Source organism: Rissa tridactyla, chromosome 6 (assembly GCF_028500815.1).
Source record: "Rissa tridactyla isolate bRisTri1 chromosome 6, bRisTri1.patW.cur.20221130, whole genome shotgun sequence".
NCBI lineage: Eukaryota > Metazoa > Chordata > Aves > Charadriiformes > Laridae > Rissa > Rissa tridactyla.
Genome location: NC_071471.1, coordinates 30,844,163 through 30,913,234, shown reverse-complemented (window position 1 = coordinate 30,913,234; position 69,072 = coordinate 30,844,163). Strand labels below are relative to the sequence as shown.

The window sequence follows — 69,072 nt, the reverse complement described above, 5'->3', positions numbered from 1 at the left end:
GGGCCTGCCCGGTCAGCAGACACAGGAGAGAGGACACACGCCAGCTGCGGCGCGGACAGGGTGGTGTTAGTGGCTGCAGGGACGGTGCTAGCAGTTGTCACAAACACTTCTCTCTCTCATCAGGTGGCACTTCCCTTAAGGAGAGGCCGGTTGGTGGTTACAGGTGTCACTGGCTCTGGATATTCGCCCGCAGAGCTGAGAGGACCACAAAGATTAAGTTAATTGTTTGTAATGGTGATTTAAAGCTCGCTGTGTAGCAGGTCGGTTCAGTGGAAGTGCAGTTTAGTACTGTGGATCAGTCTATGGATTGAGTCTTACATACGGTCCCTTACGGATGGTGGCTGAAACCAAGCCTGTGAACAGCAATTGTTACTACAACTGACTGAAATGGATCCGGTCAGCTGTGTGTTTGCGTATACCTGCATCAGAGCAGGGGAATGCTGGCTGAACCTAACAGGCTGTTTGCCGATTAAAGACCACGAGACCTAACTTAGTGTTTCTGCTCTTATCTCTGTGAGATGCCATCAGATGGCTATTGTCACAAGACTTGTTCTCTGAAACACAGAAGCAGAGCAAGATTTGTTGAAAGTATTCCATGCCTCCTTCTTCAGGTACTTTTGCTCCTCCTGTGAGCAGGGAGTGCATTTTTATTTTGAAGAGACAAAAAATTGGCAGCGAGTTTGTGGAGATAACCCATCCTTTTGTTGACACAAAATAAACTAATGCTTCAGGATATTTTCTGCCTTGATTTGTAGTAGATTTCGCATTGACAGGCAAATTAGACTGAGATTAAATAGAAACTATTTGTAATTTCCCTTATCTTTGGTACATTGATTTCTGATCTGTTAAAGTAAGATTAGTACAGCGAATCTGTTTTATTTAAGCAGATGCCAAGAGACAGGGTTATCTTTATTTTGAAAATTAAAGTTATTTATTTCATTGCAGCCTTGAGCAGGGCAACATGGGATCTATAAATAGCACTTGTGGAAAAGCTCTGAAGAGCCAAACCCTTTAATAAAATGGAATATTACTAACTCATTTTTTTAGCATTTCATACCCACATTGGTTAATACATTAGGTGTAATTCTTGTCAACTACATGTATTACTCTGTTGAGGTTGTATTAGTAATTTTGCTGTCATGATACATTGCAATATCCTAACCATGCACGCCATTAACCAAGAACAATTCTAGACAGCATCCCAAATGTTTCTGATTTAACCAAAATTTTGTCATGTTCTCGCACTGCAGCGACCTTGGCCATTGCCTTTTTTGGGTAACACAGGACCTTTTGTGCATCTATACTAAGCACATGTACTGCACAATTCACTTAGGTTAAGTACATCTCTTCAGTCTGTATTCCGTTTGTGTTTGCTTTGTTTGCAAAACATAAACTGCTTACTGTTACTAACTCTTTCCCCTGTAAGTACCTCTGAATTCTTAAAAGAAAACAGGTTGAGTTGTTTGGCCTCTTGCTGCGAGGTATGTCTTCCACACTTCACGTATTTCTGCATTTCTTTCCCTTGTCATTGGTCTTTGTTTATAAAAAGTCAGTATTTTTTAATGTATTTTTTTTTTCTGTTTCATTAGGCAGTGGTAGCTGCCAAAGCATGAGAAGTATTTCCTTTGTCAGTTCAGCCCTTGGACGATTATTTAGTGATAAACCATCTGAAAATGTGATCTTTCCCATTATCTCAGGAAACCACTTCACGAGGGCCAATGCTTTCTCTGACGGTTTCTCTGTCGTAACCTTCACAAAAACATAGTTTGGTTTCGTTCCGGTGACCGTTAACCTTTCCTGCGTCATCTCTGATGAGAAGAATTTCCACTTTCTTACAGGTACTCCTGAGGACAGAATACCGCCTGGGCTCGGGGGTCGCCACTCCCCTGACTCCCATCGGTGCGGGAGCCCCCGCCGCCCCTGCCATGGCCAGCTGCGGCCGCCCGCCGCGGGGCACGCTGGGACATGCCCCTTCCCCGCTGGGCAGGCGGCGGCGGATTGGTGGTGCGTGCACCATGTGCCCGCCTGCCGCCTCTCCATTGGTCGGCGGCCCGGTCCGTTATCTCTGGGGCTGGACAAGAGGTTGGTGAGGGGGGTGCTCGGCGTTGCCGCGGTAACGGCCGCCCTCGGCATGGCGGCGGGGCGTGCCGTGCCCCGCGGTGAGGAGATGGCTTGGGAGGGGGTTGTGGGAGCCGGACGTGTGTGGAGGTGGCCTGGTTGAGGCCCGTTATGACGAAGGGTGTCTGCGTGGGGGGGTCGTGGGCAGGAGGAGGTGTGTGTGGAGGGGCCTTTTTGGCGCCGGCTGTGAGGAAAGGGGCGTTAGTGGAGGGGGCCTTGTGGGGAGGTTGTGTGTAGAGGGGCAGAGAAAGAGTCGTTTTGGGGAGAAGGGGTCTAAGTCCGGCCCTGGGTATAGGTCTTCTCTGAGACTCTTGCCTTCTCTTTTCCAGCAGAGTGAGGAACCTCTAGGGTGGTGTCAGGTGCTGAAAGAAGCCAGCAATGGCATGGTTCAAGGTGCTCTGTGGAAAGAGTGAGAGGCTTTGTGTTCCTAAATAAATCTGGCTTGCTTGTTTCTCAGTTACAATTCCTGAGTAATGCTCGTTTACATTCTAGGTTGGTGCTTGGCAATATAAAGTCGTGGAAGTAGCCAGCAAAGCTACTTGGGATTGTGTTGAAAATGCTGGGAGAGAAAAAGCAATTAATTGCAAAAAGAGAACTTTACACAGACCCTACGTTTCCAGCCAGTGATACCTCTATATTTTTTGATTATTGTACCCCACTTGCCCAATTCAGAGGCGAGATATCTTGGTTGAGACCTAAGGTGAGTTTTAAGGTATAAAAGACTGTGATTTTAGCAGAACTGGACCTTAAGGTAATAAATGGTAGTTACCATTGACTGCTTCTGGGTGTTTTTATTGTTTAGAAATATAGAAGTAATAAATGCAATGTATGTCAGCGTTAACAATGTATGTGTTATAGTTTTTAAGTCTGGGTGCTTGTTTGTAGGTTTGATTTAAATCCTGTTGTAGAACTTTTGAATTTCACGGCACTAGTTGAAGTTCAGATATTTTATCGTAAACATGTTTCATTATGGAAATAATATGCATAACAAGTTAAAAAACTAGCATTAGGTGTTTCCCAGATTTTTCAATATGTCATGTAACCGTCTTAAAAACTAGTAACTGGATTTTAGAGTTTTTCAGAAGGAATTCCTGTTTTTCTGCAATTGTTGATTTATTTGATAACAAGAAAGAAAACTTCCTTAAGGTTATGACTTGTCATATGACTTGTATTGCTTTTAAACTTACAGCTGTGTTTCACAGCAAGCCGTATGAGAACTAAAAAGTTTAGAATGCATTTCTGTAGTACATTCATTTAAAGTGGAGTATTTATGACACTGCCTTTGTGTGGAGGGGAGGAAAAAAGCTATAAAAATGAAAATGTAATGCAGAAAAAAAGTCTCTTGTATTTAGTAGTGTTTTTCTCCCCTCCATCTGGGAATGGCTGTAGAACAGTGATAGAGTTGTTGGTTATCAGATAGAATTGGCAAACAAATGACTTCATGGAGCCCAGTGTGCAACTTCCTGCTTTTGTACCTTACACCTTGGTTATTACTGAGGGCTGATCAATTAATTTCCATCTCTTGCAGTATTTACAGGTGAGAGAAGAACCATTTTAAAAACTTGCTTTCAGAGCTGATTCAGTGTTCAGGATTTTGCATTTGAAATTACCTCTTTTGCTACGAAGTAGTCTATTTTTATTTGCCCAGGGAAAGGTTTTTCTTTTATCTAATTCGGAGATTTTTGTAACTTGGGTTGTGTAGTTCAATGTGAATGGCATCAGTTCTGTTACAGTTGATTGTATATCTAGCAAGGAGCTGATGAATTATGTTGTCTTTCACTTATTGGTGCCTCTGCTAAAGTTGCATCTGGTGGTGATACTTGTGTATTAAATTCATGTGGGAACTAGATTTACCTCGCAGAAAGTACCTGTAAAATAGCCACGAGGCGGTAATTTGTTATTGCTTGCTTAGGCTGTGTCTGGAGAGGAAATGTTCTAGAGATAAAAATTCCCTTATTTTGTGAGAGGTCTCTGGAACCCCCCCGATTCCCTGAAACACAGACATCCTTAGAATGTCATTGCAGGATTTGGCTTTGACTCCCCTTCTTTTAATTTTAGGACATTTGTTCTACTCCTCGGTTATTTTCAAACAATCTGCAGGATGTGCAAGTGAAACAAGGAATTTTGGGAGACTGTTGGTTCCTGTGTGCCTGTGTAGCTTTGCAGAAGAGTAAATACCTACTGAATAAGGTATAGAGAAGTTTCTTGTTTCATATTTCATCAGTCGTCTTCACCTAATGTATGTTTGTAAATTCCCGACCTCAAAACTGAATATTAGCTGTGTTATGCTTAGTTTTACTGGTTTGGTTGTGACTTTTTTCCCCCCTGTTGTTATTACAAACAGTTCAGCATATTTTAAACTGAAAAAAATAACAATAAAAGTGATCATTATTTGTCTTGATTCTGGCTTTTGTCATCTAGGTAATCCCTCCAGGTCAGCCCAGCTGGACAGATGAGTCATACCAAGGCTGTTTCACTTGTCGAGTCTGGCAGTTTGGACACTGGGTGGAAGTGACCATTGACGATCGTTTGCCTTGCCTTGGTGGTAAACTCTGCTTTTCCCAGTGTCAGACAGAGGATTTGTTTTGGCTTCCGCTATTGGAAAAAGCTTATGCAAAGTATGTGAACACTTATTAAGGGAAATAAAGGGAGGTACAGTACTTGTGTACCTTCTGCTTACATATTTTATGTGATTGCTTTGAGCATAGATCTGTGTGTTATTCAATATTAAGTACAATGGCTGCTAGGTTTCCCATACTGGGTTGTGCAGAAGTTGCTCTTTAAACTGTAGATCTGAAAGGTGTGTTTCTAGTTGCGTATGAGGTAAGATAGTCTTAGGAAGAGAATTACGACCAAAAGTAAGTGCTGCAAGGAGTTATTGGTATTCAAATTGTGTTCATTATGTCCCTATCCATTGGTCATCTAATTTATTAAAGGGAAATAATTTACTAGTGCAGCATTTGAGGGCAGCTGAGGGCTCAATGAAAAGCAGAAAGCATGCAAATATTTTCATGGAAAGCAACAAGCTAGTTGAGGCTCTGGTTGTATGAGTTTCCTTGTGCTTTTAATTAATTTGATAGTTTATTATTTTGAGAAGGAACAACCATATTGTTAATGTGTTTGAAAATGCAGCCGTTTTATTTTTTATGACACATCCATAAAAACGCTGTCCAGCTGGACAAAACAATTTGGAGACAAAGCACACTGGTAAGATAGACATGAAACGTCCTAAACAATTTGGACAATAGATTGTGTGGTTTGCCAGCAGAGGGCAGAAAAAGACTTCAAGTACGAAGTAATTTATTCAACTGTACTTGTGTTGAGCAGAAATTGTGAAGCAGCAGTGACGAGCTAAAGCTTCTATGAAGGTTTGAAAGGCAATATTCTTTGCTTGTTTTCTCTAGAGATCTTATTGTTCTATCTTGTCTTATCATTCTATTATAGTCTTGACTTCTTTTGCTATCTCTTGCATCTGCTGCATCAGGTAAAGTAGTCTCTTGATTTACTTAAATTGTTGAAGGAAGTGCTGCTCTGGTTGTTTGTGGAGAGTGAACAAAGAATAATTGAAGAAGAGGAAGAAATGTTACTTATTTATACAGAATACAGTTAGTATATTACAAAAGATGATGTAGTGCACAGATAGTAAGGTACAAATAACTAGAACTAGACTAGAGTGGTTTCTATATAGGATGGAATGAATTGTAATAAACTTCCCATCAAACAGTGGAATGTCTGATGGCTTATATATTCTTTAGATATTGTATTCTGTAAATAAAATAGTATGTGCTTTCTCTTGCCTCACTGGGGATGTGAGGTAGGGTCCAGTCATGATTGTGATATAGGGTGGGGTTGAAAGTACGTAAGAACCATGTTTCTTTAGTTCTGCTTTTTGTAGAAATGTCGTCTTCGTTATGGTGTCTTGTTTTTTAATAGAGTGCATGGATCTTACGAACAGTTGTGGGCAGGACAGGTGGCAGATGCTTTGGTTGATCTGACTGGAGGAATTGCTGAAAGATGGACCCTCAAATGCCCAGGAAGAAACATGGGGAAAGAGAAGACTGGCATGGTTTTGGAGAAAGCAGTGTTTAGAAAATTAATGAATCTGAAGGAACAGTGTGTCATAAGCTGTTCAGTCCTCAATTCCAGGCAAGGTAATAGTAAAGGCCTAGACACTTTTAAAGTAAATGTCTCAATTTAACAGGGTTAAGAGCACAAGACAGACAGCAAATACATCGTGCTGATTCTAATACCATATGGGTTTCACGGTGCAATTTTTATATAACGTTGGATAAATAAAGATTTAAGGATGTTGCTGAGTTCAGGACGGAGGATGCTTTTGAGGAGTACTTTTTATATTAGATGCTAATATGGTCAGTTCTCAAAACCAAATGTACACCCTCTTGCCCCCTGATAAAACACCTTAAAAAAACCCAACCAAAACAAACAAACAAAACAACCAACCCCAAACATTAAAAATCGCAATGAATTTCAGCATGGGGGATTTGTAGATGTTTGAGATAAAGCATATTAACTTGCTAGTCTAAAACTCTCATTTATTTTATTTCAGTATTGTCACAACTAAAGTGAACTGTTTGAGTGTTTTTATGCTGTTTTTATACTGATTTAAAAACAGCTTCCTTTTATCTCAAAATTGCCTTCTTTCAAAGGATAGTTTAATGTCGTTCATTGTAAAATATGGAGCACGTTCTCTTGTTTGCTTTCAAATGCTTTTTTTTGTCTATTCAGGTGCAAGTGAACTAGGAGAATTTCATGCCTTTATTGTGATAGACATGTTGAGTCTGTCTGAAGTGTCAGGCAAGGAAATCTTCCTACTACGAATACGAAATCCTTGGGGGAGGCGGTGCTGGAGAGGTCCTTGGTGTGAGGGGTGAGTAGGTTTATTTTCATTTGGAAAAATAATTTGTGGAAATTCTGAAGTACAAAGCATATCTATGTATGGAGAGAGACTTCAGTTTGTCCTTTAGCGAGTTCAGTAGTTCACAGAGCTCACTGGTTCTAAGGCTAGTCATTTTGATCTGTTAGCTCTGGTAATCTGAATTTTTTTAATAATTTTTTCTTTATCAAAGCATCATATCTTTTCATAGAGATAAACTTAAGATGTTGATTTATTTTCTGTCTGTGATTTTTGTGGTGCTTTTTTTATCTAAGTGTCGTTGCTTAAAGATGTTTGTGACATAAGTCGTCACTCAGGTTTACTTGGCTCTTTGCATTTGACCTTGCCTCAGTTGCAGACAATAATCAAAGAAACATGTATAAAACAAAATATAGCAGAAGGAAGGATGCTTATGTTTTTGGCTTGTGTGCCCTCATTTCTGTAGATTAATATGAGTAGGAGAAGCTGGAGTTGAGTAGATATAAAGTAAATATAACGAAGAGATCTGTTTTAAAGGAAATGCAGAAATACGTTTAGCCGTTCATATAGCAAAGTAAGAAGAATGGAAGGGTAGACCCTACTAGCTTGTTTTGAAAAGTGTTAGCATGTTTAGACTGTACTAAAGGACATGCACTTCTTGATCCAAGGAGCAAGATTTCAGCATTAAAATATGGTAACAATATGATTGTGTTGATAAACACTTTAGAGAAATAGGTTTTTTCCTGTGTGAAAAAGATGGCTTAATCACATTAATTGAAACTTAAGTTGATGTTTTTTGCTTTCAGCAGAGTTTTGGTTATACAGTTGATCTCTTGTAGTTTCTTTGCCAAACAGTAAGCTGCCATGTTGTTGCAAGAAGATAGCATTTCACTGAGTGGCCTTAAAGCCTTGTTTTATTCAAGTGGAAAACTGTTCTCTGTTAGTGAAACAATCAAAAAGGTTAAAAGTAGTAGCTTTTAATGGGCCCTATATAATGAGGTGTTTAAATTCTTCGTTTATCATGATTTAGCCAGCAGATTCATGGGGATAACCAGTTGCTTCATACAGACAGTGTTTTTTGATGTTTGTTGTACAGCATTAAAATTCTTCCAGAACAGTCACTGTGCAATTTGTTTTATTTTTTGTTGCTATTTTTAACAATTAAAATCTTTATTTTGCTTTCACACTTTGGACTGTACTGTCTGTAAGCAAAGTACCTATTTCACCTAGCAGTATGCTGCTGTATCCAATCCGATGTTCTTTCTAAGTTTTCTTTGATATCTTGTGATTCATGGTTTCTATTATCCCTCTCACTAGCATCATATATACAGAAATATTCAAGGCTCGTATTTGACAATAAAATGAAGAAAACCCTTATTGTCCTGCTCCATAGTATATTTGATAGAACATTGTTATGGAGCTTTATTGGGCAAAGAACTGTTAACTTTTGTCTTATGTGCAGTGGTCAAGGATGGAGTCAGCTAGATCCAGTAGTTGCCTCGGAACTGCTCTCACAGATCCAAGAGGGAGAGTTCTGGGTTGATGAAGAAGAATTTTTCAGGGAATTTGATGAGATTACCATGGGCTTTCCAGTCAATGAAGAAGGACAGCTTCAGAGCCTCTATACAGGTGTGGTATGAGAAAACACTTTTTCGTACAAATAATGTTATGTCAATGGGAAAGACTGATTTGAATTGCAAATGGGTGCAACTAGACCATAACTTCTTTTTATCAGTCTTTCCCTTCTTCTTTAGATCTGTAGGCCTATTCTGTCTCTGCTGGGAAGAATAGAGGGACAAGAGGAAACTGAGAATCTCTAGAGGAGTCTTTGATATTTCTCTGAAGTTGAGTTACTTGCTAGTTTGTTGAGAGATTAGTGTTCTCTGTCTAGAAGGCTGTTGTTCTGGACAGCCTTCTGATACTTTTTTTGATGGGAGATAAACTTCAGACTTCTAGAAACAGTTTCTTGTTGTAAAAATCATGTCATCAGTCAGCCATTACCAGTTGTGACATCTCATGCCTCTCAAAGTTGGTCACCAGTAACTGCTTGGAGAAAGTGTCAGGGCTACAACAATATGTTTTCTTGGGCTGGGGGATCTCTGACATATATCTGTTGTACAAAATTAAGTAGCATCTGGTGTCTGAAATCTGCACCATGTTTTTCTTATTTTGTTAGAGAAAGTGCTGTATCACTCACAGAATCTTTTTGGATCCTGGGTGAGAGGCCAGTCTGCAGGTGGCTGCCGTAACAACAGCAGCTTCCCAACAAACCCTAAGTTCTGGCTGAGAGTCTGTGAAAAGAGCGAGGTGTGCATTGCTCTGCTGCAGAAACATAGGAAATACAGTGCTGACTGGGCTGGAAGAATTCAAAATCTCACTCACTTAGCAGAGGAAAATCTGTCTTTGACTGAAGGCACACAGGGGAAGAACTATCAGGCTGTGGGATTGCATGTCTGGAAGGTAATACTTTTTGCAAGTAGAAGTTTTAAAGCATTACTTAAACATCTGAGTAAAATCATTCATTTCCTACAGCAGTGATATGATTCAACTGTTCGCACACTTGCATCTTTGATTTAGGTTAGAATGATTCTGTTTTATCTCACAATGCAGTTACTGGCTGTACAAACTATTAGTGGACTACTACTTTCTTCTTATCACTGAGTGCCAAGTAACAGAATTTTTGGGACTGTTCCAAACTAGTGCATGACATTTCAGGCTGATTATTCCTAAATCTGCTCCTCCTGAATACTAACTCTTCCTACTTCTCTTTGATGTTCAGTTTATCTGCTGATACTCTCCTCCTTACTTGTTTCCTTTTTAAAATGTATGCATGCTTTAAAATGTTTTAAACAATAGTTGATCACTTTTAGTTTTATTAAAAACTACTCATGTTTCCTAAAACACCACACATCATTATGCATCTATTCTAGGTGGAGAAGAAACGATTTAACCTTCCAAAGACCCTCTCTGCTCCTCCAGTTGTAGGTACCGTCTGCCATTCCTATGATAGAGAAGTGCATGTATGCTGTGACCTTTCGCCTGGGTTTTATCTTGTTGTTCCCAGCACTTTTCTGAAAGATGCAGCAGGGAATTTCTTGCTTCGTGTATTTTCAACAGGAAGGATCTCTCTCAGGTAGGTTTAAAACAAAACAGAAAATTTCTTATAGTCATTGACATAAATACATGAAGTATAGCACTAAGCGTAAATGTTCAAAGTGTTTTTGAAGGGTTGTGCAGAATATCAAGTAACAGCATTGTTTTGTCTTTGAGTTCATGTAAGCAGTGTTCTGTCTCCTCCTTTTTGCATGAAGCTGCTACTACCTCTTGTTAAAATATCAGTCAGAATTAGTCAGATGAGTAGCATCTTGACTCTAGACCACAGCCTAATGTTTTGAGAAAGTGCATATTCTGTAGGAGAACTGCAGAGCATGCTTCTCAATATGTGGAAGTTCTTTCTTAATGTATGGAAAAATTAAGATGTACCACAGAAGTTAAAAGCAGCTGTTACTATTGCAATCAGTGACAGAAAAGGAGAGTAGTATATTATGATGTATTCTGTAAAACGCATACTAACAGGTTGCCTGACTTATAACATTGTTATTAGTGAGCAGTACAGTTTCAAATGCAAATGGAGTGTCAGCAGTGGACTCGGATGACATAATACTCACAGCTCATCTTTTCAGGACAGGTGTAGAAAATAGGACTGACATTTACGCTGTCTTCTTTAGCTGAATGAAGAATTGCTTTTTGAATTAAAGTATTCAACGCTGACAATACAGCTGATCGTCTTCCTTGTGAAGGTCTCAAGAAGCTTACCAGCATTGTGACAAAATTCTTGGAAGGATTACTGCATATTGTATTCTATCTGATTTTTTTTTTTGTCATTAACTTGTGACACAAAATAGACTTTTATAATTGACTTGGAACAATCTTTTCTTTCTGTATAAAAATGCTTGCTTATCCAATAGGAAATATCAGCAATGTCAGTCCAGTAGCTTCTGATGGCTTTTAATTTTTTTTTAACTGTAGCTGACTATATAGCTGTCTCAGCACTTAAGTCAATTATTCGTGAGCAATTCTGTGTTGGTGACCATAGTCTTGAAGTAAATACTTAAGAAGACACAATGAGGAGTAGTAGTATGGAATCAGTGAAGTTGTATCTTCTTCCAGTAAACCTACACTATGAACTCATATCTCCTTGGAGAGAAACTGGCAAATCACACTACAAAGCCAGAACACTCATTAATCACTTACATCTTTGGAATTTGGAAGCAAGATGGCATCAATTTTTAGACTGAACAAAGGTCTGCAAAACTATGAGGTTAATTTTGCTGTATGGCTGCAAGTTGTATACTTCTCCCGGCAAGATGTTTGGCTTCTGGGCATATTTCATTGGTGCAGCATGTTGCACTTCTAATGATGGGATAAAATTTCTGGTATTGCTGTTAAGTATAACACTTCGTCAGACTGAAACAGAAGTGCCAGCCTGGCTATGTGTCTAGAATGGACAATCACAGAATAACATAAGAGCTTTTATATGTTCTCAACTGGAAAATTGGAAAGAAGGGCAGATGATGTGTTTCCAGTTTCATTGAAATATAATTTCAAATGCTGTACAACTGATAATGATACTAAATTGTTCATATGGCTGTGAAAAGCAGTGCTGGGTTAAGATAAAAATATGGGTTAACATTACAGTGATCAAGTCAGAGGAAACTACCGTTTTCCTTCTGATTAAAGACACAGTGAATATCAAAAAGGCAGTGGTGTATGCTTTGGACTTACTGAGGTGCTCATGTGTACTCCAGAAGTTGCTGTCAGTTGTATCACTTTCAGATAGGACAAATAGTACAAGAGTATCGAGGAAAAATGTGGAAGCTGCATTTTTTTTCATGAATGTACAAAAATCTATCTGGTTTTAGTGCATGGTTTGTATATGCTGTGTTGTTCTTAGGGAGTTCTGTGAATTACTTAAGGACTTAGAATTGTATGGTTCTCTTTTTCTTTGTGCTGCAAGTTTGGAGGAATTGTGTTTATGTAATACTAATTTTTGTGAGCTGGTGTTCTAGATTTTTGTGAAATCATACAGATTTTATGCATTTAGTTTCTTTTCTCTCTTACATTTAATAGTGAGCTAAAACCACCACCCACAGATGCTGCTGTCTGTGAAGAACTCCCATCAGGTGAATGGGAGACAGTGCAGCTGCATGGATGTTGGAAAAATGGGCAAAGCGCTGGAGGCAGCAGGAACTTCCCCTCCTTCCATCTCAATCCCTGCTTTCCCCTCTCCATTCCTGCAGGACCAGGAAAAAGCAGTGTGAAAGTTACCCTCCGTCAGCACTGCCAAGATAGCAAGTGTCGTCCTATAGGTTTCCATATTTTCCAGGTAAGATGGCTTCTGGTCAGCCCTATCCGTGGAGGTGTTCAAGGCCAGGCTGGATGGGGCTTTGAGCAACCTGGTCTAGTGGGAGGTGTCCCTGCCCAGGACAGGAGGGTTGGAACTGTATGGTCTTTAAGGTCCTTTCCAACTCTAACCACTCTATGATTGCTCCTTTGCCAGTTATTTCACTGCTCCTTGCACTTGGCAAGGGCCATGCTGCTTCTAGGAGAAACACAGGCTGTTCCTGTGAAGTAATACCTGGGAAAGATATGGAATAACTATGCACTGGGTAGCATAGTAACCAGATAATTGGTTCCACTGAATCCTTCCAGTGTTCTAAAATAGTTTTAGAAATGATGAATTCTTTTGAGGATTTGCAAAGAATTTTCAGGGTCTTAGTGACTGAGGACCAGACTTCTTGGTAATTCATCATGAAAACTTACTTTCTTCATCTCTATTAACTATTTACTTGTCCATTGGCAAGTGATGTTGGATCTGCAAACAAGATTAGAATTCAAAAGGATTGGGATGTTGAACAGATGATCTGAAACAAAACAAAATATGATTTACTATGAAAAAATACAAATTCTACGTGTATGTGCCAGTAATTAACAGCATAAACGTAGAATGAGAAGCTTCTGGTTAGGTGGCTATTTTGCAGGGAAAGCTAGCTTTATTTTTGGAAAAAATGCTTCAAAAAAGATTTTGTTTAAGTGGACAGTCTGGAGTTGAGCATCAGGAGCGATCCTGTAACTTCAAATATAAAACATATGAAGTAAGATTTGAAAGAGTGGTATTTTTCATGCCTGTAAGAGACTGAGAAGTCTCCTTCTCAGTCTCCTGAATTTTTAGTACAGGAAAGGCCACTAGAAAGAGGAAGGACGTAGTTTGTTCACCATATTCATGAGGTGAAAAACAAGGGCATTAGTCTGCAGCAAGGAAGAGTGAGGCTGGACAACAGGATACGTGGGTAGTGAGTTGTATAAACTGGCTACAAACATAGTAGTAGGAATGATTTATCTGTGTTTGATAGTGCCATCTGGGTTTTCTGGGAAATTTCCCATCCTTTTCATGTAGCTCTGTATGGAGAATAGTGAGTATTTGGAGTGGAATAGATACGGAACATACCATACTACGGTATGCCAGGAATCGCGAGGCCTAAAACATGAAAAGACAGGCATGTCTTCATTCTTTTTTTGCAGGTGCCTAACAGCAGCTGGAAACCACATACTTCCTCCTTTCTACACTTGGAGCCCCTGGTTAGCTGTGTACCTCATTGCTATTCGCAGGAAGTAAGCCAACTTTGCAGACTTCCTGCAGGAAACTATGTAATTATACCTTCTACCTACTTACCCAATACAGAAGGCAATTTTACAGTGGTGATAGCAACCAAAATAGACAGGTAAAAACATGTTGCCTTCTATTGGCATTTCTAGTGTTTTTAGTGCATGTCTTACAGGATGTTTGGAAACAGTAACTATAGTAATGTGTTCTCACTTTTGATAGAAAATCTTTTTTTTTTTTTTAAGTCTTTGTATTGCTGTTAGTTTGCAAGCACTGCTTGCAGCTTTGACTATGTTGAAAGAATGAAAAAAGACATATTTGTCAATCTTCCTGCATTAGTTGCTGTGTAACAGATGTCTAGTGCTGGAGAAGATGGCACTAAAGCAACTAATTATTAGCTATATCCAGATATTAGGATTTATGCTGAAATCTTACTAAGCTTTTGAATAAACAGTGTTAGTTTTTTTGAAAAGGTGCAATTTGTTGCAAGCCTCTTTGCAGGTAGTTCCTACCGATGAGAATAATAACAGGTCTGATTCAGAAATTGTAGATTCCTTAAGATTGCATTGAGTCCATAAAATTGCATCAGGGTTCCATAAGAGAAAGGATGTGGAACAAAGCCTAGCATAACAGTCTTCTCTTTTTGAAGTGTGATAAATGATTGATGGGTACAAGATCCTCCAATGCTTTATGCAGAAATAGATGTGGTTTGGGTTTTCAACAGGAAGCGCATTCACAGCCGGGAGACACTTGGACAAGTATTGCAAGAAGTAAGTTATACATCTTTAATTTCAGTTTTTCTAAAGGTATCACAAAAGCATCACCAAGGCCCATATATGAATTAACATGGGAAGTCCCGTACTAGTGGACTGGACTTCGAATGTTCTTATTTACTTGCTGCAAACTGATAATAGTAAAGCAGTTAATCTTTTTTTGTTTGTTTGTTTCTCATCTGGAAAAGTACTATTTGTTAGCTGCTAACAAAATTTGTCTTTTCACACCACTCAGATATATGGAAGCTTCTGTATGACTAAAGTCATCACTTACTCCCTCAAGTCATTCCCCAGTACCTACCTCTGCTGTAACATCTGTGAGAAATTGGACTATTAGTGATGAATAGGTGGTTGTATTTGACTTCTACATCTGCTTTCAAGAGTCTAAACACTCTTCATGCATTTTTATATATTTTGATGTCTTAATTCTTAGTGACACCATAGATCTACTATCTTTAATTGTATATTGTATCCTTCCTCTATATGATTTCCTTTGATATTAATTTGGTATCCTACATATTGCAATTTAGAAATTCTAAGGATATTATAATATTGTAAAGACTTAAGAAAACACAGCAAGAAGAAAAGAAAATGGACAATCCAAAGATTATCTTTTGCCACACTAGAGTTTAGTCTTTGTTTCTAGATTTGTTTCTGTTGTGGTTTAACCCCAGCCAGCAATTAGGATGATGCAGCTGCTCGCTTGCTCCCCCCAGTTTGGATGGGGGAGAGAATTGGAAGAGTAAAAGGGAGGGGCAAAAAAAACTTGTGGGTTGAGATGAAGACAGTTTATGTAGAGCAAAAGCTACACATGCAAGCAAAGCAAAACAAGGAATTCATTCACAGCTTCACATTGGCAGACAGGTGTTCAGCCATCTGCAGGAAAGCAGGGCTCCATTGTGCGTAACGGTTACTTGGGAAGACAAACGCATCTCCCCTTCCTCCTTCTTCCCCAGCTTTATGTATTGAGCATGATGTCATGGCATGGAATATCCCTTTGGTCATGTGGGGTGAGCTGTCCTGGCTGTGTCTTCTCCCAGATTTTGGTGCACTCCCAATCTACTCGCTGGCAGGGCGGTGTAAGGAGCAGAAAAGGCCTTGACTGCTCAGCAACAGCCAAAACCATTCATGTGCTACCAACGCTATTCTTATCCCAAATCCAAAACATAACACTACACCAGAAAGTCAACCCCATCCCAGCCAAAACTATGACATTTTCATTCCGGACAGCCCGTGTAGTGTCCTACCGCTATAATCCTTTTTGATGTGTCAGCCATTCTTATCAAGTTAATGCCACCTTTTTAATGTTTTGGTGTTGTGTTTTGCTTGGTTAGATATGCATGTAATATTGAAGGGTTGGATGTGAATGCTGAGTACCTAATACTTACAGTATTTTTACTGTGTGGAGAGGAGAACTTTGAATGTAGTATTTTAACAACTGTTTAAAGATAACTGATTTGGTTGATGGATCAAAGCATGCCCTTGATAATACTCGGCTTATTAGGTGAGAACAAGACCATCTAGATACTTGGCTCTTTCTATTTGAGATTTTGATAAAAACAAAAATATTAGGAAAAACTCTACACCCAATATTAGAACTGGTTTATTCATTTTCTTAATCTAGGTCGTGTTGACCAATGATTACATTTTGTCCTTAAAACCACACAAACAGTTGGATTTTGTGTGCTTCACAAAAATGTACTTTCCTCATGGTGCTTGTTATTTTAATATTTAGGAGCCGAAGTATGTAATGAAGTCCTTTATTGCTGCTGTTTTGGAGACAAAACATTGCAAGGCCATTATTATGGAAGGAACATATTCAAAGATATTTTTGTTATATTATTCCATGAAAATGGTTGGACTTAGGCAAAGGGTGCTCCCTGACATCAGGGAACAGATTTTTCAGGACTTACACTTGAAGAATTTGGAAATGGCAGTTATAGTTCTCTTATCAGTGGCAGAAATTAATGTCTGAATCTAATCTTCAACAGTATAGGCTTTTCTAAAGACTAGGCTTTAAATCATTCAGTGATTTCAGGGGTTTAACCTCTGAAGGATCTAGGCAGTCTGCCTTACTGAGAAGTTGGGCTATTGATTTCTAAGGGGTGCATCACAGCAGAGCTGGATGTTGGTGTATTTCTCTAAAAGTTTGTCTATGTGTTTTCTACTTACTGAAGTGATGGGATTTATGAGTGTTAGTCTTGTCAAGATATTTCACAGGAAAAGCTTGTATTTTGTCCTTAATTTCTAAATCTTTCTTTTCTGTTTTACTTTATTTCGTTATGAATTTCTGTTTTTACTTGACAAAAAAGTTAACTCCTGAAATAACTTTTTTCCTGCATTGTTTATCATCTTATAGATATCATTTACAACTGTGATGAAAAGGTAATCTAGAATTCTCACACTGTCATCTTAAGAAACGCTGGAAAGCTGAGGAATGCCTCACCTCTTGCTGCTTTCAGTTTTAAGTGGAATAACAAGAAGATACTCTTAGCCCGGCTGTTTTTCACTGGTACCAACTGTCAGGCCTACAATAACTTCTTTGTAAAAATACCTCCTTAATCATGTACACTCTGAATATTTGTCCTTTTCATGTTTTTAGAACCAGCATTGTACAGCAAATCATAGTGTACCTCAGTTCTTCAAAAATACAGGTGAAGAATATGTGTATGTCTTAATCCAAGCTACAGCTTTGGAAGAAAACCGGAAAACATATGGGCATAAGGAAATAATATGTTGGGGCAAAGAAAATGAAAAATCAAGCTTACAGAATAACTTCAGGAGACCAAAGCGGTAAACGTAGAGGAAAGAAACTGGAGTCTCTTTTCAGGTAGGACATACCTCAAGAACCACCAAAATACACTGGAGTAGAGAAAGTCCAAGCTTGTATCCTACACTGCCAGTCATGCTGCTGAGCACTTTACCATGGACCCTTTATTGAGCCCTGAAAATGATGGGTTGAAAAGAAAGATTTTTTTTTTTTGAGTTTTTCTTTAATGAACACCACAAAGGAAAAAGATAAGACTTGAAAACTTTTGTTTATGAACTATCACATCAGACTGCTTTTTTAAATCTGTAAGAATGTGTTTTAGGCAAGATTTGCCGTTACTGTAAGAAATATGAGGTTTAAGAGATTTTTCTTAACTTAGGTTTGAAAGTATTTCTTATTCAAGGAGGATTTTTTAGATGTTATATTTTCTTCAATGAAAATGGACTAATGTTGAAAGTTTTAAAATGTCTTCTATTAAAAAGGTGAAAACTGTCAATGATGTCAAGTCTGCATTTGTTCTGCAGTAACAAACTTTACAGTGTGTTAGAGCCCTGGGCATTTTGCCAAATGGAAGGGAATAATTGGAAATATTTGAGGGGATAATCAAGTCTTCCATTAGTTTTATGTCTGAGAAACACATAATATTCTGCTTCTGCTTTTAACTACATACTACCATAATTTATGCTTGCTCCTGTTAACTTTGAAAATTTGAAAGCAACTAGAATGCTTGCAGCTGAATTTTAAGTGGTCAAAACTTCCCACATCTGTTGCAGAATGATGAGACAACAAAAGAAAACACTGTGAGTAATAAATTTCTACTGTGCCTGCTTTAACAAATGTTGGCATCTTTGTTTATTTTCTTAATTTCTTGAAACATTGTTCCTTTCCCTTCAAATAAGAAATTATTGTGTGATATAATAATGTTTCTAAACAGAAGGAAGGGTTCATGAAAGCACCTGGATCTGAGAGTTGTGATGAAATAGGAATCGGATACAAAGGAAGTAAAGAAAAAGGTATAAGGATTTCTAAAGGGGCTATGATTACAAGAGGCTCCATTCAGCAACCATTTATATATGTGTAAAGCTTATACTACAATATATAACACTTTATGGAGTGTGAAAGGAAAAGCAGTTAACACTAAGTGCGTATGCTGTTACCTCCTGCAAAAGGATGTAAGAAAAGACCTGTGAACACAGAGAAGTAACAGCACACTGAAGAAATTTTGTTTTTATTCAGGCATCCTTGCTGCATCAAAACACTTCTGCGTTTTAAGAGTGTGATAGCTGACGGAGCACATATGCAGGAAACTGGTTGATACAGACCACTTCTCTAAAATCCTACATCTAATTCATTGCTACTGAGAATGTGAAAATACATTTTTTGGTAACATTATTGTGTATTTGTATATGCCTAAAATGCAATTATATGAGCTTTTGCAAGTATGCTTAATTTCAAAAACTCAACTATATGAGGTCAGACCTCCTAAATAAAAACACTCTGTATTAATTTGCTGTACTGAGCTACCTACGTTTGAATACAATTGGGATAGTGATATGTGTCTTTAAAATATCCACAATTATTGACTGGTTGAAGTCCTTCTGCATTGTAGTATGCCGCAGGCTAGCGTGGAATAGCACAGAGTTTATATGGATGTGGCTGCAGTATTGCACCCAAAGTGTACTCCAAATTGATTTCCTTTACTCCCTCAGGGAGCTGAAATGTGAATGCCCGAAGGAGGTTTGTAAAGATGATGAACAGTTCAACTCGTGCCATCTGTTCTCCCAAACATACACGATGCCCTGCAGAAGAAAGGGGAAAAGAGTTAGTTGTGTAAAGTTAAGTTCTGAAAAAGAACGGAAACAAATTTTTACTGAGTTCCATAAAGTTATTTCCTATTTCCTTCTGTAGGGACAGAACAAGCCTTTGGAGGTGGGAGGAAGGATTTATTTAACTGAGAAACTGCGCATCTCTTACTAATGTCAGCTGTTGGGTTTGGTTTTCTGGGTTTTGTGGTTGGTGGTTTTTGTGTTGGGTTTTTTTCCTTTTTCCCCCTGGAGCATTTATGAAATATTCCCTTTCCATTTTTGCATCTTGTTCTGTAAGAACAATGAATTGCTTCTCAGTTAAGCCAGAGTTTTAAAAAGCTTCATGTACTTCAGAGTCTTATCTTTGGTTGTTGAGGAGGTAAACTGGAGTATTCTGAATGCAATTCTGAAGCTAAGTAGAAGGATGTACTCAGTCTTTCTTCAGCAGAACTGAAGAAGGCTATATTGGGTCCTTGTAACCCACTATCCCTAATACCATCCAGGAACAGATAGGTAAGCTAAGGGAATGAAATGTAGGCATGTGCAGCGGTGTATGCATATTGTTTTCACAGTATATTTCAGGATATCTATACAGTCCAGATTTAAAAAAAAAAAGTTACTAACTGAATATATATTCAGGGTATATAAATACTCAGATTATATAAACAGAAAGCAACCAAAGCACGTTAAAAAAGAAAACTTCCTATGCCTGGGTTGAAATGTAGCCTAAATTAGTTGTCTTGATTCATGTAAACTAGCGGACATTTGGTGAGTAAAGAAGGTAAGATGCTAAGTACCTGTTTTGCAAATATGATCTCAGGATTTACAGGCAATTTAGGCAAATAGTTTTATAATCTGGATTTACTATGTTTAATCTGACTGCTTTGTATTTACTAACGTATTACTCGCTTTTTGTCTTCAACACACGTACAATAGTATGATCTGTTATAGTAGCATAAAAACCTCAGCTGTTTCCCAGTGTTTTTATATTTTAATTTTTATATTTTAATTTTCAGTAAATAATGTCAGTGTCCTGTTTTTGTGCTGCTTTTCTTCATAGTCTGCTTATTGGAGAAACTGGTAGTCTAGAGAAGTTCTCTGAGTTGTGTTATACTGCTTCTCACATTTTTTCTTTCTCTTTGTCTCTCCAATATCTTCGAATTGTTGCTTTTTGCACTGTAAATTAAGTAAATTGTACATCATAATATGCCTTTGAAAACTTAGAAATTTCTTTTGTGGTTACCTAATAATATTCTACTGAAAAGATTGGATTTTGTTAGTTTCTGGAGATACAAGCGAAACCTGGTGCTAGACTATTACTGTAGGATTTGGGAGACTGAGGATTGGTTTCCTGCTTTATCACCAATTTTTCTCTGTATATTTTGACAAATCATATTTCTTTTGTCTTTGGGTTTCCTGTTTGTAAGGTGAGAATAAGTAGATTTTCTGATTTGAGGGTGATTTAATAAATTAGGGACTAAGGAGCTCAGATATCCTTGTAGTAGGAACCAAGGAGATAGTGTTATGTCTCTTAGCCTTACTCATCCTCTGTTTGAATGTATGACAAATATAAAATGCAAGGCAATATTTGTGGCTCTTACAGTAGAAATCTGACTTTAAATCTTTGTGTCAAATATGTTTTTATAAATGTATTTTTTTTTAATTCTAGAATTTAGAAATAGTGTTTTTAATCTTGCTGCAAGCCACAGTGAATAGGAATGTTCAAACCTCAGGGTGTTACCTGCTGAGAAAGGTAAGAATGCCTCTTTGTTCACAAAGTTGCCATCCAAATCAAGGAAATGATTTGGGTTGAACCTCCAAGGGGTCGCCCAGTGGTCAGAATCATACACAACGGAGTGCAGATTTGGCAATACAAGTGTGCCCTGTAAGAAGAAGCAGAGATTATATTTTTTCTGTGTATGATTGGTTCTTTTTTGAATTTTCCTTCTCTCTGATAGATAATATGCCATCCTGTCTTTGGATTCACCTCAGTCTTTTCCTGTGCACATCCAGGCCTAATAAGCCCTTGTATTTTCTGTTTGTCATAACATATTACATTTGCCTTTGTCGAAGTTACCTTCTATCAGGGCCACTGAGGTGTCTTCATGTTTAAGCTAGAGTGGAGCTTGGACTGTTTTACATGCTTGCCAGACTAATCATAACACCTTCCTTCTTGTTTTTTGTACACTTCATTGGGTCTTTCAATTCAATCACATCAATTTTATGCTTAATACACTTGGGACGTCTATATCATGCCAATGCGACTGTCAGATCTCTCAATGTACTGAGCTGCCATCATCTGAAGTGTGTGGTTTTTGTGTGTGCATGTGTGTTTTGTCAGGGATAACTTGGAGGTTGCTCCAGGCTCCTCCCGTGTGTGTGTGTGAGTTAGCTGTCCTGACATTCATTAAACCTCACTTTGTCATTCTTTAAAGCACATGTTCTGCTTTGATGCCCAGACATCATCCATGTTTGGGCTCTAGTTTTCCTTACTCTTGCTACTTGTGCTGTTAGCCTTTTCCCAAGCTTTTGCATCTGCTAATGTAGACTTAGCCAAGGTTCAGAGCACTCAGCTCAGTTTCATGTCTGTGACGTGCTACTGTGTTCTCTCTATGCAAAGTTAGGAATTGTAGAAGCTGTTGTCATATAAATACTAAATATGAACAGCTCAAAGCTTTAAGTAACATGGAGGTATACTCTGTACCTTTTTGATATGAAAACCCATCAAAGTTGTATTCCTCACACATTGTCGAGGGACCCCAACAGAAGTAACGTTGCTGTATCGCAAAGCCTCATGAATCACAGCATTTGTGTATGGCAGTTTTTTACGGTCTTCATAGCTGATGAGATGGGAGGGTTCCATAACAGCCTCTATCTCTCTTTGAACCTTTTCTGCAGAGAAATAAAAATATTTTTACTTCCTCCTCCCCCCCACCCCCCCTCCCCCGCTTTTCAAGCAGATTTCTCTATAAGTATGGCCCAGGACTGGGGGGGGGGGGGGGAAAGAAATTACTTTTCTATGAAATGTGTTGGCGTATGGTTTGCCTGCTATGTTTGTTTCAGTTAATCAAGAAAGTGCATGTCCCCAAAGCACAAGATGATCTCTCATTTAAGATGCATCCCACTTAGTGATGAGGATAGTATAGGTCTATTTTTTTTAAAAATTACTAAAATTTGAAGTTACAGGTGTAATTTCTGTTATGTTTATAAATACATCAGACCAGGTATGTTCTTAAAGCTTTTCCTCTTTGAAGGTTAGGAGGAGATGAGGTTGCATATGAAATGTCTTTAGATTATTATTCTTTCTCTGCCATTCTCTTTTAGTGAGATAAAACAGTGGCGATTACTAATTTCTGCTAGTGTTGCTTCTTAGTGAGCTGGTGAGGAAAGCACACACTTTTTTCATTTATTAAACTTTCATTTTCTACATCTCAATTGTTGATGTACCAATATTCATATTCATATTTATTGTTAAGGGTTATTTTGATGTATTGCCAGTGATTGAGCTAATATTTACACTTTAATCGTGTTCATTATGATGTAATGTTGAATGCAGTTCTTTCTGATAATGCTTTTGCTCACCTTGTATTTCTGGGTATTGTACCATATACAGCAGTGCCCAGAGAAGGGTGGTACTTGTTGTCTCTGTCCCTCCCAGCAAAAGATCAACCACAGTCTGAACCATATTGTCTTTATTAAACGTAGAAGTAGGGTCATCTTTGGTCTGTAGGGTATATTCATGAGAAGACTATGAAGTGGATAATTTTGGACATTTCATCTGTCATGTAGAAATTGTCATTGTTTGATTAAAAACAGTGAGCAGCCCACCAAAACAAAAATCTTCAATGCTAAACAAACTGCATATAAAAATTCTGTAGCAGTCACTCGAACAGCAAGTATCTGTAGTAGGCATTGAGGCCAAGGAGGGGATAATGTGATAAATAGATATACTTACTTTTGTTATTTGAGCTAGGTAGAAGTCAATGAGATCCTGTGGTTCACCTGCTTTCTGTCTCTCATGAGTCTGGACCTCCTTTGTAACTAAATTGTGCATGAAGTCATTGTATGCAAACACTTTGTGATGAGGTCCTGGGAAACGGTGCATAAGCCATGGGAAAGCATCATACATCTGTGATTTTAAACAAAAAGGAAGAAACATGAGCTCTTCTAAACTGAGAACTCAATCCTGATTTTCTGATAACTCTGTGAAGTCACTGCATCACATGGGCTCCTAATTAGTATGAAAGGCAATAGACAAAAGTCAGAATATGAGAAACTCTAAGATGTAAGAAAATATTTATTTATTTATTAGTTGTATGGGTTTTTTAAATTGTTTTATTTTTACCAGGAGATAGATTAAATACTGGGAACTGGTTTCCCAGAGAGTCTGTGTGAAATCTCCGTCCTTGGAGACTTCAAGACTTGATCAGGCAAGTCCCTAAACAACCTGATCAAATTAGACCTACTTTGGGCACGGAGTTGGATTAGCTGATGTGCAGAGGTCCCTTCCAGTGTAAATTAGTCTACATTTCTAAGAGGGATTATGAGATCTTTACATTGCCCTTTAAGTGAATTGGCATGGAGGTAAACTTGTTTGAGATGTGTTAATGAGCTGTTAGTAATATGCAGTGGTATAAATTGTTATGATCACATTGTCAACAGTCAATAGCCACACTTTCTATCCTTCATAGATAGGTTGAAGACTGAAAAGGTATAGAAGCTGACTTGACCTCTCGGTTTAAGGTTTTCCTCCAGGAGAAACTGGTATGTGTATTTGTTGAGGGGGAAATAATTATTTTCATTTCTTTGTATTGTGTATGTTTTGTGAATGGACTTCAGTCTCTAGGCCTACTGGCAGAGCCTTTGTTTTATTTATGGCCTGTGATAAGGAATATATTGGGCAGTGCAGAAATCTCCATCCCTATCAGCTGACCAAAATGTCAACATCGTATAATAGTGGATATCAGGTTATAGAGACCAGGAGAATGATTATATTTTACTTTTTGGACGCATACCTAATAATGCAACAGGGGCTTCTGAAAATGGGTGAACTGGAGTAATTGAGGATTGAATCTGGCTCACAAGCAAATTTTCTCAATCTTGATTTTTACTCTGATTCTTTTTTTGAGGCATTTCTCTATAAAAGTGTTGGAGAACCTGTTACTGTTATAAAATGCCAGTGTGCCAAAATTGGCACAACGTAAGCAATAGCTTTCAAGAACTTAAAAATACGCTTCTTGATGTGATGCAATTGTCATCTGTATCTTACAGGAAGTTCAGAATGACTCAGGTATTGGTGGTAATATGAATTACATGAGAAGCAAGATATCTACCCAAAAGAATAGGACTTTGAAGGCTCAGTTCTTATAATTGTACTTCTGTATTTGTAAGACTAAATGAAAATTAAATTTTAAAAGTTGCTTTCAATTTAAGATTTAAGAATCTTACATACACAGTACTCTGCAAGTGATTACTACTTTGAAATACATTATATATTTTGGAAGTCTGAAAACCAGTGATGATCTAGAATTTAAATTTTAGAACGCGTGATTTACTGACACAAAGAAGGACTATAAGGCAGTAGTGACATAAACAAGATATGTGTTAATTTATTACTGCACAAGGGCTAGCAGAACAATGGTATGGAAATGTTTGGGTATAATAGTCACTGACTTTTAATTTGTTTTGACTTGTGAAGTGCAAACGCACTTGAAGGAATAAGAACAAGAAAATGAAATTCTTACCCTGCCCCAGATAGTAGCTTGAAAGTAGATCACAAAATAAACAGCTTTGATAAGCTTGCCGAAAGATTCATCGTTGCTGGAGAAGCGATGACCAAAAACAACAGCGCAAATTATATTTGCAATAGCATGGACCATGAAAGTGTGGGGGTCGAAAGGTTTGCCTGCGAATATAGGAGGTAGCATGAATATTTCTGAATAGACTACAGTAAGAAAAATGATGAAGACTTTCTGTTTTTTAAATAGTAAAAATAATAGTACATCCAGACTACTTGGTTTTCACATATGTAAACTCTAGTTTAATACAAATTAACTGTATGGATTGTAAGTGCAGGGACTCCTTATTTTAAATCTGCTTTTTACTCTTGTAAAATACAGTGATTATTGGTTTTGAGAAGACAAACGTTAGGTCTCTCTTCCCCTTTTTGACTTGTGGTCTGCGTTGTGTGAAAACACAAGCAATTAATTAGAACGCATGCCTTCAAACCTGGAGGCAGATATTTAAGTTTGGCCATTAAAAAAAACTAAACAAACACCCACACACACAAAAAACCAGGAAAAAAAATAAAATTAAAGTTTTAATTTTATCATGTTGAAATGATTTGTCACTTCTGGTTTTCTGTTCATTTCTTGCATTTTAAAGATCTGTGAAAGTGTTGCTCTCAGAAGAGAGATGGGCTGTTTTGCTGTGTCTAGTGCAAGGAGAGATGGAGGGAGACCTTAGGCAACTTCTCGGTGTTTTCACATCAGTATGGAACACAATGTGGGTGAGGGATTTGGCTGTTCACAATATTTGTATTTAATTGCTTTATTTTGGCATCTTGTGAAAATTCTATTGGTTTCTATTTCATCCAAACCTTAAAAAGAAGTTTTGTTGGACAACTGAATGATACATTCCTTGTGTTGGGGTTCTTTCTCTGCCAAATCCTAAAGGCCTGCTGTCCTGGAATGACTCGCAGCAGGTCACAAATTGTGTATTTTATGGAGAAGAACATAGGGTTTTCCTATACTCTTTGAATGTGAGAATTGTTACCAGCTGTCCCCAAGACTGTGTTGATGATAAAGACTTTTTTACTATCCTTATTTCGAAAAACAATTTTATATTGCCCGTTGTGCAGACAAAACATTTTTTGCAAAGAATGCAATTAAGTAGCCAGTAAAAGTCCCACTAATATGAAAAATATCTATATTACTTGTAAAAATGTATTGTGAAACTTCTACTTCCCTAATCTACTATATTTCAGAAAAAGCTCTTAGTGTTATTCTAGTGAATTTACCTTTCGTGCTTGCAAAGATGTCCACAAGATGACAGGCCTCTGTTTGAATTTGATGCTCCAAATTGTTCTTACCAAGTGCCAGGCTTCTTATAATTGTCATACTAAAGCGTCTCTGTTGCTTCCAGGTGTGCCCACTCGTCAGAAAAATACCTGAAGAACACAGAAACATTTATTTTGTTGCTGCAAAGGGAAATCTTTTTACTGCAGGAGACAAAATTTGATTTAGATTAAGTTATCTTTCACCAACAAAGACGATACCATGATTTCAGATACTGAGTTTGTGGTCTCTAACTTAGGTTTTTATGACTCCCAGCTATACAGCTCCTTATAAATGTGACCCTGGAAACTGAATGCTTGTGGATTTTGGTAAGGACAGAATAGCTTTGCCTGTAGATGTTTTCCACATGAACAGTCTTCTGTTTCAGAAGTGATACAACTGAAGGGCAACTCTTCCAGGCAAATAATCCTTTGAATCTATTAGGAAGAAAAAAAAGTCAGTAGTGTGCTTTATAAGAGGAAAAATTTTTGCTTTTTCATTTTCTTAATATGCTAACTCTGCATGGAACCTTTTGGCTATGTAAGCCCAATTATGTACTTTTACAGCAGTGTGTATATATACGAAAGCGTCTTTCTTCTTTACACCTTGTTCATATTTCAGTATTGTGTCCATCTTGTACCTTTCTCGCCCATCATATCCCTGTAGAATGGGGTGAGGGGTCTTCCGGAAACTTCCTCTGAATGGGTGACGATGCCATCTTTTACTGCTTTGTATCCATTTAGTACAACCATAGGTGTCTGTCCCAGCCACAATGTGTAGATATTTCCATAGATGTTGGTTAACTGAAGAGTTAAGAACGGCAAATTAATAAATATAAACCAGGGAATGTATATGCTTAAATACTCATTTTAAGAGTTTGCTGTAGTTGTAAGTAAATCTGTTTGCGATCATCAAATTGAATTACAGGTTTCAGAAAAATTTAATTGTAATGGGCTTTGGGAACAGAATATAATTGTACTTTCTGTGACACTTTCAGAAGTGGTCTTCTGAGAGATGTCCTTGGTATCTATACTATAAAGAGAAACAGAGGGTCTTCTCTGTCAAGTCAGACTCAAAGACCTGTTTCTGAGTTATGCAAACTGATTTGCATACAGGCAAAATCCCCAACCTTTTCTGTTTATTTTATTAATGAATCAAATGGTCATATTTTCTTGCCTCTAACTTCTGAAGAAAGGAAAGAAATGTTTTTGCATTCTTTCCTGTAGCTTCCATGTGATTTTTTTCTTATTTTTCTCTACTGTCTTTCCTCAGATCATGCTTGTATTTTTCCCTAAAGTTGTTTGAAGCAAGTTCCTTACTTTTAAAAATAGTTTTAATTGGTTTGTAAAAGAATCATTCTGTGAACATAACAGCAATCAAATTTTCCTTTTTTGTTTTAGTAACGACCTGTTTCCTGCAGCCAATATTTTTTTTTGCTGTACAAAAAAGAAAAAAAGAGTCCATTTAGAGTTTGGTCTTCTAATGGAGATTGGACCACTCGTGGCCTGGAGATGGTCCAGTGACACTGGTGTCAGACAAAGGAAGTTTTACTAGAGGTAGTTTATAGGGCTGGATATCGACACAGAAATAGAGAATGAAACTGTCAGTGGAGTATCATGCTATTGACAGTGCTTGTGATAATGTTATGCATGGATGTTACTGCATCTAAAAGAGAAAGAAAATAATGAGTAAAGCAATTATGGTGTTTATTACTCAGAAATATTTTAATAATGCCGGGTCCTTGGATTCTTTGACATTGTCTGATAATCAAGCTTTATGTTTAAAAAAAAGAATTCCGAGTTTAGACTGTTCCTATGCAATGTACAATTTAATTTAAAATAGATTCAGAGTGATTTTCAACCATAGAGATAAATAAATACCTTAGTGAGAGTTTCTCGACGAAGTTTGAAGTCCAGCAGCCACAAATTTCCAATGACGGGGAGGGGAACTGGTCCTGGAGGAAGCTGGGTGCACATCCATTGCAGCTTTAGGAAATGCAAAATTAGGAGACATACTACTAGAGCTATAAAAAACTCAGGAATCCCCAACATCTTATCAAAATTTTAACTTCTCACTGTTTTGGGTTTGGTTTTGGTTTGTTGTTTTGGGTTTTTTTTGCATCTGACTTCTGAAAATTTGGAATTGTGTAGATGAGTTTGCTTCTAGTGAAGTCAAACTCTTTCTAAAGAATATATGTCTGCTTTAGCCATCTCTCTCTGACAATCTACAGTTTTCCCACGCTGAAGTTCTTAGAAAACTGAAATATGTGATCCCTTGCAGTTAGCCAAGCCACGCCTACTCTCTTATGAGCTGCAATTGTGATCTGTTTCTTTTTTCACTTAGAATTTTGTTTCGTTCTTAGTATTGATACTGGGTCTAAATGCTAATTACTGAGCAGTTTTCCAAGGATATCAAGTGTCTTGCATAATGGTAACTTGTCATGCAGTTTCCTGTAGTTAAACACTAAAATAACAAGGATGCAATACTACAACTATTATGTGGTTTCTTTTATAGAAGAAGAAACATCTACACAATACCTGTCTGTTAGCATATGGTCTCTGAGATGAAAAAGAATTGAATTAATGCAGCATAAAGCTAAATTAATGTCTTTAAAAAAATAAAAAATATATAATTTAAGTATTAGGAGAATATCTACTTTCTCTTTTTATCATATACTAGGTTACGTTATGATATTATGCAGAACACAGTTAAGAGATTATTGTTCTGTCCAGTGGATTGTATGGTGTTTTCTAAATTTTATTTATTTATTCTATTATACTTTTTATGATAAGGATTAAAATTTCCTGGTGCAAATTTTAGAGATGAAAAAATGCACAGGTTCTATTTTATCTGTGAAAAAGACAAATAAACAGAAGAAAGAGGCAAAACTCTTCATCTTTATTGATTTGTGGAGACCATAAGCTTTCCAGGAGAGGTTTGTACCAATGTGTAGCAAAGTTTAATTTAAGAGGCTTACTTTTATTATGGGTTGTTTACTGGCTTTGATGTAATATATGGACTACAGTAGGCTGCGTTGAAAGGTTTGGGAAAGCAAATGAAATGGCATAATTCTGGTGTTTTGGGACAAGATGATGGATTTAGGTAATCTCTTCAGTCTCCTTTCAGATAACTTTTTTAAATCATTCGTTTAGCACAGGATTTCAGATCTCATTTCCCATTTTATCTACTCCTGTTGAGATGGCAAAATCCATTTTCTCTTAAAACTGCTTCTACTCCTTGCTTTTTCAGCCTCTGGGCAATGTAGAAATTGGAGATCTTGCTGATCTAGAATTGGTCTAGTACTGATCTTACTGACTTAGAAGTGCCAACATGAGTTGCAGTAGTGGACCTGGAGATGACTTAGGGTGCCTCTGTCTGCTAAGTGAATTGTCAGGAACCATTTCCTTTGGAATTTAGGAGGCAAAGGAAAGATGTAGGACTAACATATGTGGAACTTCCCAGCTTGAGTCATTTTAGTGTGTATGGTGCTTCAGACTTTGGTCCTAAATACCATCTTTTAGCTGAACATAAGGCTTAGCTACAGTAGTTTACCTGCCTTGTACTGTGACTGTAAAACAGCTTGCTTTATCTTTTGATTATTTGGTGCCCTGTGGATCTCTGTATGAAGTCTTACTTTGTAGAATTTGTTTTGGATTTTTTTATTAGCTGATACATTGCATTGGATTTTTCAACACTTTGATTAAGAACTCAGCTAATGTTATGATATATCTCAACACTTTGATCAAGAACTTGGCTAATGTTATGGTATATCTTCAAGTAAGTATATGCTATTACAGGAATCCATACAATTGTATGAGTTGCCTGTTTTAAAACTTTATCATAATTTCTCTGAGCAGGCTTGCTGAATTTTCTGGTTTGCAGTTTCCAGCTCAACTTTTAAGCAAAATCAAGGTTATTGATTAGATCCAGTGTACACTATCATCATGAAATATAAAGGTTTAATGCTGTCCATGGGCTTCTTAAGAACTCCTGTGAATTTCCTTAAACTTCAAGCAACTATCAGAGAGTTACAGGTATGGACACTCGTTTCAGTTAGTTTTCTAATGAGTTGAATTTTTTTTTTTAGGTTAGGTTAATAAAATAAAATGTGTTAAATACAATCTTGCATCATTCAGTCTTAAAAAAACATGTAGATGAGCATTTGCCTCTTTGCTTTTAGTGGATTTTAGTAATTTCAGATTCAGACAGTTTCAGGGGGCTGCAGAGAAGCAGCGACACTGCAGCATTTGCTTGCTTTACTTTTCTGAGCAGCCGCCACTTGACCTCTCTGTGTAGTATCATGCAGCTTTTCTGCTTTAGTGGGCTGCATGGGCGGAATGCTTTACAGAAAGTGTGGAAGCGGAGAAGCTGTCAGAGGGCAAGGAGCATGCCCGTGTGCCTCTTTTTATCTGTTTTAGTTTTTTGGGCAGAAAAGTAGAAATGGAAAAGGTTAAGGAGCGTCATTTTCAGAAGCATGGTTCCTTGAATCTTACACTTCAGGAGTTAAATAGACAAAAAACTGAGTGAAGCAATTTGAAAATAAATACCTTTTATGGCTTTATCAGCAAATTCTGATAGTTCCAGGATAATCTTATGTTTGCCAAAAACTGCAGTGTTACTGAATTACGCTGTTGAGCAGTTATTTATCCACCCAATTTTTAAGGTTTTGACACTATTTGAGACTTTAAAATCAGTTACCTGATGAAATTTTCTAACTAACTTGACTTGCTGCTTGTGTGCATCAGAACTTCATTCCTTCATGTGTTTCCCCTCCCCTTTTGTCCACCCAGGCCTGTCTAGTTAAAAGGAAGCAAGCGCTATTTCTTATTGTTTGTGCACAGAATCGTTTGCCAAGTTTGTGAGTTTTGCAACAGTGAAAGACCACTGAAAGCTGTTGACGCATGTATGTCATCAATGAGGGTAGGATTTATACACTTCAAAATTACCAGAGTTAAGATGAATTGAGCCTTGAAATTACCTGTTTGTAATGGTGATGACGATGAAACTGGAAAAAAAGAAGTGTGAAATATTCAAATTCTAGTGACCTTCTATACTGATAGATTTAAAATGACAAAATACTGTCCTTGTCCACTTATTTTATTAAACCGGTTTCTTTATTTACATCTGAGTGGTGAGGTTTGATGAGCATGTCATTGATTATTAATTTATGATTTGTAACCCTGTTGTTTTCTAGCTTAATGTTTTGTGAACCCATTAGGTGGCTGTTCCCTAGAGCAATCAGAAACCGAAAGCATTATGATAAAAATAAAGACACTAGGACCCTTCTGTCTGGCGATTGCTTGGTGCCCAAAGTACTGAATGAGCAGCAGCTTTGCTCTGAGGTCCCTAAGTGGTTGCCTCTTGAAGGTGTCACTGGCAGTTTCTGAGGATTGAGTCTGTGCATTGCGGCATGGTGTGGTGTCTGCCCAGCTTTGCGTGGTGGTGTTGAAGTCTCCATTTTCTGTGACAGTTCTTGCCCTTGCAGCCCCTCTGATCAGTGTTGTGGTAAGTATGGCTGTCTTGCTTCAGCCATGGGGGAGCTCAGTGACTGATCTAATACTACATCTTTTCTGTATAGGTCTGGTATTGTACTCCATTTCAATTAAATTATTCAGTCATAAGTGTGTGTTCTTGTTACCATGATTAGTTAATTTGACATAAAGCCTTCTCAAACACATGGGGCTACTGCATTACTAGCAAGGTCCCATCTCTTTGCTGTGTTCTTTGCATTGCAGTGTTGCGGTGTGTCCCACATGTGTGGTGTTGCTGCTTTCATGGTGACCCTGTCCCCCTGTCTGCTGTCCTAGGCCACTCTGCAGGGTAAATCTGGGTCCTGCTGGGTAAGGCTGGGGCAAACAAAAGGCTTAGTCTGAGCCTGGCCTTCTGGACACTGGGCAGTGTGTTTTTTCTGCTGCTGGGTGAGGGCTGTGGGCATGCCGAAGTACAGTGAGGCAAAGCTATTTCAGAAAAGCTTAGGCTGAAGTTTACAAGGAAGAGAAAAGCAAAGAAGCTGTTTTAGAAGAATTCAGTATTCTTTATTTTAATGTTTTCAGTATATGTGAGCAGTAGCTCTTCGCATAAATCTTGTTTGCTTCCGTCTGACACAAATACTATTGCAAGAGCTCACCAGTCAAGATGACAGATGTTCAGTTTGGCTGTTTTGAACAGATGAGGAAATCTGCTGTTGGAATGAAGGTTTCAGGCTGTAAGAGTGGGAAGCAAATGCAACAACTGCAGAGGACGTGGAAAGAACAGCACCTTCAGAAAAGGGTGAAGCAAACAAATGATGAATGGGGCGTGCTAGGGGTGGAAAGGGTTCCTGGTACACCTTTGCCCAGGGTGTGTGTTTTCTGCTATCCCATAAATACCAGGGCTCAGGGTTTTTTCTGTTGCAGGGACAGGCTCAGTGAGTATTAGAAAACACTTGACTGGTTCCATGCTGTCCATGTATGGCTTGGCATGGTGGTGTGTGCTTGCTGCCTGGCCTGATGTCAAGCTAAACAGAGCAGACAATTGCTAAGCAGGTTTTTTTGTTTTGTTTTGTGGGATTTGGGGGTTTTTTGGTTGGTTTTTTTTTTGGCTTGTGTTGTTGGGTTTTGTTGTTTTGTGTGGGTTTTTTTGTTTTTTGTTTGGGTTGGTTTTTTTTTTTACAGTGGAGACACTAATTTGGATTTCTCAATTTAGCTGTTCCTTCCTCCCCTACATTCCCCAATCTTTTGAGTTTCATCCCAGGAGCTGTTAATTGGTTGGTGGCATCAGAATTTCTCTATGGGAAGAGAATTACAGACACAGCGTATCCAGGCAAGCACTGAGAGAGGAAGAGTGTTGCTTAGAGCACGGAGCTAGAATGAACACAAGACTGGGAAATGTGCGCAAAGAACGCTCCCATTCTACGTTTCTGTTCAGTTCAGGAGAAGAGATCTTTGCTTACATACATTATAAATAAATAAGATAGGTTTTTCCCTCCTACTGTCATCTGTGTTGTTGGGACCTGAAGATTTATGAGGTGTTTAGGTTGCATAGACAAAGTACTGGAATGGGACTTTGCATTCTGTTCCTAGATCTGTTCATAGCGTGTCTGTGACTCTTGGGGAACTTGCTTTATCTCTCTGGGCCTAATCAACCCTGATATTCACTTTTCAAAGAGCTTTAAGATTGACTAATGAAAGCCAAGATGTAGATGGCAGCTATGACCGTTTCTGTTCTGTTCTTTCCCTGTCCCCTGCGTTTGCATCACACTCCTATGGCTTGAAATCTTCATTACGAAAGCAGGTTTTCTGAGCCTGTTGTCTCTACTGGTGAGCCCTTGCAATAGTATTTGTCAGATAAGAATGAGCAAGGCTTCCATGGAGAGGTGATGTTCACATATAATGAAGGTATTGGAACAAGAAAACTGATTTTTCCCTAAAACAACCTGCTTGCAAAAAGCTTCTCTGCAAGCACCTGCCTGTATCTGCTTGACCTCACCGTTACTTTATTTGTATTTTGTTCCTTAATTCACAATTTGTGCACATTAACTGAGTTCATTTAAATAATATCACTTCTGCATTACAGTGAACTGTAACATCCATCACTTTAACTCTTCCTGCTAGTAATAAGGTACCTTGACATCCCAAAGTAAAACCAGATGGTATATGTAATCTTAGAGAGATTTACCAAGGTTTTCTCAGCACAGGATTGTAATTAACTTATTAATTTTCAGGCATATTTCTGAGGGTGTAGCAGGCTGAGACAGTGTGCATCACTGACATGCCAAGAGCAGTATTGGTAAAAGCTAGAGCCTCCTACTAGGGAGGAAAGTGACTGTTGTAAACATTCCTCATATTTTGTTTTTACATTGTGTGTTGGGTTTGGGGTTTTTTGTGATGCAGTGCTACTTAGGTGAAAGCAGTGTAGACTTTACACAGGTGCTGAGGCACTGTATATCCTAATGGTGTAGGAGCTGCAAAAGTCCAGTGCCCTTTCAGTGTGCCTGTTTTGTGAAGTGCTCTATAGTCTTGGCAGCGCCCCGCAGTCAGCTGCAGAGGCATTGGAGAGACAGGAATTTCATAGGCTAAACTGTAGTACATCAAGCCAGTTACCCTCTTCTCACAAAAGTGTCAGAAGTAATGAATGTTGTGCAGTCTTATTTCTGTTTGAGTGTTTTCAGTTGCAGCATTCTTTTTGATAGGTTTTCCAAGCAGTATCTAGTAGTCTCTAAGTCATGGAACACAACAGAAAATCTGAAATAAGACTTGCTGAAATAGGTATTTGCTGAAACGGAAACAGTAACCCTGAGTTCTGTAATGCTAGCTGAGAAATGTTCAGCTTTTGGTGGGTTTGAGACTGGAAAGGAGGTAACAATTCTCATTCCATTTGCATTCTCATTCAGGAAGCAACCCAGGCTGAAGAGTTTCTGATTGTCCAGGATTGGAAAAGATATAATCTATTTTCAAGAGTGTGGCAGTGCCCCACAACTAAACAGTAACTGCCACAGGTCTACATTGTCGGAGGATATTCAGAGAAGCTTGTAATTGTGTGTATTACTTCTGATAGAGGGAGCTCATCTAGGTGTAGTTGACAGGAAAAGCCCAGTGTGGTGTGCAGGCTTTTTAAAAAATATGTTTTGTGCTTAATGTTGTTTTTCTCCCCCCTTTCTTTTGTTCTGTTACTGGATGTAACACACAGTAATCAAGAGCTGCGGAAATTCTGAAAAAGGTGCAGAGTAGAAACCTAGTAAATGAAAAGCCTGGAGGAAGACGTGAAATAGTCAAATATTGTTTCTCCCTCTGATATGAAAATAAAATTTTAAATATTGACAATTTTAATTTTTTTGAAACAACCAAATTCAAAATCTTAGTGATTTTCCCCTCTCCTTTTATGACTACTTGCGTTGCAGCCTACTCTCACTGGATCACCTTTGTGCAGTTATCTTTTACCATACACAGACAGACTCTGCCAGCAGAATGAAAAAAAAATATATATATTTATACATACACAATTTAAAACTATAAAGGAATTATCTATTGGCTAATGTAGTAGCTAGCTGTTGTTAACTTGCTACTGGGCTAAGCATTAATGCTTATTGCTGCTCTTGAGACACTGAGTCTCTGCCCACCAGACATGCCTTGGATCTAGCTGATTCTCAGCGTTGCCAAGTTGCTGTCTTCCAGTTTGCTGCTTTTCAGGTTTTATTCTCTTCTTCTCAGTTCTTCTCAGCAGTCCTTGAGCTGATAGCTATTTCAGTCTCAACAATTACATTTATACCTGGTTTTTACCTACTTCACAGGGCTTTAGTTCATGTTCTTTCTTGCACCTAATTTTCTCAGCAAACATGAAGCTTGAAGCTCACTGGTAAGATGAATGTATCAAACGAAGTTTTGCGATGGGGGGTCCTGTAATATTGAACGCTTTCATCAGTAACTTGTGTGATAGATGGAAGGGTGTGCTTACACATTTACAGCTGACACCCAACCAAGCACTATGAACTGAAAAAATGACCTGAAAAACTCATCTGCTGTTCAGCAATGCTAGGGATAATGTGATTGTATACTATGGATTATTTCTAATTATATGGTGAAGAAAGAAAGTCTAAGCAGAAGCTGTGCAGATAAGGATCTAGGTTTTATAGCAGATCATAAAGCATGAGTCAATATATCAGGCTCATCAAAAAATGCAAATGGTTATACCTGAGTGGGTTAAGTGTTATGTTCTCCAGTCAAGTTGCTATCAATAATGTTTTCATCTAGTGATTAGTTAATTCTCTGTTAGGAAAGGATGACTTCTCCTTGGTTTCTCTCACTGTATAGTGAATAAAGGGATGGTGACACTTATCTGTTGTAAAACAGAGGGATTTCCAAGTTGAACTTGGAGAAAACACCCTTAAAGAGACTCAAAACTGCAGAGTACTGATAAAAGTGCCTTGTGACTTTTAGGCATTTATTTGTATGAGTAACATGCGCTGAAGCTATGCGTTTCAAAGCAGGTGCCTTTGTTTCCTCTAACTATTAGGGAGACAGTAGCAGGGAGATAGAGAGCATGGGAAAATCTGCAAAATGTTTAAACTCCGAGAATCTGTACTTGTCTGTTGAGGCAGTTACTGTTTTGCACATGTAAATCTCGTGTTTGTGGGGACAGTTGACCAGTTCAGCTCTGTGTATGCTTGACCACCTTCAGCTGTTACTTTAACAAGAACATCTACTGGCTTCTGCCATGGGTCAGGCCTCTGTGGGTATAGGACTCTGCAGACACTTAATTAAAAGTAAAGCTAAAGAGACTGTGGTAATCTAAAAAAAGCTCAGAGAGTATGTAGTGAAAAGAGCTCTGGGAGTGGAAGAAAACGTGACATTGAAACAACTGGATATGGTAAGCTAAGTGGAAGTTGCAGCATAGTATTGGGTATGCAGTTTGCACATGGAATATTTCAGTATTTCAGTCTTCCATTACAATATTACACTAGTGACTATTCCATTTGTTTCCAGACCCATACAGCTCTAAGTGTGGAACTCTTCTTCCCTGTGCTTGCAATCAGTTCTTAAGAAATTTGCTCAGCCTATGTGGCTCCACCTCACAAGTTTATCTCCTGGATTACCTGAAGGAAAACTGTTTGTTCTTTAATTGCAGCCATGATTCTTGTTGCAATAGCATGTTGGGAGACAAAAGCATTTTGAATAAGCTCCAGTGAATAAACTTTCCTAGTAGGCTGGAAGGGTAAAATGAGGTCAAAAGGGAAGACGATGAGATACATGTTAATTCTGGATATGACAAGAACTCTTTCAGAAGTGAACGCTTCGGAGTGGAATAAAGTAGCTTCAGATGGTACAACCACAGCTGTTGCTTCCCTAGTCAGACCTCTGTTGTAAAGCAGAAATGATCTGCTCTGTCAGTGAGGCTCTCGTGTTCCTGGTCATGTCTCTCCTGAATGTACAGCTCCTGAAATTGTCATGGGTGCATAGATTCTTTCCCCAGGAGCTGACTTCATGACTGAATGATTGTTTCTTGATTGAACTAAAGACTGACTATGGAAATATGTAATGAAGTAGTAATTCTGTTTTCAAGTTTCTCTTTCTGTTTGGGTTTTTAGGAAGAAGCTGGCAGTGCTAAATGTGCCCCCTTCATATGAAAATGTGGGTGTAGGAGATGTCCAGCTATTGTGCAAGTAAAACTTCCATGGACTGAACTACAGGGCCAAAGTATGCAGTCTTAGCTATGCTTACAGAAATGGAAACCTGATTGGACCTGAGAAGTTACTTGAAAGCTGTGAGTGATTTCAGACAAGGTGTTTCTTTTTAAATTCTTCCAGATGTGGCAATGAACACTGTGTTGAATACAGTTATTGTGTATATCTGGGTATGTAGAACACATCTGAACACTTTTATGAAGCTGTTGATAGTATATCCCTTTGCATTATAAATCTCGTATCAAGATTGCTTGTGATGCCTGACCAGCAGCAATTCAACATGAATGGAAAAAAAACCAGCATGTTTCTTAGGTGCAGTGCTGCTTGCAAACCAGGAAGGGATTATCAGTCTTTAATCAAAGAGGAGAAGGAATATTCAAGGAAAAGCAGCTGTGACAAGATAGTATATGGCTTTCTGCTCAGTGCAGTAAACAAAACCTGAGGGTTTTTTCTGTGTCTCTTTGTGTGGATGACTTTGCCAGGGAGAGAGGTTAAGAGACAGCCTAGGACCAGCTCCTCCTTTCTGGCAGGGCAACATGGTTATTGCAAATATATACTGTCCTGACTGATTCTTGAGCACTGGAACAAACCTCTGGAGTCCAACCCTGGCCAATTCCTGCATGAGGAAGAAAACTTTTTCTCCAGAGAAGTCTTCTTAACAGGGGTTGAGATAGGTACCTTGAATGCTACTGAAGAACTCAGATGAGGGCATAAAATGTGAAACCATCTTTCAAAATGTGCCTGATGTCCTTTCTGCCAGCTCATAAGCAACACCGATGCATTATGCAAGTGGAGTTGCAAGGATGGGTTGAGTTTTGTTTAGACAGTGAATCTTGAGAGAGAATGACAGCCTGCAGGGACATCTCTGCTCTGAGGAGGAGCAACGGCCTCAGAGAAAGTGCAGGACAATACAGCAAGGGGTGTGGTGGAGGGCAGCAATTAAGATCAATAATTGCCCTTTCAGGCCCTTTCTGCAGGGCTCCATATATTTTTGTCTGAGCAGTCGTCACACGTGGAGCTTTTCATCTTTTGCAGGCATTTAGATTCACGCTGCCTGATGGAGTTAGAGAAGCCAACAGACAGTATCTTTTGGGGAGCACTGTGCAGCCCCATCCCTATATGGTCTGTGCTGTTCTTCATAAGGTAACTTGGTACCAACATCCTGAACAGCCTATTCCACTAATTTCACTCAAGAAATCTTCTAAGAACCGCTCCCGTTTGAAGCTTCCTGTGTTGAGGAGGAGATCTTTTGAATGTGCTCCTTCAGATGCTATGAATCAAAAATAAAGCAAATAATTACAGACTCTGGGATTAATTACAGACTCTGGGATTAATTCTGGCTAAGCAGGAGTCCTACTATTGAGAGAAGGCAGAAACTCTGACGCATAAAGCCTCGTAGTGGACAAGAACTCAGTTCCATCAGAGGCCTCCTTGGCTGCTGAAGGAGGCCTCCCACTCTAGACCTGAAAAGTAGCCAGCAGAGCTGTCAGTCCGTGCTTCCAAACAAGCAACGCAGCTCTTTTATCTAGGAGTATGGTGATCCCTGAAGGGCGTTGGCCTGTGTTCCTGTACTTTGTGGGAGGAGAGAGTCTACTGCTTTTAGCAGAACTTGGGCAGAACAAAAGCAAAGGCCATTGTGTTTGCAGGGAGTTCAGTGTGATTACCTTGCTGGGACTCCTGCTGCTATTGGAGTTATGGACACAAAGTAAATTGCTGCCCATTGGATTGATGAACACACACCTGTGTTGTTCTGAAGACCTGTATCTCTGGCAATGCTATCCTCCTCCCACCACCAGGATTTTTCCACCTGTAAAATGAGAATAAGGAAGAGCACTAGTTCTCCTGGAAATGTTACAGACCCCCTGAGACAGCACACTGCAACCTCCCCTCAGGATTTCCAGTGTTCTCCTGGAGCATCTGAAACTTCCTCCTTATGTGTGCCAGTCCCTGAGTAGCCACTGTTGGAAAATGTTGCTCTAAACATATGCAGGTGAGGTGGAGTGTGTTGTGCTGCCCGGCAGCAAGCTGCTGCAAGCTGTGTTAAAAGGCAGGCTCCTGGGATCTAACAATGCCCAGGCTAAAAGTCTCTTTCTTGACCTGTCTGTCCTTTAGGTTGTGGTCTCTAGTAATTATGTGATGTAGAGGTATGTTAGAAAAATCTACCCTGAGTTCAGAAGTGGGGCCGCAGCTAAGGAAATAAAATGCCAGGGGCTTCTGGGGTTAAACGAGAGGGAGAATCTTTGATCTATTAGCATTTGCTAGGGTGTGGGAATAAGCTGCTGTGGGGAAACCAGCTTCATGTGCCACTTTTGTTTGCCATTATAGGCAGGTAAAGAGTTTGCCACGTGAAATGTCTCTGCTAGTTAGGGGGAACTGAAGAAAATTTAGGAATTAATATGCATCTCTGAATTATTACAGCTTGACAACAAACTTTGTAAAATCCTGTAATTTCCTTAGCTCGCTTATTGCACTGGAGTTTAGTCTTAGACCAGTCATGGTAGGGGCCTGGAGGAAAAGAGAAAATGGTGCTTGAGGCACACGGATCTGTGGTCTGGCCACACTGGGTCTGAAGTAGCCTTTCTCAGTCCGCTTCCCTGAGTATCCTCTGTGGTGTAGGGAGCTGTGAGAGGTGTTTGGCTGGTTTCTTCCAGGTGCGCTGTACTTGCAGGCCAGCCATGGGTGTGCTCTGGAGTGTAAACCTGAGGAGCTCAGAAAAGCATGGATCAGGGGTGCAGCCAGGTCTTTGGTGAGTGGAAGAAGATTTTGATTCCACAAGAATCTTCAGAACCTTTCCAGAGAAAGTAGTGTCTTCTGAGATGTGATGAACTTGATGTTTCTTTGCATATGAGATCTGTTGGTTGTTTTTTTTGTCAATGGTACTAGCCACACTCGTTTCTGTATTGTGCCATTTGCAGTTCATCTGTTTTGTTTACTGCAAAAACTCAGCTTACAACACTTCCTTGCTCTTGGCTCCCAAATCTGCATTTGCAACCACTCTTGTACAAGGCTACAGACTGCTTCCTTTTGCTTCTGCCCCAAGAATGCTACCTGGTGAGTGCTTCTGTCCTTGTCTGTGTACACAGTACCCAGATGATAGCTGCAGCTTTGTATCTGAGCTCTTGGCTTGTGTGCAGTCAGTGCTTTGAGTGACGTGTGCCATCAAACTGATTGCTCAAAGGGATGTTTCTGAATGAGGTGCCCATCTTCTAGCCTCTACTGGATCTTAAGGTGATGGTGGCTATTAGCATATTGCAGCATAGTGATGTATTAAATACACTTGAGAATCGGAACACTCCTCATTTTCTGGGATCAGAAAGTGTGGTAGGAAAGAAGGGAGGAGAAAAATTCTGAAAGCTTAAACGTGACAGGGAAGAGTTGAGAAGAACAATATAGAGTCATTTCAACAGACAGATTCATAGCAGTTTTCTCAGCCATAGAGTAGTTTGGAGGTGTGAAGTGATGATAAGCCTGATTCTTATTTCCCTCATTTTGTTTCTTCTGGGTGCGCAGTTCCTGAAATTGCAATGGAAAAGTCGTGGATTTCCTCCTGGACCAACCCCATTTCCCATCATTGGAAGCCTGTGGCGGATAAATTTTAGAGCTGATCATGGGAACCTGAAAAAGGTATGCATTTGCAGATGTGAACTAAAGAGCTACTGAGGCAAAACCTGTAAAAACTAGTGATGGCTGTTGATAGGCTAATCTGGTAGTTGGGAGAACTTAATCCTGAGGGAAAGTGGATCATGGAAGTTAAATTAAATCTCTAAGCAATTTAAATAAAATCTGCAGAGAGTCTAATTAACGTGAAAGCTAAATGTGTGCAAGTTAAACAGAACAAAAGACAGTAATTTTGTCTCAAAAAAGACTTCAGTTTTTAAGGGAGGCTTCTTGCCTTGAAAGAAAAAAGTGTTTCTCAGATTTCCCACCACAGGCACATACAGGAGATCTTCTAAAACAAGGTGTCTTGAATTCTGAAGATGTGAAAAGCACGCCAGTATGTTGTCTGCTATCATGGGATGGAAAGCCAAAACCTTTGGACTGGACTTCAGAAAAACAACGGAAAGCTCCATTGTTTTTCTGAAGTCCAGTCTGGGAATTGTTCCTTCCAGATGAGCTAAGGATGAAAATGATGGTGAAAGGAAGGAACTGATGAGAAGAATTCGGTCCATGCTAAGCATGTTAATACGGGTTCTTTCAGTGCTCAACATACTCCACTGAGCCAAAACTTCATGAAAGAATCCAATGTGTTGGTATATTTTTTCGAGTCACAACCTTTCCTTAGGTGCAACGCGCATGTCAGGGGGCACCTGGCTGCAGCTCTAGAATGTTGGCTTCAAGAAAAGGGAACTTAAAAGACCTTGATGTTAAAATTTTCTGGTGGGTACAGGTTCATGACGATGGGAGGACAGAGCTGTACTGTTTCTTTGTCCTTGCTGAATACCCACAGCGTTCCCTGAGAGCAGACCCCATCACTAGCCAAGCAGAGGTGGGATCCATGCTCAGATGCCTCAGTTGACAGTACTTCTGTATAAGGGGGGAAGAGGTCCTGCCATTGAAACTCGAAATCTGCAGTACTAGAAGGAGAGTTACACCTGGAATATGTAATTGTTGGCTGAGGAAATGAAATATGGAGTTGAAAAATGTAATCAAGAATGGATAGGTGAAGTTTCATATGAAATCTAGCATGGATCTGTAAATACTTGATCGGGGCATTTACCGAATTGTTAATATTGCAAAGGCAACCCAAATTAAGTTTTAAAAAGGGGAAGAGTATCTATTCTTTTCTCATTCACATTGCTGTGAATAGTTGGTTCCCAGAGAGAGCCCAGAACCTTACAGTGGTCGGTAGTCTTGCTGCAAAAGAAAATCACCATCCCTCTTCACTTTCTGAACCCCTGAGTAGTGTCATGCTAGAAGAGAGCAGCCCATTATATGTGCGTTTTGGTTGATGTTTCTCCCATGGATATTTTTTTGGTCATTGATCTAACCTACAGCTGGCAAAACTCTATGGCAACATCTGTACCCTGTGGCTGGGTCACAAACCTATGGTGGTGCTGTATGGATTCCAGGCTGTGAAACATGGTCTCACCACTAACTCAGAGGATGTTTCCGGGCGTTTACAGACGTATGTCTTCAACAAAATGGCAAATGGAAAGGGTAAGATGCTCATATCTGTGGAAGGACTTCATCCTTGACTCTGTTTCCTCTCATGTTTTCTGTAGTGACAAGTGCTTAGTTCCAGATTCACCTGTTTTATCTACTTAAGGTGAATGATATAATTCTGCAACTTTACTCTAAGTTGTCCCCAAAGTCACACTGTCACACGTGTATTTCAGAATCTCATCAGAGCAGCAATATTTGTACCTAGCTAGGTCTTGCTTGTCCATTTGTAGTGTTTGTCTAAGTGTATGTCCTGATGTGAAATAAGAGCTTGCAGCCTCCTCTGCAAGCTGAGGCTAGAATAATTCTTTTTGCTCCGAGCTGTTTATTTACAGCAAAGGCTGCTGTAAGGAAAGCATATACAGAGCTGTTGAACAAGGTCTAGCCTTTTGGGAAGTCCAAAGACACAGGAAGGTCACTGGAGATTTAAATGTATTAGTCAGACTGTAGATGCAACATACATCCTTCTTCAGAGCTGCTTATTGTGCTATCATTTACATCAGATACTGCTGGATTATGGTGGATGGAGAATAAAAAGGGTACTGTGTTTAAAACAGAAATGACTGAACTTGTTTCCACCAGCCTTTTATTCATAGGATACAGAGCAGATGCCTTTTGCCACGGTCAGGCTTTGTTGCATGTGGACTACAGCCTGGAAAGCTTTAATTTATAACACTAGCTAATGTAAGCAGAGAAAAACATCTTTAAGGAATAGAGATAATTAAGTCTGGGGCCATTTCAGTCCATTTTGGAAGGGTCTTTATGGCCACCTTTTATCTGGGTGATATGGAGTAAAGTAGCTGGCCTGTGAAAAGCTGCCCTAGCACTAGCCATTTGTAGCAGAGACAGCTTTCATAAACAGCTGCAGCACAGCTGCAAGCTGGCAACTCTCTGCAATGAAAATAACTGCCTGTTGGGCTGGCTTGTTTTCTGCTAGCCCAGGCTCCCAGGACAACAGAAGGAATAGGGGAGAGTTATTCCAGGCTGTGGTCAAGCAGCTGTCTCAGAGAGCAAACTGGCTTTCCCAGGGGAGGCGTGGGCTAGACTGGTGGAGGGAGGAGGTTCCCCACCATGTGGATTAAATGGTTTATGCTGGGCTGTCTGCTAGAACGTAGAGTCATAGCACTGGGGCATGGGATTCCTTCCTGTCCCACAGTGAGACCTCTGGTTCTAGGAAGCTGTTTGTAGATTTGCTAAAACCTGCTTTTCCTACTCTGGTGCTTGCTATGTGCTGCTTGCCCTGGCCTCGTTGTCTTTCCAGGAGGGACCTGGACCAGGATGAGAGCAGGACACCTGGTGTAAACAGCCTTGTAAAAGCAGGATCCCCTGAAAGCCAGAGGCTGTGTAGCACAGACAACACGTACTGAGAACCATTTATTAACTCTCACCATTAAAGAGTTCTCCTTTTTGAATCACTACCAACAGCGAAATGCGATGATCTCTAGGAGGTTTGTGTAAGGTTATAAGAAGCACAAGCCTAGGAAATGCCTAGACCTCCCCAATGAGCTCCACAGAAATCTGTTGGCTATGAGTAGCTTGGTGAGAGATGCCATCGTATTTTCAGGTGGTAGAAACCTGAATTTATTGTTTGTTGAAGAAAGCTGTCTTTGCTGCACTCATGCAGAATTGACATGTGTCAACATCTGCAACAACACAATGTCCGTATAGGGATGTTTGCAAACATAGCTTACAAGTAAGTATTAATTGTATTAGAAGATTGTACAAGATAATAAATGAGGTCTTGTAAGAGATTGCATGAGCTGGGCTATTACCCTTTCTGTGTGAATGAGGATTTAGATTCATTTCTGCTCAAAGCATGTGCAAATAGAAGGCAACACCAACCCACAGCGTCTTTGAAACTTGTAGCAGGCTGCTAGAAAGAATAGGACTAGTTTTGGAAGGGCAAGTGTGTGAGTCCTGAGATTTGAGTGGACTTTTTGCAAGGGTGGGAATATATTAACCAAGGTGGTTTCTTTGTCTCTAACAAAATACAATTAAAAGAACACTGCCCTGATGTTGCGCTTTTTTTTTTTGAGTGGCAGCATGATGAGAAGAACTCTCTGTGTGTATGCCATTTGCTATTATATGAACACTAATGTGACATAAAATTGATTCTTGATGGCTGAAGGTATCCTGGTGTCAAATGGTCTCATTTGGAAACATCAGAGACATTTTGGAATTGGAGCTCTCCGAAAACTGGGAATGGGGAATAAAGGAATGGAGCGCGGGATACAAACCGAGGCCCATTGTCTGGTCGAGTTCTTCAGGGACAAAGATGGTATGTCATTGACAAGGTACTTGGGAACTGCATTTGGGCTTTTGACATAGTACATAGTCTGCATGATTGTAAGGGTAGAGACTAACTGTTCTTGCTCCAGAAAAGAATGGCTTTGGAGCACAGCTTAGATTTAGAGTGCAATCAAAACTGCTTGTACAGTCGAACCTCAGCAATGTGTATTTTGGTATCAACACCAAGATCAAGATTAAAAAAAAAGGCAACCCCCCACCCCTGCCCAAGGCTGGGAGTTAAAGACTTAAGGCCTTCCTGTCCTCATTTTTGAATGAGGTTTTTCTTTTGTTATGTTTGCCAGTGAATTTGGGGTATTTCAGTGTAACAGTCTAAATAGCATAGAGGACATCTATTATAAAATGTCATTGTGGTCTTCCTTCCAAAATAGCAAAGGAGATAAAGAAAGTACTTTGGAGATGAGTGCTTGTCTCTGTCTGCAGGGAGAGCCGTTGACCCTTCCTTCCCTGTTGTTCACGCTGTCTCTAATGTGATCTGTGCTGTGGTTTTTGGACATCGTTTCTCCCAAGAGGACGAAACCTTCCGCCAGCTGATTGAAGCGTACAATTGTATAGTGGCTTTTGGGAACAGCTACCTCTACTATGTGAGAAAATGACTTATTTACTATGCAAATTATTTCATTGAGCACATCATTTATTGCACTATTACACAATATAGTTATATTGTAATATATATTGTTATAGTTATTGCATAATTCAATACATATTAAGCGCTGAAAAAAATTCTGACTATGAATATGAACTGGACCTGCAGTGCTTTGAGTTTGACATAATTTGATTATTATATTAATACTATATTAGTAATCTTTATTATAGTTCCTCATCAAAGGCAATGTGCTTGGGATGCTGAACTTTTCTGTAATGTGAGCACCAGCGTTGTTAAGGTGAAAAGGTGATACTCTTTGTATCAGAATAAAAGAGAATTTTTTTTCTATGTGCTAAGGTAATAAATATCAATGTTTATTAATATTAAATTTATTAATATCAATACATGTTCAATCTATCTGTGAAAGTGGATTCTTTTGTTCATGAAGTAACAGGGCAAACAGAAGTAGAGTTATGCAGTTGGGATAGGAAAAAATCCAGGGTAGAGACTGTCTTGTCTTTAATTTGTGGTTTTAATGCGTGTTCATGTACCCAACACTTTTCCCTGATGCTACAGTATTTTTTCCTAGAGAAACTAATTCAGCAGTTTATCACCAAAAAAAGTCCACGCTGTTTCTCTATAATATCCTTGTTCATGTCATGTAACTTACCGCAACTGTGTTGAATGCTTGCTTCGCAGATGTGTGAAACTTTCCCATGGGCTGCAGAGCACCTCCCAGGCCCTATAAAGAAAGCATTGTTTTCCTGTGATTTCGTTCGTTCTTTCATAAGACAGGAAATCAAAAGACACAGGGAAAGAGGCACAATAGATGAACCAGAAGATTTCATTGACTTTTACCTGGAACAGATAGAGAAAGTGAGTAATTTATGCTGTATGTGACACAGGTCCTATCAAAATGGATTCCCTGCACCTTTCCTCTGTTGGCTGTACACAGCAACGTTATTACAGAGCTCTACAGATACAGGTTAAAGACTCTGCTGTCATTCAAATATGAACTTTGAATAGTTAGTTTAATAACTTGTTTTAGAAGTATAAGTTAATTGTGTTGGTTTGTTGTTATACTGTGGAATTCTGAGTGCAGGCTGGTCAGTGGGTGGGAGGGAGGACTTCGAAAAGGTGCAAATATTTGGATGGCTGTCTGACTCTGATTTGTTTTGTGTCCTATTAATATTTGCATTTATTATCTTTGTGTTTTGTACTGAGTTTTTGTGTGCTTAGTAGTATGGTATGATTATAACAACAATCGTAAAATGATGGCAGTCTCTGCTCTGAAAAAAGCATAAATCTTTTAAAAAGATAATGTATGATACATGCAATAGACAGCCGAAATCAGCAAATGTGCAGAGAGTGGCAAGGGTGGGATAAAACTACTTTGAAATGTTTTCTTCTGATGTGGAAGCTAGCAGCAAGACAAGAAGTCCCTCTAGAACACAGTATAATAGGACCTTAGACACCTGACACTTTCAACAGCTCCTGTAATTTAACAGTAGCAATATACTTATTTGAGGGAAATGTTTCCATAAATCTTTGTTTTACTCAAGCACTTAGATTTTCTCTGTCCTCTAGAAATATTGTATGTTTAGGTATAGTGATTGCTGTCTGTCTCAGTGCTAACTGTTACACACATATACCCCATTTTACCTTTCTCACTGACACCTGCAGACTAAAAATACCCCTAATTCTACATTTGATGAAGACAATATGGTGCAGTCTGTTTTTGACCTTTTCCTGGGTGGCTCAGAGACTACCGCCACCACTCTGCGTTGGGCTCTGCTCTATATGGTGGCTTATCCTGAAATCCAAGGTGAGTTGTAGACACAAACATGGGCATGTTTTGGGTAGAACAATTCTGTTACACTTTTTTTGGTTTTTTTTTTTTTGCTTAAGATCAAGGTTTTTTGAAGATCAAGTTTTGTTTTTTTTTTTCTTTTTCACGATCACATTTTTGAGCTTCGCTTTTAAGAAGCCAGTGAAGTAGAAGATTTTCAGACAGGGATTTTTAAATGATTTCAGGGATATTCAGCTTCTGATACTGTATTTTGTCTTGTTGATTTTTGTCAGACTGTTTCAGGACTGTAAGTACTGAATGGGAGATACAGTCCAGCTGAAAACGCTCGAGGTGAAATATGAGCTTGGGTTAGGGAAAAGTGACATACCTCTGGTATCCAGAATAATAAGAATATATTATTTGCACTCATTAACTGAGACACAAGTTGTATTTCTGTATAATAAGTATATTTATTGTAAAGTACAGAATGCTAAACAAAGAAGGAAGACGCTAATGGGAAGACAAAAAGATGACTGGAAAATACTAGACAAAGGCATAGTTGCACGCTAGTTTCAAAATTTTTGAATTATTTGATACAGAGCTTTCAGAGTGATGAATTGGTAAGCCAAATACAGGTACTCGACTCTTGGGTTTAGAGCTAGAAATCTTTCTTTTCATGCTTGTGGTGACAGAATGCTGGAAGAACGGAGCTCTGTGCACACGTATACTTTTCAAATTCTAATGAAATAAAGAGCAAACAAAACCTCTTAGATTACTAGCCTAATTTTTAAGCACGAAATTTGACGCTGAACCTCTGAGACTATAAGCTATGCTACTTACGGAAGCCTAGATAACAGCCAAAAAAGATTAACAGTTCGTGATGGTTTGGTAATATTATCCTGTTCCACTTCTCAGCATTACATGTGTGCATCGGCTTGATATGATGGCTGCCTTGCAATATGCTCGTTAGCGTGCTGTGAGTCTCTATTTAGCTAGAGTAAAAATAATAGCTTGAGTAACTGAATTGATCTCTTAAGAAGTTCTTGGTTTATTTACAGTTCACTCCCCTTGCTTTATCTATGAAGCTCAATAAATCTGTTGGGCTTGTGGAAAGATGACCTGAACATAGAACCTATAAGCAAGGAAATACCAGAGTGTAGTAAAATCTTAACTAGACAGTTGTATAAATGCAATTAAATTTATTACATTTTAAGATATGGTAAGTATAAATTCTTTACATATGGTATTTTTTCTATCACTACTATAATCCAAAAAGGAAATGAAAGCTCTGTTTCATGCAAAACAGCATTCTTATATATATTGGAATATTATATTTTTTTTTGTAGAAAAAGTCCAGAAAGAGCTAGATGCAGTTCTGAGTCCCTCCCATCTAGTCTGCTATGAGGATCGGAAGAAACTGCCTTACACTAATGCTGTGATTCATGAGATCATGCGCTTTGGTAGCATTGTTTTAATCACAATTCCCAGAGAAGCAGTGAGGGATACAACTGTTTTGGGGTATCGGCTTCCAAAGGTACAATATCCTTTCTATTCCAACGTGATCTTTGGCCGTGAATTACATTCCTTGCAGTCATGTTTACCACTAACCCCTTTTCCCTCCAGTTCAGGACAGATGGGTGTTGGTGGCAGTGCTGGCAGATAGTGTTTTTCCCCTCCCATGCCCTCTGGCTTGTGCCTTTGTCTCATAGACAGTGAGTGAAAATACTTGCCAAAAGCACAGTTTCACACCAATTAAACTAGTGTTCTGTAAGAGTGCTGCAGAGTCTTACGTTCCAAGAGCCTGTGATTTTGAAATAATTTATAAGCATTTGAGCTCTTATCCTTTCAAAAGACTTCAGAGAAGACTTATCAGAAATGTATGATGGTGTCGGCAGGGAAGGTGTAGCAGATTGTTAGCACCAGGGTATTGTCTCCCATGTGAACAAATGTGAGATGGAACATTTTCTTCATTGGTGATGTCTGAGACTACACCAAGAGTCTACTCAACTTCACTCACTTAGGACTGCTTTTTCTTATTATTACTTCTCTGGCATCATATTTGTAATATAATGAAGGTGTTTCCCCGCACCTTCTGAACTGCCACGTAACCTCAAATAAAAAGCCAGCTTCATTGACTTGTTCAGCCTTTCCAAACTGAACCTCAATGCCAAACCTCCCCAAAGGCACACATGGAGGCATTTTCTTGCACACCCTGCTCCATGGTGCTTGTCATGCACACCTTTCCCACCTCCACCTTAAGAAAGATCATTTGAAATGTAGTTTAATTTCCAGGGTGCTTTGTCCTTTGTTTGTCAAAACCTGAGAAAGCTTGTCAAAAGTGGGAAAACCATTTTGCTAGATTTAGGATAAGGTGCTGAAGAACTGCAGACCAGTCATTCTGTTGCATTGGCTAACAGAATGGAAAAAAAGGAGACATGGAGAAATACAGCAGGGAAATTCCTGAACCCGAAATACTGAAGTTTCTTTTCTTATTTATTTGAAGAAAAATCCCCTTGGAACAGTTTGAGATTATTTATTTTTTTCCCCTAATAAAATGATCTCATTTCTGCTGCCTCTCCACATGAGCAGCAGTGTGCTGGATCATAGCTGGAATCTGTCTGTGTCCTTTCTTCTTGATGTGTGAGAGACAGAACTGAGCCAACAGCATCTTCCTTCCAGGGCACTATGATTATGGCAAACATAGACTCAGCCCTCTTTGACCCTGAATACTGGGAGACCCCTCACCAGTTCAACCCTGGTCATTTCTTGGACAAAGATGGAAATTTTGTGCTCCGAGAGGCCTTCTTAGCCTTCTCAGCAGGTGGGTACACTGATAACTTTGAACCCGTTTGTGTGGGTGAGATTGTGAGTGTGAAGCTGCATTATTTTCATTGCAGAGACAGCCAAAGGGAGCGTAATCTCAATCTATAGGAGCACGTGGTTTTCGCAGCCCAGAAAAATGTTTGATTACAAAATAAATTGTTTGGTAATTGTGTAAACCTTTGATTTTTAGATTTTTGTAAAAATGCAGAGAAGGTAAAAGGAGTTAGGCCCTAGAATTGCCAATAATTTTGGGATTTGGGTCTTTACACTGTTGTCCTCTATCATCCTCTGCATATGCCAGATTATGCTATTATAGTGGCTGTTCTGTGGCAGGCTGTTATGATGGAGCTGTTTTATTTTGTGTAAATAATTCAATATTCATAAGTGCAGAAATTTGAAGCTGGATCAAATACATCCCTGACAGTTAGGTCTTTCTCTTTCCTGGGGAGCTTCTGGAGTCTTCTTTCACCCAGTGTGTGCGTTTATAGAAGCTTAAACAAAGAAAAGCTCTTAGGATGGAATAGCCTGCTTGTCAGAGCCCTCAGCTGAGATGTGGAAGTGTTAGGCTTGGGTTTCTGGCCTAAACTATGCAGAAGAGAAATCTGAACATTGATTTCTCACATCCAAGTTGAATGGTCTAACCACTACACTTCAGGGTCTGTCACTGTCTGTCTCTGACTGGAAATCATATCCTGGAGAATGTTGATAGATTGGGAAAACTTTTTTCTTTAATAACTTGTTTTCACTGAAAAAATTATGTAGGAAAATTTCTAGTTAGATGTAGAATGTCCTCTGTATTCTGATTTTTCACTGCTATTAGTGAATAAAAGTCAGCCTGTACTAAGTGGAAGCTGTGAGAGAACCTAAAGATGCTTTCTTGTCATTCTCATTTGGAGTCAAGAGACTGAAACTCAGTTTGTAGAATCAGGGAGTCCTGTAGATTAGGAAGTAAAGTATGAAACTACCAAGAAGCATCTCTGGTATCTTTTTCTATAATCAGGGCAGATCCTGCAAAGAAGGATGGAAAACATCTCAATTGTTCGCTCACCTCAATCTGAGAGGAGAATGTCAAATTCAGCGAAGCCTTTTGTTCCTTGATGAGGTTGAGCGATGCTCTTTTGAAAAGCTGGGAAGTGGGTGCTGGTTACAAACCTCTGTGGGGACTGACTTCTCTTTCCCTTCTCCCTCTGCAGGCCACCGTATATGTCTGGGAGAGGTGCTGGCAAAGATGGAGCTTTTCATCATCTTCTGCAGCCTGTTGCAGACATTCAAGTTCACTCTACCTGAAGGAGTTAAGGAAGTCAACACAGAAGTTGTCTTTGGGAGCACAATGAAACCCCATCCATACAAGCTCTGTGCAGTTCTTCGCTAGGTTGCAGGGTATTACAGATCTGAGAAAGAGGCATTGCCACATGTTTGCCGGTGTGCTGATCCTTTGTGCAGCTTTTATGTTTTTCATTTCTAGCTCAAATTCAGTGTGAATCTATCCTTGTTGTGTTATATGTCTAAGAAGCTGGCCCTGAAAAATACTACAGTTTTCCTGTGTCTGGAAAATCTCTGTACTTTTTTTTTCCTGCTGTATTACAAATGAAATAAACATAGAAAATTATTATGGTGTCTGGTCTTACTAGAAACTCAACAGGAATCTTACTGGAGGGAGAAGGAACATTAAAGCCAGGTGTTGGGGGGGCCTTCCCCTCATTCCCATGCATTCTTAAATCTAGAGTGGGGTATATAAATGCTCATCCTGGGGGCGGTGGTGGCTCTGGACATTGCCAGATTCCCTAGGAATGGTTGCACAGGGCAACAGTTGCGGAGGGATGCCTCAACCAGGTGTGACCCAGCTGGTTTGTCTATTTAGCTGAGAACCATGCGGAGATGATAGCTTGAGGCTGGAATGAATAGAGCTATAAGCAACCCTTCATTTAAGTGTGAGGCTAGTGACTCCGGCTGAAAGTGAAGGTAAACCCTCTCGTATTCCCTGGTGAAGAATTGCAGAGAGGAGCCCCACTGCTGGTGAAACAAAGTGGGTGTAAATGGTAATGGACCAATGGGCTGGCCTGAAAATGTGGTTGGTTTGTTGGTTGTTTTTTTTCCTTTGTGTTTGGTTTTTTTTGCATATATTGTTGTGATGCATTTGAGAGGTATTTCTATGAGACAGGGAGTCCTCTCGCACAGTGGAGTGTGTAGTGATAATGGTGTACAGTAGTCTAGGTCAGCCATGTCTCTTTGTCGATGCCTGAAAGCACGGTTCAGGGGGCTGCTTGTGGTCTTGTGAAGCAGAGCTTGGTGCCTGTAAAGGAGGGACAGGGTGGGAGAAACTTATGTAGTGTTTCCCAAGAAAGTCTAGTGTTTCTGTGCAAGAACCAAACTTCTTGAGTTTTTAGTGAGCACAGGGGCAGTTGCATGCAGCCTTCCAACACCTGAGCTAAGGGAGGCTTCCCACAGCTGCTGAGTTAAGAGTGCCTTCCAGCGAGGCGTGCATGTCGCAGGGAAGAGCTGTGCGAGATGCAGCTGGCAGAAGCGGAACAGTGCCCAAGCAGGGCCAGCCAAGAGGAGGTGCCAGCAACTGCTCCTGCTGTCAGGCTGGCCTTGTTACCCAGCAAGCTTTAAAAATCGAGGTCAGAGTGAGGGCTACTAGTGGATGTAGCAAACGCTCTGTTGCTCTACCAGTTTCCTTCCTTGAGGAAAAGACTTTACAATTGTTATTGCAATTATGCTTTGAGGATTAGTTTTCATTGCCTTGTTTATCCACCATGTTAGAGTTTTCTTTCTTTAATGTAAGGCTGTTGGTTAAAAAAAAATAAATTTGTCTTTGTGAAGGAGCCCAGTATCATAAGGTTCAGTGCTCTTTTCTCCAGTTCATGGGTAGGGGCTTAAATGGATGCTTTTATCATGACTGCCATAGATCTGAGGCTGGCACTTGCTGCTGCGGCAGTTGGTCAGAGCTTGGCAGAAGCGATGCATAAGCTTAGTTGGTCAAGCAGATCAAGCTAATATGTCTCTCCTGCGCTCTAATCCTTATCTAGCTCTGTGATGCTGCGTTGCATTGATGTAGATTCTGTTGGGAGTGGAGGGTGGCTTGTGCTCTACCGCAAAACTAGTTTTTCTACTAATATAAAGATGGTGTTGCAAAAATGGGTATATAATGAGGTGATTGGGTAGCTGGTGTCTGCTGTGTTGACACCTAAGTCTTAGGCATCTCTGTGAATATAGGATACAGGAGAGACTGAATAAGAGCTAAGGTTTAGGAACAGGTACACAGGATCCATATTGCTTTAAATCTTTTTTCACTTAAAGTATCTTAAAAATTCCCAATGGTGATGCAAGTTCTTTTACAATTTTTTTACAAAGGACTTGTATCTCCATTGGGAATTCTTTTTAAGAGAGTACAACTGAAAAAAGGTTTTTATATGTTGCTGAATAGTACTTATGAATCTGCATTTCTTAATCATCTTTCACCACACCTTAGAGGTTGTTTGTGGACCCATTGGGGTCTGGAGGCCAGAGGTGAAAGCTGCTGGTCTGGATTGCATTGTTTCTGCGCTTGGTAGCTGGATATTGGAATTTCACTTCCCAAACGGGAAGGTAGAAACTATGGTAGGCAAAAGGAAATGTGGCAGATACAGCAAGAAACTAGCTAGCACTGGAAGATTTTTCACTCAGAAGTAATCTGGGCCATTTAAGTCTGTATCTTTTTAAATAGACCTGTAAGTCTTGAGTTGTTTAAGACTTCTGCTCTGTAATCTTAGTGGGACAAACTTCAGTAAGGAATATTTTGTGCACATCTCTGATTGCCTGGCATGACATGCTGTGGCTATCTCATTCCTAACTTCTGTCCCAAGCAGTAGTGAGCTTTCATACCGCTGCTGCCAGGCCCAGTGTTTTAAAAACTAATATTCAGAGCTGTGATTCACAGACTGATGTCCATGTAGTCACTGCTGCTCCTCAGTGCAAAGCATCCTGCTCTTTCATATTGTATTTAGTGCTTCAAAATGGTGAAGAAGATAAAACGTACCCCAAATTTAACAACAAACAAGAAAGTGAAGAGAAATCCGTGTAAGAAAAATAAGAAATCAGTAGAAAGGGGTGAATATATTGCTTAACTGGGGCCAACTGGCAGTGAGGGATGGTGCGATGTTCATGGTTCTGTCTTTCATGTCCCAAAAGTTAGCAATGCAGTGAACATCATGTGTGACTTTTTTTTTTTTCCCCAAACTTGGTCCAGCTCTATCTGGTAAGTTTTTACATTCCTTATTAAAGAATAAGATTAAGGAGTCTAAAAAAAAATTTTAAAAAAATTATAAATGGCTGTAACATCTACTGTTCTTTTGTCAGAAGCAGGTCAATGCTGCAGTCAGATTCCATCGTGTGATTTGACAAACAAACCCTGCTGCTTCTTCTGCCTTGTTCTGTCTGAGGAATTTCTTGACTAGTGTGCTCTGTTAGAGCTTTTCTGCCAACAGGCCAGTCCTGCACCTCCAAAAAGCATAAGGTGAGAAATCTCTGGTAGCGTGATCCGGCCCACAGGAGGGATTTCATCAGTGCAGCGATGTCAGCATGGTAACAAAGGTATTTCACATCTCAAACTAACAGAGCTAAGCCGGGAAAATTTTAAGCACTGGCTTGACCCATGCAAATCAGTGTTCAAACATTTCATTGTGCTAAGAGTTGCCATGTGTAAATAATCTTAATTTAGTTAAAGTACAATGGGAGAAGTACTGAATGGCTTTCATAAAATCTAATCTGAGTATTTAAAAAAGCCTAATAATTAACTTTAAGCTGGTCAACAAAGTGATTTAAGTTTTCATGTGCAACTGACCCACTCCGGTATTTTTGATGACACCATGTTCTTTAAGTTTGTGATTTAAGTATTGCCTATATTATTGCAGCATTACTATGATATTTATAAATTTGCCAATTTAAATGTCTTGATCTTGTTCATATATGAAGACAAGTGTAGGGGAGATGGACAATATTTATTGGTAGCGTTGCTGATAATTTGCATAAACAGGGATTTTAATTTCAGTGTCACAACTGGATTTTTAGTTGTTTTTTTTTTTTTTTAAATATGGTAATAGTCTTTGCACGAAAGGGAAATTTATCAGAAACACCAATTTGAGCGTGTTCTCAAGCTAATTAGCTAGTGTGCAATGCAATATAGCAAGACCTGTGTATAGGTGAAGGCTTAATTCATACTTTCTGGTCTTTTGGCTGCTGATTAAGAAATGCAGATTCATAAATGCTATTCAGCAACATGTAAAAAACTTTTTTTTCACTTGTAGTCTCACCGTAGGCCAGTTCTCCTGGCCATGCATGTCCTACTGCCAGGCACTGAGACCCTGCATGGCACCAAGTAGGTACTTCAGGTTTGCCAGAAAGGTGCTGGGCTCACGACCCTTTCCATCCCCAGTTCTGGCAGGCGGCTTGCAGAGAAGGCAGCTCCTACAGAGTGTTTCTGTTTCCCTCCGGAGACCCCATGCTGTGCCCCCAAGCAGCCAGTGTTGAGCTGATGCAAGAGGAGTGAAGAGGAGGAGGGAGAAGGCTGGTCTGATCCTGGGAAGGGACCTCTGCTCTCACCGAGGACTGCCATGAACCCAGGGTACTGGAGTCTCCCTACAAGTTATGGGAGGTGTTGGCCCTCTTGAAGAATCAAGTTTTGTTTGCATGCTTCAGCTGTCCTATTTCTCTTTAGCTGTTGATGTTCATACCTCTCAGATGGTGTCTAAAAAGATGTGCTTTTCCTAGCATCACTCATCAGGGTAGGGTGGCAGGCAGGTGAGATGGTGAACGTGTCCTGAACCCTATTATTAGCCTGAGCTCCTTCTCTGAATAGCTGCCTCTAGTACTTGCCTGGCAGACACCCTAGCAGCTACGTGCTTTGTGGGCGGCAGGTGGAGATTAATCCTGAAACTGAATTTGGGGCATGGAACATAAGTAACGGGGTGCAGACAAGCTGCCACGAGACTGGTAGGGTGCAGGGCCTGTTCCAGTTCAAAAGCCTAAGTAGAGTGCAAATGGATCCTTTTCTCTGAGAGCTGAAAGGAAGGGGGGAGAGGATAATGGGCCAGCAGCTCTCCTGGGGAGAGGAAAGGAGGAGGATTCACTGGTAAGAGGGATATCTGTCTGTTCTGCTAAGCTGTCAGCCAGTCCTAACCCCTGCCTCCTCTGACATTCAGTTCTCATGGAAACCATTGCAAGTACATGCATCTTATCAGGCTTTCCCTCTTCCCTGTCCTCCAGCACGTATGAAGAGGAAAGCAAGCTGTATCCCCCTTTAACATCTCCTCCCGAAAACATGGCAAAGCTGTTTGGCAGCTGCCTTTCTAAATGCAAGTAGTTCATGTCTAGGCTGTGAGGTGCAATCATCAGAACGTGGCTAATATGTGTGGAAAAGTCAGAGTGAGCCTGGAGCGCCAGGGGAGATGCAGAGCACCAGCCAGGATTGCTCAGAAGGGATGGAGGGGCCAGATGGGGCTGCAAGTGGGCCATGAAGACATTCACATCCCTTCTCCCAGCAATATATGTGGCATCTGCTAGTTTTTTTCTTCACCCTATGAGGGTAACAACACTGGGGAAAAGCATCACTGGTAGGCCTTGCAGTTCACGTAGCATAGGTGCCCCTGGCCAGAAACCATATGGAGCCTGGCAGAGACCATGCCATTCAGGACTCATGTGGAGCCTGGGCTGATCTTCTCAAAACCTCCCACTGCCGCTACCCAATGCAAAAGGCTTTGCAGGCTGTCCTCGAAGATCTTGAGCATGACTTGTGGTGGACTTGGTCCCCATGGTCGGGCTAACGCCTACCCAGGAGGGGCTGGGAGCATAATAATCTGCAGGACAACAGCTGTGCCCTTGAATGTGGGTGGATGGTGAAGTTGTGATACCAGTCTCGATGCTGTCCCTCTGCATGCAAGAGTTGGGTACCTGCAGCTGGCATTTTGTCACATCCCTGGGGTGAAAATCCCAGTAAGTTAAGCACATCTCCCGGATGCCAAACAGCCAGTGAACCAGGGCCAGAGCAATTGCATGACAAAAGTCCCCAGGAAATCACTGTCCACGTTGTCTTCCTCACAGAGAATACCCAGGAAGGACAGAATAATTTTGTTTGGGATGTCGTCCCAGAACAGCTGCTGCAGCCACAACTGTGACTCTTCCTCCTCCCAAGGAGACTTTAGAAAATACAAAATTCAGTAATGGGAGTGGTTTGAGACAGAGAAAAGGGCCATGCCACAAGTGAAGGAACTACAAGTCACACAAGTGGTCTCTGAAGTGGATAATTTAGCTTCTCAGTTTGATCCCAGCTCTCAGTTCGATTGCCGGCCAGCAAGACTGTAAATATTAGCTCTCTGCCCCACTTCTGGAGTGAAGCAACTTATTTAACACCTCACAACTTTTATTTTAGCTGTGCCAGCTCTGTAACTTTGGCATGTGAGCAGCTAAGTCATCTAGGTTACTTCCCAGAGTGCCGCATGCTCCTGTCTAAGCCAGATGAGCTGAGTCTAAACTAGTGCTTTACCTGAGCAAGTGCCAAAGCTGTATTGTCCAAAATGACCCCCTTTGCAGAGGCATAGGCTCTGCCTCCATAAAGGAAAAGCATTCCACAGCTCCCAAATGGAGTTGCTCAGTGGCATGAAAGCGCTTATGAAAGAAGCTCACAAAGACAGTTGTGTGACATCTTTACTCCTGCTGCAGGCAATACAGTGGGAATTAGCTGAGAGGCAGCTGGAGGGGGTGAAGAAATTTTGCTTTCTGCTTGGTCACAAAGACCTTGCAGCCCCACTTATCTATGCAGCTGAACAGGGAGTGTGGGGACACTTAGGTGTTATGCCATTGTAACCATCAAACTCTTGTTACCCAATGGCAGATTAGTGTCTTTTTGGTCTATGTGTTCTAGGGACAAAATTAAAAGGTCTGGCCATCACCCAAAGAGCTTACAACTTAAACCATGAGGAAAAATAAAATAATAAAGGAATGGCAGAGAACATCAGAATCAAGCAATAATACGAGGTGAGCGAAGGTGCAGTGCATGAGGCTGATGCATGTGGTGGCTACTGATGAGCCTGAATCTTTCAGTAATCCCACTGGCCTTAGGTGTGTTGCCAGCCCTTAGGAATTTTTTTTATCTCTCTGTTCTTGCAAGAGACGTTTTATGAAACCAGTACTGTGGGCAGGGATCTTCGTCACAACAACTGTCATGGCACAAGGAAGCATATAATTAACCCGTATTTTGTATCGCTTGAAGAGCTGACAATTGTCAGATTTGTAGCTGCAATATTATGAAACTGTCATATATGCTTAAAAATAAGAACGCTTCATTCTCTGGGATGAGGAAGTAAAGCGATAAAAAGGGAAGGACTGAGAGGCACAGAGGCTTCAACGTCTTTTTCTCTTTCTAGGGAGGTACCAGCAAAGCAAGATAAAGTGGATCTATCCTCTGTCTATACATCACTTTTTCAGAGACAACGTAGCCTTGTAAATCAGAAGTAAAATGTTAACAGTAAGCATGGTGCTGGTATCTTTTGTGGTGTCTCTTCTGTTTGTGCAGTTTCTGAAATTGCAATGGAAGCGAAGAAGACTTCCTCCTGGACCAACTCCGTACCCCTTCGTTGGAAATTTGCTGCAGCTGAAGTTCCAAATTCACCATGAGCTCCTTAAAAAAGTATGTATTTTCAGGCAACTAATTAATGGACTCATATGCGGATTGAAAAGTAAACGTGGGTGTTTAATATAGTCTTATTTTGAATGCTAGGGAGGGATTTATTCTAAATTGTATAAATGCGAAAATAGGTGGGGTTTGTTAAAATATCTGTTTCTTGGTTTGAAAATTTCAAGCTTACTATGAAACATGCTATTAGAATCTTATGTGCATATGAACAAAACAATACTGATGATAATATTCCTGTCTTACACATAGGAAAAAGATACATTTTTAAAGCAGAGACTTTAATTCTGTGCAGTCTTTTGCACATCTGTGTTGACTGTTGTACTCACAGTTTCTAAATATCTCATGGAATAGCTGCTGACTGCATATGTGTTTCCAGTATAGAAAGGATGAATTTTTTTTATACTTATTCAACAGATTTTTTTCAAAAGATCTTAAAATAATTTTTTTCCTGAAATACAATTTGGTCAGACTTTCACAAGAGAGTTCAGTCTGCTGAAGCCTGATTGAGCTTTTGAGTAGTTGAACTAATTCATTGTGTGCCTACGCTGAGCCTCTGTTCTAAGTCCAGTTGTAATGCACAGCACTTCTAGAATTTGTATCCTAGTGTTTTATATTCCTTGTACATGAATATTAAATATTTAACATTTAAAAATATAAATAATGGCACCTTACTTTCACTCTTTGTTCTCAACCTTCCTTTTTCTTGGTTCTTCTCTGTCCTGCCAGTTCTTTTCTCCTGAGCTGCGTATTTTAAGGCAAAGTAGTGTGACTCCACAATGTAAAATTATAGCCAGCGCATGTCTGTTGTGTTTTCTTCTATTTCTGACCTCCCAAACCTGAAGAGCAGTGTTGCTCATCCCAAGGTTTCAAAAGCCATGAATTGGTCCTTCCAAACGTGAAATATAACACAACTGTGCAGGCACACGCATATAAAATTTTGCTCAACGTGCGTATCGGTTCCCTCTTGTTTGCTCCCAGGCAGAAAAATTTTATACTCCTCTAGTCCTGCCATTCTTGGGATGTTTTGGCAACTCCTCACTCTTCCCAGCCTACTCTGCCCCACAGACTTGCTACTTTTATCTACGCACTGTTGCGCTTCCCTCAGCCTTTTACTTTTCCATCTCCCCATTCTCCAGCCAGGGAAAGGACTGTTCTGCCTACTTCTGGTGATGTCTGTGTGTGCGTTGTGGAGACAAGGCTATCACAGCTGAGCTGGAAAGGAGAGGGTGATTCCTGCTTCACCCACCTCAGCTTTAATACACAGGGGGAAATTTGTAGGTGGTTCACGTAAAACTCATGAGCTAATGTTTTCTTCTTACAAACTTGAACTGTAAGACATGCAATAAATAACATCACAGACGTTGGAAATATTGGCTGGCTGACATTTTAGGACCATCCCGATCTTTAGTAAATGAGACTTTAGATAGAAACCTGACTTGAAGCTATATTATATGTAAAAATAGATTTGATGCTTTCTTTTCAAAGTCAGTCATCCCTGGGGCATCTGCCAAGGGGAAAAATCTGGTTCATCTTATAGAATCATAGAATGGTTAGAATTGGAAGCGACCTTAAAGACCATCTAGTTCCACCCCCCCTGCCCTGGGCAGGGACACCTCCCACCAGACCAGGCTGCTCAAAGCCCCATCCAGCCTGGCCTTGAACACCTCCAGGGATGGGGCAGCCACAGCTTCTCTGGGCAACCTGGGCCAGGGTCTCACCACCCCCACAGTCAAGAATTTCTTCCTAATATCTAATCTAAATCTCCCCTCTTTCAGTTTTGTTTGATTTAAATCTTGTTTGATTTAAATCTTGTTTGATTTAAATCTACTGGTTTTCACCCATATTGTTCTGAATGCTGCTTTGTTCTGCAGATGGCCAAAATTCATGGCAATGTCTTCACCTTATGGGTTTTAAACACGCCCGTAGTTGTCCTGCAAGGGTTTCAGGCAGTGAAGGAAGGTCTGACTGTCCATGCTGAAGATGTTGCCGGAAGGCCACTAACGAAGACCTTTCACATTTTGACTCATGGAAATGGTAATTATTATTTTCACAAATTCTTTTCATGTGTTCTAACCCTGGTATTGGAAACTGATTTAGAGCCTTGAAGTCCTTAATTTACAGTGGGGAAAAAAGGTTAATATTTCATGAGTTTTTATGAAGCTTTTTTTAATTATTATTCTGTTGGAACAATAATGGCAGAATAGAGCTATTTTAAGAATTTCTATACAGGAAACAGATGACTAAAGTAGAAGAAGAAAGGAGAGGAAAGAGGAATGCTGAAAAAATAAGAATGAAAGAGAAGCTGCTTTGATGTATTAACTGTACCAATCCATTAATTTATAAAGTATTAACAGCATTTTTTCGTTATGATGCTAGGTGTTATGTTCTCTAATGGTCATCTCTGGAAGCAACAGAGGCGTTTTGGGCTTGCGACAATGAGGAAAATGGGAGTATGGAAAAAAGACCAGGAGTATCGACTTCAAGACGAGGCCTGTCACCTGGTGGAATACTTAAAGAAAACAAATGGTACGTGACTCAATATGGAGGCCGGTCTGTGCGATGGGTGATTTTGCTGAAGAATGGGTCACCTGTAGCTTTTGAAACTATGATTACAAAAATGGATTTAAAGTGCAGAGCTGAGTCTTAAGGGTCTGTATCGTATGATCTGCATGAGACGCTGCCTTGCAGAAGTGCTCCATGTGAAACCCCACAGGATGGACTTAGAACTGAGACTCCATGGTCCCTGTCTGTTAGCATTATTACTTCTTGGTTTTACATTACTCATGGTTGCAGAATCAGAGTAATGGCAAACAGTAACAGAGTAAGTGTCACAACACCCCATATCCCTCTGCAGAAAAGAAAAACAAGGCACAAAATAATAAAGGCTTTGACCAAGGCTGCACAACCCTATGGCTCTGCTCTGGCAAGTGCAGTGGCAAAAGCTCACCTTAGATGGCTTGTGGCAGCCTCAGCAGAAAGAGAGGAAGCTTGCTCAGATCGTGCTGCTGAATAACGGGGTGCATCTATAGGTATGCTCAATTATTCTATTATTCAGCTGTCAAGGATATTAGCAAAGAGTAGAAGGTGGTTCTCTTTTCAATTCAGCTGCTTATTCGTACAGTGTCTCAGCTGATCTTCTTTGTACCCTGGTTATTGCCAAACATAAGATCTACTGATGCCAAGGTTCTGTGAAATCTGTGTATTTTTATAACTAGTACTACTACTAATTCCATTCCCACCAGCAGCCTTGCCTTTTTTTGACCAGTGGTGTTTTTTAAATGTCTGAAGTTACTTTTTACTCATGCCTTTTACCAATAAATTGCAATTTGCCATCCAGCAATCTAATTAACGTCAGAAGTGCTTATAAATGTTATCGACTCTCCTTTCAGTGGGAAAAGCAGGACCAGTAAGTGTTAACGGTGAATGCTGTTAACTGTGTTTACAGGAAAACCTCTGGATCCCACTATGCCTGTTGTTCACGCTGTCTCAAATGTCATTTGTTCTCTGATTTTTGGACATCGCTTCTCTAAAGATGATGGAAATTTTCACCGTTTGATTGAATCCATGGATACTATAACAGCATTTGGGAACAGCGTCTGTTTTTTTGTGAGGAAAACGATTTTGTTTATTTGTTTATGTCAAATAGGCAGACAATGAAAAAGGCGACTTGCTTGTTACCTTCGTAACAAAAATAAATACTAGTGCACCTGGAATTGCTGGAGTACACATCAGAACAGTACTTCCAGATGCCTAGTTCAAAACTTGTTTCAATTGCTTATGCGTCATCATAGCACAGAAATTTCCCATGTCTGGTGGACAGGGATGGAAACATACATGTTTGGGAGATGGCAAAGGACTTTCTTGCAAAAGCGCTATTTGTACTACTCCAGTATTTGAAACTATAATTGAAACTCAGTAGTAAAATATAGGTAAAAATATCTGAAAAGCTCTGAAATAGGCGTATCTTAAATTCTGTCTGACAAAGTAGCCTTCTTTACCATTTAAAATCGTATGACTGTCAACAAATGTCAAGAGTATTATGGGTCTTTACTACTTCCTTCACTATTGTTAGCTAATTTCATAGAAACTTAAGTAGAGCAACTGTTTTGAACAGAGGTGAAATATCATGAAATTGCTCAAAGGTAGCTTTTTCCTATAGTTTTTGGCAGCAACACCTGTACCACCTCCGCATGTCCTTATGAGAATTCAGTAATACACGCTGGAAGTCACTCTCCATTAGCTGCTGGATGATATTTGTCTCCATTCAAGACAGCAGCTCCTAACTTCCCATCTGCCCCACTGGACAGAAAAAAGTGCTATATGTTGCTTCTCTGTGAAGCTGTAACTGCAGCTGCAAAAACAGTGGGATAGGTTGGCTCAAACAAGGGCAGTTTTTTTCATTAACTGTTTATGAATGGGAACCACAACGCCGTATATAGTCAGAAGTCAATTTACCGATATACAAGGCAGCCTGCTTCGGCAGAACTTGCTGGAACTCATCCGGCTTTGCAGCTTGCGTGATTTCCACATTCTCCTATTAACGGGAAGCTGCTGTAACCAAGGTTCCTAGAGAATTTGAGGACTAATTTGATACTTTTGGTGAAATAAAATAAACCAAAACTACTTACGATTTTTTTTTCTCCCAGAAGATCCAGATGGAATGATTCCTAAGCTGTCTTCTATTCAGGGTAAACCTGATTAGATATTTCCAAACTGCTCTCATTAGGTATTTGTGTAAGCTGTTCTTAAAAACTCCTAATAGCGTGTCCACAGCTAACAAAAACATTCTAGTCCAATATTTCATTCTGTCCCGCTCTCCACAGTGCTTTCACAGTGATGTAAAATCCTTTAATTGATGGACTGTACTAATCTGTTTTCCTGGTAAGCAAAACAGGTCGTTTTAAGCAAAATTATGCAGTAGGAAGAAGAAATGCAAGCCAGGAATCTGAATAGGTTTGTGGAAAGATAAATCTTTGTAACGCAGCTGCCATTTAAATAGGTGAGCCCAAGAGTTGTGACCTAATGCATAATTTAAGCTGCAGTAATTCCGTAAACTGGAAGGACATGGTGCAATCTGTAAAAGGGGAAAAAAGAAAGGGAAATGAAGCAGAGGAAGGGAATTAATGTAAAAAGTGTTTTGTTTCTTTTTTGCTGAGATGTGGTTTTATAACGGTTATAAGTGCAAGAATGTGAATAGCTTTACAACAATGGATTAACAGTAGGGAACCCACATGGCTCAGTATTTCTATTTCATCTAGTTGTTTTGCGTATCACACAGATGTGACACGTTTGCTTCTTATCTTTGAGAAGGCGTATCTGAGTAGAATCCCCATGCATTCGGTATCCTACAGTAAGAAAACAAACCTGGTATTTGGGTATTTCTATTTTCAGTTAGCAGATGCGTCAAGGAAGTCAGCCTAGATCTGTCGGGTTTTTTTTAGTGATGAGATAGAAATTATACATATGTTGGGTAAAATGAGAACAGGGACATGTTTTATATGAGGTCCTTGCTACTGAAGTTCAGCCTAGCAAATAATTGGGGTACAGAGGAACTTCATTTATTCTTTGTACATCACAATGGAAAATTTATAGCATAAAACCAAGAGAAATTGTGCTCCAGGGAAAAATGGCATTAAGAAGGGCTTTAATGAATCATGGGATAGGCAATATCCCTTCCATGTAATGGTGAAGATGCGGCCATCAGAGTATTTCATTTGCTTTTTCCACTACCCAAAAGCCTGTATTAGGATTCAAATTTAGTTTGCTAATGTTAGTAATACCACATATTGTAAATATCTCTTTTATAGATACATGAAATGTTTCCCTGGCTTGCATGCCGTCTCCTGACACAGTGTAAACAGACTCTGACCAGCATAAATTTTGTGAACGCTCTGTTAGCAAAGGAACTCGAAAGCCACAAAGAAAAACGAAAATCAGATGAAAATAAAGATTTTATTGATTACTATTTGGATGAGATAGATAAAGTGAGTATCTCTGAACTCTTCTTTCTACTCCACTAACAAGGGCTTTTAAGTACTGCTTTGATTATAATGATGTCTAATATAGGTTTAGAAGTATACAATTTCTCCTTTCTACATAGAAAAGCTTATAGGTAGATGAATTAAAAAAAGCTGACACTAAGTGATGGCAGGAGGATGATGAAGTAATACTGTAAGTAGATTTTCAGATAGATTATAACCATAACAATAACAGATCTGCATATGGTTAAGGTACAACTAGAAATTGCCGTTATGATGGGATTTGCAGCAGGAGTAGGAAGCATGTACACTTAGTAACTTTGTCGTGGCTGAAGAACGAAGTGTGTATGTGGAGAGGATAAATTGACAAATGTACTGCAGAATATTAGCAAATGCCTTCATATTATTCAGAAAGTTTTATTTTCTAGCCCTATAATTTTATATATAAATTTTTTTCATTTTGGATAGTATTAGTAAATATTCCTGTGATGCAAGGTGGTTTACTTTTTTTTTGTGTGCCATAACTTATCTTTCCAATTCATATCTGCAGACCAAAGGAGATGCTGATTCTACTTATGATGAAGAAAACTTGATCCAGACTGTCTTTGATCTCTTTCTGGCGGGTACAGAAACTACATCCACCACTTTACTTTGGGCATTGCTCTATATGGTGGTTTATCCTGATATTCAAGGTAAGCACACCCAAACAGTTCTGCAACTTTTTAGAAATTATACATGTTCAAATAGTAGAAGAGCTTGTTCAAAGAATAGTAAATAATTATTAGGGGATGGATCAGGTGAACTGCATGTATCTGTTTCTTGCTGTTTCCTTTCTAACATACAGGCCAGTCATTTTAGGTTTTGTTTTTAAGACATCTATCCTGGATGCAGGGTGTGATTCATCTGATCAGATGGAGAGGTCTAGTCTTTGTCCCTCCAGTGACGATGATGATTAGACTTCAACTGAGGACAAGGTGGAGTCTTCAGGTCAACCCATGACTGCTACTCTTTGTGCTCCTGGCTTCTTTGCAGCAGAAATAATTTCAGTACAGTGGGAGGCTGTTAACACGTGTGTTGCTTCCATGAAGCTTAGAACTTCAAACATAGATATCTACATAAAATAGATAGAAAAAAAGATTGGAGTGAGTAGCTTGAAACTGTATGCTTCTAATGATAATGATATTCACAGAAGAAAGATATACGTTGGCAGAGTAAAATAAGTGAAAAGGAAGAGTCAGAGTGTACAGGTTAGAAAGGATTAAATGGTATACAAATCACTTCAAAGGCCTCATATTTGAGAGTTTAAGCTGGGTACCGGGCACAGCAGGAGACTGGCAAGAAGAAAATGCTGGAAGTGGTAAGGAGAAAGGATCTCCCATTGTTGTTACCTAACACCTCTTCAAAAGACCTGAATTTTGGCAAATGATCTTTCACCCTCTCAGGATATATTAAAACAATCTTAAGTTCCTGATGCATAGGTCAATATCAGTGTAATGATAAAGGCTGTAGTATTAATCATACAATTTCTGCTCAGAAATTAATCAGAAATTAGCATTTCAGCTCAGATTGTAAGTAAAGGCTTTCAGAAAAATTAATTAATTTGTATAAGTGCTTCCCAAGTCAGGTAATTACAGAATAGCACTTAGGCCATCTGTAGATGACAAGCAAAATCTATGTGGTTCTGAGTGAAGAACAATCCTTGATCAGTTACTAAACTGCTCTCATAATACACGATTAGTATTTCATTTTCCAGTTGATTTCATGCCTGTAAAAATAATATTAATTAAGGTCTTTTTATAAATTACCTCAGAGTAGTAAATGTAACAGGAACCTAAATATTCTTATAGAATGACTTTGTCGGCTACCATTATTTTAAAAGTATTACTTGGGTATGCAACCTATAAACAACTTCAGTATCGAATTTTATTCAGGTCATCTGTATGGGAATTTGAAGGCATTCTTGTTTTATAAAATATCTTTTTCATCTTGTTGGATGTTATTCTTACTGTAAAAAGTAATAAGAAAAATTATGAGTATAATGTTTATAGACTATTTGTTGTATGTTTAAAGCTGAATATTCCTCCCTAGAGAAAGTCCAGAAGGAGCTGGATGCTGTTCTGGGTTGTTCCCATTTAATTTGCTACGAGGACAGAAAAAGGTTGCCCTATACAAATGCTGTAATTCACGAGATCCAGCGATACAGTAATATAATCTTAATTGCACTTCCCAGACAGAGCATGAAGGACACAGAGCTGCTGGGATTTCCTGTTCCAAAGGTACAAATATGCTGCATATTTGAACATCTGATGTCTGGTACACTTGTAACAGTTTTTAAAACTGCTTTAATATAACTTTTTAATGACTGAAGCTACCTCAGCTAGTGGTTCCCAAAACACTGTCTTTTTTTTAGTTTCCTTTGATTTAATTGTTCATTTAGTTGAAAAGCAACTGTGATTGAGAATGGCTGATATATCAGTAGGTCTTTGGTAAATTAGATGCATATAGAAAGGCTTTCGAGGCTTTTCCTGACTGGGGACAGGAACTCTTGTGTCCTGTTGGTTCCAGCAGTGCCCCTAAGCTATGACTGTCTCTAAGGCTGGCCTTTTGCAAGGAAATGTGCTCTTTGTCCAAACTATTAGTAGGTTCTTATGTCATTATTTCTGTCGACAGAAAACTTGTGAATGGTGACTGGAAATAAACACCTTACAGCAATCTCAGGTCTGTCTCTTGCCAAAACAGCCTGTCAGCTGGTGAACAGAGGCCATCCAAAAATGGAAAAAAGGTTTTACTGAAAAATGTAGAAATCTGAAATTGTTTTCATATCACAAGCTTTTAAATGCAGTATCTTGCAAACGTTATAGTGAAACTAAAGTTATTTTCACGTTTTGTAACTGAAAGGTACATTAGGGCTTGTTTCTAAATATTCTCCCATCACTGCTTTTCACGCAGTCTCATTTTCATTCCTTTTTTCTGGATCTGCTGAAAGCAACTTTAGCATTGCAGAAATTGTCAAATAACAAAAGGAAATATTAAACTGATACTTATATTCTGTAACTCAAATGCTGAATAAGTAATAAAAATACTTTGTGACAATAGGAAAGATAAAAGCAACAGGTTTCAACAATATGAACATTATAAAATGATAACAATTTATTATTGAACTTATTGGCAGTAAGTAATAAAGGAAAGTCGCAACACTCAAAAGTTTAAACTTCTTACGAAACGTTTTAGAGCTTGATCTCATTTTTGAAAAAACAAGACTTTAAATTAGGACTTTAAATTCGTTGCTGCTTTGTCATTATTTGTTTATCTGATGAATATGATCAGTAAGACAGAACTGAAGCCGCTGCTCCTTTTTTCAGAACACCATAATTTTATCAAACATTGACTCTGTTCTGTCTGATCCTGGAAAATGGGAGACACCTGATCAGTTCAACCCAGGCCACTTTCTGGATAAAGATGGAAACTTTGTAAACAGAGAAGCATTCTTACCGTTTTCAATAGGTATGTGCACTGAACAGGGATTTATTTACTCCATGTGGCAACAACTTAAGATGCATTCATTCCCCGACATAACTGGGAAGGCATCAACAAATAGGTATACAAGCACGTTCTACTTTTTTAAAGATCTCCAGGAAAAGGGAAGTCCAATTGTATGTGGAAAAGATAGGAAGAGAAGGAATGACACGTAGAAAAGTTTCTCTTGGAAGACAGATCCAGTTTCCCTTGGAGGAGAGATCCAGTTATCAAAATAGTAGCAGCAAAATGCATAGCGCTAGGAAGACCGTAAATGTAAACTGTGCAACTCTTGTGATCATTTTTATAATTTCTCGCTGCCTGGTGTAATTATAGATTAAAACTTTTGGTGGAAATACCAGCAGCCTTTCTGTTCTGAATCATAAAACGACAAAGTTAGTTAAGAGAAAAGAACAAAGTCTGCAGAAAACAAGCAAACGAACAAAAAATCCAAGCGGGCTAGAAACGGAGGTGTGATAGAAATCCTTTGGCTGATTGCCTTTTGTCTTTTCACAGGGCACCGTGTATGTATGGGGGAGCTGTTGGCAAGGATGGAGCTCTTTATTATCTTTTCCACCCTGTTGCAGGCATTCAGGTTCACCCTGCCAGAAGGAGTGAAAGAAGTCAGTACAAAGCTTGTTTTTGGGAGCACAATGAAGCCTTCTCCCTACCAGCTCTGTGCTATTCCTCGGTAGGAAATGGTGCCCCGCAGATTCAGGGAAGAATTATTCTGCAAGATGGTTTCTGTATGAGAATTCCTTTTTGCATACCTTAAGATTTTTGCTTTCCTCTTGATTTGGTTAATCATTTCCCTGAATGATGCTTTTCAGAGAGTTGCATCCTGAGGATTGTACCTACAAAGAGTTAATCTTTTGTTCTTGTTTTATGTTTGGAAAAATCTTGGTGAATTTCTCCTGATGCGTAACAAATAAAGACATTAAGGGCAGAAGCAGAATTGTGCCATATTTATTGCTAACTGGAAAGAGGATTTACAGAGAAAGAACTTGTAGCAAAGTCTATTAATTAAAA

At 39.4% G+C, this 69,072-nt stretch overlaps 4 protein-coding genes across 14 annotated transcripts; 3 read left to right on the top strand and 1 right to left on the bottom strand.

Moving 5' to 3' along the window:
* Positions 1-2,052: 2,052 nt before the first annotated feature.
* Positions 2,053-18,704, top strand: CAPN10 (calpain 10). 11 transcript variants are annotated; one of them, XM_054206609.1, is made up of 14 exons: positions 2,112-2,159; positions 2,451-2,527; positions 2,611-2,818; positions 4,177-4,308; positions 4,540-4,736; positions 6,052-6,269; positions 6,865-7,006; positions 8,454-8,620; positions 9,168-9,451; positions 9,922-10,124; positions 12,122-12,377; positions 13,574-13,773; positions 14,380-14,425; positions 17,031-18,704. In XM_054206609.1, exons 3-14 carry the CDS (start codon positions 2,675-2,677, stop codon positions 17,223-17,225), a joined length of 2,184 nt encoding a protein of 727 aa, XP_054062584.1. In that variant the 5' UTR covers positions 2,112-2,159; positions 2,451-2,527; positions 2,611-2,674; the 3' UTR covers positions 17,226-18,704. The 11 variants fall into 11 exon arrangements, 10 of the variants coding, with proteins under 10 accessions (XP_054062589.1, XP_054062586.1, XP_054062584.1 ...); XM_054206610.1 differs by having other exon boundaries at positions 2,121-2,159; positions 2,448-2,527; XM_054206614.1 differs by lacking the exons at positions 2,112-2,159; positions 2,451-2,527 and adding an exon at positions 2,053-2,082.
* Positions 18,705-18,818: 114 nt separating this feature from the next.
* Positions 18,819-28,109, bottom strand: LOC128911286 (cytochrome P450 2J2-like). Its single transcript, XM_054205940.1, has 9 exons — positions 27,939-28,109; positions 26,699-26,861; positions 26,022-26,171; positions 24,748-24,908; positions 22,959-23,132; positions 22,586-22,727; positions 21,708-21,895; positions 20,745-20,886; positions 18,819-18,997 (listed from the first exon to the last, which is right to left on the bottom strand). Exons 1-9 carry the CDS (start codon positions 28,107-28,109, stop codon positions 18,819-18,821), a joined length of 1,470 nt encoding a protein of 489 aa, XP_054061915.1.
* A 12,566-nt stretch (positions 28,110-40,675) lies between these two features.
* On the top strand, positions 40,676-51,253 carry LOC128911145 (cytochrome P450 2J6-like). Its single transcript, XM_054205493.1, has 9 exons — positions 40,676-40,840; positions 42,211-42,373; positions 44,505-44,654; positions 45,107-45,267; positions 45,969-46,145; positions 46,953-47,094; positions 48,405-48,592; positions 49,738-49,879; positions 51,075-51,253. The coding sequence occupies exons 1-9, from the start codon at positions 40,676-40,678 to the stop codon at positions 51,251-51,253; spliced, it is 1,467 nt and encodes a 488-aa protein (XP_054061468.1).
* Positions 51,254-58,372: 7,119 nt separating this feature from the next.
* On the top strand, positions 58,373-68,738 carry LOC128911146 (cytochrome P450 2J6-like). The gene is made up of 9 exons (XM_054205494.1): positions 58,373-58,543; positions 60,421-60,583; positions 60,926-61,075; positions 61,995-62,155; positions 64,357-64,533; positions 65,078-65,219; positions 66,616-66,803; positions 67,890-68,031; positions 68,560-68,738. Exons 1-9 carry the CDS (start codon positions 58,373-58,375, stop codon positions 68,736-68,738), a joined length of 1,473 nt encoding a protein of 490 aa, XP_054061469.1.
* Positions 68,739-69,072: the final 334 nt, after the last annotated feature.

What these genes read in the sequence shown, in the direction of transcription:
- CAPN10 (XM_054206614.1), top strand. Translation starts at nt 2,675, where the DNA reads ATGCTGGGAGAGAAAAAGCAATTAATTGCAAAAAGAGAACTTTACACA. An exon ending in AGTCCTCAATTCCAGGCAAG is followed by an intron (nt 6,270 to 6,864) that starts GTAATAGTAAAG and finishes TTGTCTATTCAG; the next exon opens with GTGCAAGTGAACTAGGAGAA. An exon ending in TGGGATTGCATGTCTGGAAG is followed by an intron (nt 9,452 to 9,921) that starts GTAATACTTTTT and finishes CATCTATTCTAG; the next exon opens with GTGGAGAAGAAACGATTTAA.
- LOC128911145 (XM_054205493.1), top strand. Translation starts at nt 40,676, where the DNA reads ATGATAAGCCTGATTCTTATTTCCCTCATTTTGTTTCTTCTGGGTGCG. An exon ending in CAAAATGGCAAATGGAAAGG is followed by an intron (nt 42,374 to 44,504) that starts GTAAGATGCTCA and finishes TGATGGCTGAAG; the next exon opens with GTATCCTGGTGTCAAATGGT. An exon ending in ACCTGGAACAGATAGAGAAA is followed by an intron (nt 46,146 to 46,952) that starts GTGAGTAATTTA and finishes TGACACCTGCAG; the next exon opens with ACTAAAAATACCCCTAATTC.
- LOC128911286 (XM_054205940.1), bottom strand. Translation starts at nt 28,109, where the DNA reads ATGTTGGGGATTCCTGAGTTTTTTATAGCTCTAGTAGTATGTCTCCTA. An exon ending in GGATATGATGGGCGAGAAAG is followed by an intron (nt 26,172 to 26,698) that starts GTACAAGATGGA and finishes TGTGTTCTTCAG; the next exon opens with GTATTTTTCTGACGAGTGGG. An exon ending in CATCTTTGCAAGCACGAAAG is followed by an intron (nt 24,909 to 26,021) that starts GTAAATTCACTA and finishes CTATATTCGCAG; the next exon opens with GCAAACCTTTCGACCCCCAC.
- LOC128911146 (XM_054205494.1), top strand. Translation starts at nt 58,373, where the DNA reads ATGTTAACAGTAAGCATGGTGCTGGTATCTTTTGTGGTGTCTCTTCTG. An exon ending in ATTTGGATGAGATAGATAAA is followed by an intron (nt 64,534 to 65,077) that starts GTGAGTATCTCT and finishes TCATATCTGCAG; the next exon opens with ACCAAAGGAGATGCTGATTC. An exon ending in TGGGATTTCCTGTTCCAAAG is followed by an intron (nt 66,804 to 67,889) that starts GTACAAATATGC and finishes TCCTTTTTTCAG; the next exon opens with AACACCATAATTTTATCAAA.